The sequence below is a fragment of the Chenopodium album genome, chromosome 10 (genome assembly GCF_948465745.1).
Source record: "Chenopodium album chromosome 10, dcCheAlbu1.1, whole genome shotgun sequence".
In the NCBI taxonomy this organism is placed as follows: Eukaryota; Viridiplantae; Streptophyta; class Magnoliopsida; order Caryophyllales; family Amaranthaceae; genus Chenopodium; species Chenopodium album.
Genome location: NC_137843.1, coordinates 10289749 through 10346443, shown reverse-complemented (window position 1 = coordinate 10346443; position 56695 = coordinate 10289749). Strand labels below are relative to the sequence as shown.

Sequence of the window (56695 nt, the reverse complement as noted above, 5' to 3'; positions counted from 1 at the left end):
TATAAAATATTAAATGGAGGAAAAACTCGATTCTTAACAAGAAATTTTTTTATACTAATTGATTAAGAATTATGATAGACCATAGTTAAAGAAAAAACTTTATTTATTTCGTTATGATATGCCCACATGCTTTTGTTATTTTTACAGAAAAAGAGAAATCTCTCTTAAGAGCAACTCCAATGGCAAGCTAATTTGACAATTAGTTTGCCATGCCACATAAGCTTTTAAGCTAATTATCATTTTAGCTACTTTTTGCTCTAATGGCTAGCTATTAGCTTAATAGTAATTGTTGGATAAAAAATACATGAAAAAAGCTTAATTGGTGCAATAAGCATTTTATTTTGGCAAGTTTAGTCCTCAAGCAAATTAGCTTGGCAAAGCTAATTTGCTTAGCCAAGCTAATTGAGTTTTCTAGCTCCAATGGTCAAGCTAATAGCTAGGGAATTAATCAAATTACAAGCAAGTCCCTAGCTACAACCATTGGAGTTGCTCTAAAGGCGAGAACTTGTAAACTCAAGTTCACAAACAATTAGGTCGACATATTTGACCCGAAATTATTAGTGGGAGATTATGGTTAAAATTCAAACATTTAAAAACAATCAAATTTTAGGCGATTTTAAATTCTAAGGTTTAAAAGTGGGTTGTTGGATTAAATCTAAAATTTTCCAATAATAAGATATTCTGTATAAAATTAAATTGGGATATGTTTTTTTCAAAGGAAAATTTGCCAAAAAAAACCTTTTAAAAGCTTTTTGGTTAAAAAAAACCACCACATTCATTTTTTTTGCGAAAGGAAACCTATTTCCTTAATTATCCTTTACATCTCTAATTAACTTAATTAGACTCTAATTTCCTCCCATTCCTTCTAATTAACCTCTAACCTACCCAATTACTTTAATACTCCCTCCGTTTCATAATGTTAGTCCTATATACTATTTTGGGTGTTTCAAAAAGATATACCCATATTGAATATATTTCATTTATAACTTTATTTTTTTTGGAATTAATAAGTTGTGGATTGATGACATGACTCTAAGTAAGGAAATCTTTCCCTTAAACTATGCAATTATGACTTGTGCTTTCCTAATAAAAAATTAAAATAGTTAAATAAGGTAAACTAATTATGAATTATATTGTACTTTAATGTTAGATTCCAAATATATTTATTTTCTTATTTTATGTGATTGATTCCATATGGGACTAACATTATAAAACGGAGGAAGTAATTAGATTTAATTTATACATTAAAAAAAAAAAAAAACCAACACCCCAACCACCCCTTCCCCTTCTTCCTCCCTTCCCCCTTCCTTGGAAGCAACCCACCCACCGAACTCGTCGCTCAGATCCCCTCACCTCTGGCGACCTACCTCCACCACCAGTTGACCCTCCCTTTCCCCTTATCTCCGTTGGCGACCACCACCTCCCTTCGAATTTTTGGCTCTTATTTACTCAAACATGCTTAAATCAAGTCCAAATCAATTGCACTTTGCTTCTAAATCATTCTAGCATCACATACATATATAATTAAAGCCAAAACAAGCATCAATTATAAGCAAGGTGCACAAATTTTAAAACCCCCAAATCGATTTTCTAGGGTTTTTCAAAATCAAGGAGGTGGTTGTCGGGCGGTGATTAGGGGGAAGGGAGGGTTGTCTGGCGGTGGAAGAGGTCGCCAGAGGTGGGGGACATGGACAGCGGGACTAGTGGGGGAGGGGGGTTGATGCCATGGGAGGAGGAAAGGGAGGGGTAAAGGGAGGAAGAAGGGGAGGGGTGGTGGTTTTTTTTATATATATTAATTAAATCTAATTATTTATTAATTTGATGGGTTAGAGGGTAGCTAGTAGATTTGACAAGAAATTAGAGTCTATTTAAGTTAATTAGAGGGTAATTAGGGAAATAGGTTTCCTCTCGCAAAAAAAAAAAAATGAACGTGGTTTTTTTTAACAAAAAAACTTTTAAAAGTTTTTTTTTTGTAAAATGATGTTTTTAAAAGGTTTTTTTTTTGACAAATTTTCCTTTTTAAAATTTTAATCTAATACAATTTGAAAAATGTTGTACCGATTTAGTATTCTTTGGTATTTAATTTGTAACAATAAATTATTTTGACATACTTAATAACTGTATGAACTTGAATCTTAATGAGAATAGTGCAAATTTCTAATTGTCTGTTGTAAGAACTTGCGAGTAGAAGTGAATGGAGGAAGTATGTAAAATAAGATTTGTCACGCGTCCACATGGAAAAGTTAGGGTATGGCTTATGCTTTAATGGACTCGGCTTAGCATGCTTCCACATGGAAAAGTTAGGATATGATTTATACTTTAATGGATTCGGCTTAACATGTGTCCACATGGAGAAATTGCAATACAAAAAGAAAAATGTAATCATATTGATAAACTACTTTTATTTAATAACAAAACAAATGGGATGCTACAAGCAAAATTAGTACTACATAGCCCAAAACTACAATAAAGACTAGACAAGCTATATGGTAATTGACGGATTGGTGAGCAATTTAACTACCGTCTCACTAATACTGTAATAGGGGTGAAATCAAGGGATGAGGTAAGCAATGGCCACCCCATAATTTTTTATACTAGTGAAATAAATTTGCTTTATTTTTTAGGAAAAATTGATTTTATAAATCTCAAATTTGGGCGGTTTACTATGAAAAATCCCAACTATTTGTTATCCCTCAAAAGTCTCAACTTTGATACCCATTTTCTTTTAAAGATCCCAATAGGTCACCAAACCTTTTATTTCAAGTTACAATCCACGTGTCAACACGAGATTGGTCAAAAAAAATTCAAAAAAAAACTAAAAAAAAAAATTAATTCAAAAAAAAAAACAAAAAAAAAATTAATAACAATAATAAAAGCAACTACCACCCCCTTTCCGAAAAACACCCTACCCCTACCCCATCCCCGCCGGAAAATTGGCCCCCACCCCCGAAAACCCCTCCCCCGCTGCCGGAAAACGGCGCCCACCCCTCCCCCACCCTCGCGGAATCCTCCCACCCTAAACCGGAAAACACCTCCTCCTAAAACCTCCACCCTCGAAATCGCCCCTCCCCCCTTCCCCCACCCCTGAAATTGACTCACCGGGAGGGAGGGGGGTCGATTTCAGGGGTAGGGGAAGGGAGGGGGGGCAATTTTGAGGGTGGGGGTTTTGGGAGGGGGTGTTTCCGGTTTAGGGTTTAGGGTGGGAGGGTTTTGCAAGGGTGAGGAGGAGGGAAAGGGGTGGGTTTCGAGGGTGGGGGAGGGGTGGGCGTTGTTTTCCGGCAATAGGGGAAGGGTGGGCGTTGTTTTCCGGCAGTGGGGGAGGGGTTTTCAGGGGTGGGGCCCGATTTTCCGGCGAGGTAGGGTGTTTACCGGGATGGGGGAGTGGGGGCTGGGTTGGGTTTTTTTTATTATTTTTAACTAAATCAGATTAAAAAAAACAATTAATTTTATTTTTTGGACCACTAAAATTCTGACAAGTGGCAATTTTTTTTAAAATAAAAGAGTTAACCTTCTTTTCAAGTAACCGGTCATCTTGGATCTTTAAAAGAAGATGGGTATTAAAATTGAGATTCTTAAGGGATAATGCATAGTTGAGATTTTTCATAGTAAATCGCCCAAAGTTGAGATTTATAAACTCAATTTTTCCTATTTTTTATTCAAACTAAAATAAATTTGTATGTGTTTGTAACAATGTTTGGTAGTTAGATCAACTAGCTCGATTTGCAGTTTAGATCACTTATGTGCATGCAAGTCAATGGTATGATCTTGGCCCCCTTGTAGTAAAATTTTTGGCCATTCCTTGTACTTGTTTCTCATAAATTTGGCCATTCCTTCATAATTTCAGCCAAATTTTCTCTTTATTTTAAATTGCACTAAGGTCCTGTTCTCTTCATTTAAAAAAAAAATAATATTAAGTAAAAATATTTCCAGTTCAATAAAAATAATTTCAATTCAGTAAAAATAAGTTCAGTTTAATAAAATTCAGTTTTCTTAAAGAAGACTTATAATAGAAAATCAGTAAAAATAATTTCAGTTCAGCAAAAGTAATTTCAGTTCCCTAAAATTAATTTAATTTCAGTAAAAATAATTTTGTTTCAGTAAAAACAATTTCAGTTTCAGCAAAAATAAGGTGAATAGAACGTTGTATGAATTATTAGATTATTAAAGGTGATCAAAGTTGAGTCAAGGTTGACTCTTGCCGAAACAAATGGTCGCTTGGCCAGTGTTGGGTCAAACTTGGTAAGGTCTGGCAAATAAATGCATTTAATCTAAAACCACATATTGCCTTAAAGTAAATTCTAAAACCAGTTTTCTAGGTGGTCTTGGGTGGCCGGTAACAAGGGAGGGGGTCATTTCGATCGAGGAGGAAGAGCCCAGAGGGGGTAGGATTTTGGTGGGGGAGAATCAGGGAGTGGGAGTGGGAGTGGGGAATCAGGGTGGGGGTTGCCACAAGTGGGTTGCCGCCGGACATGGGAGTTGGGCGTCGCCGGCGGGGCAAGTTGTGGCTGGTGGGTGGGGGTGGATTTTTTTTTTTAATTTATTTTAAATTATTGTTTATATTAACCTAAAGAGAATTTCTCAAAAAACAACCACAAAAGCATCTTTATTTCCAATGACAAAAAAGGATTCTACCAATAACCAAGGAAGTTGCTTAACGCTTCTTTCTTTATTTAGACATTGACTTCACCCCAACTTTTTACCTTTCTATAAATAACTCCATCATCCAACCACTGTTAAAAAAACCCCACCACCACCGCACCAACCACCCCAACACCACTAAAAATGGAAACTTTCCGACAACATTTCATCCTTCTCCTCCTCCTCTGTATCATCACTTTCACTCAATCAGTTCCCCCGTTCTTGGGAAAATATGCCAAAAAACCCAACAAATTATCATCATACAAATATAAAACACAGTATTTTACTCAACAACTTGATCATTTTAGTTTCCAAGATTCTGGGAATTTTTCACAACGTTATCTAATTAATACTGATAACTGGGTTGGAGCTCAGCGTAAAGGTCCCATCTTTATGTATTGTGGTAATGAAGGTGGTATTGAATGGTTTGCTTCTAATTCTGGGTTTATTTGGGAAATTGCGCCTCGTTTTGGTGCCATGCTTCTCTTCCCTGAAGTATTTTCTCTCTCCTTTGACTTATCTATCTATGATTTTGACCATTTTGTGTAGTGATGAATTTGTTGTTATTATTTTGTGATTATGAATTTGGGGTTGTTTGGCAATGGGCGGTTGGGTGTTGGCTTGTTTGCTTGATTTATTTGACTAGCTGGAAGTATTAGCTGTATAAGTTGGCTTTTTAAGTTATTGTTTAAGCTGGTTGTTTATAAAAGTTTTTGGTAAAATTCTTAATGGTTGTTAGCTGTTTATTAGTAATAAAGTGGGCCAACAAGCTAAAAATCAATAGAAAAAGCTACTCTTAATAGCTTTTGGCGGAAAAGCTAGCTTAAAAGCCAACAAAAAAGCCAACTACCAAACATATTTTTTGGCTGTTTACTAAAAAGCCAAAAGCCAAAAGTTAGGCAAAAAGCCAATTACCAAACACCCTCTTTTTTCTTTCTACCCAACTGTGGGGTTTAATCTGGATTTTTGTCGTTTTTGTTGGATTATGATATATGTTGCCCACATTTATGCATCTAGTACATTTAATAAATTGATGCTAGTATTAATTTGCCTGCATATCATGTTCTTAATATTGAATTGCAATTCTTGATGATGAAATCAACAAAATGAAGTGGTATTACTATTTATGGTCCATAATATATATCCTCTCACTTGTAATGTTGAAGTATTACTAGTAATTGACAGTTTACAGTACTGATGTAGGTTATTCTGTACTTTTTAAGACTTGAATACCAATGCAATAGTATTTTTTTAATCCATTTGCATAGCATCACCTTAAAAGAAGGAACGCTATTTTTGGAAATTAAATGATATGGAGTAATAAAAAACACATGCTTGTTCCTTTCAAATTTAGCTGTCACATTGTGGTTAAACATAACACTGTCAACGTGACTATTGAATTTTGGATGAGGGGAACTCGTAGTTGTTATTGGAGATACATTGTGATATTTCATGTAGAATTGCACAGACACTTGTGACCATACAAAACTCGTAGTCTTTGAATTATGACGTATGTTGTATGAGATCATACAAAACAAGAGTTAAATTGAGATTAAATTTAATCAGAAGATAATTCTTTGAGTTGATAATTTATTGCTCTTCTTATTGCATATCAAATTTAGATTAAACTTAGTAGCTCATTAGCTTGAAACACAAATTAGATAAATTCCAGATTTCCTTTTGTATATATATATCTTATATATTGTTACCATTTATTATGTTAAAATGTTCAAAGAATTGGAGGTTTTGATCAGAGACTAGCTGTACTTGCTTACTTAGGAGTTCTGTAATTCTGTATAGAACAGTCTTCCTCAGGTTGAAGGAGATATTTGTATTCTTTACGATATAAAGTTGAATAAAAATATGTACTGATGTTCTTTTTTGAAGATTGATGTGATCAGTGTTAATCGTTGATTGAAACTTTATGTATGGCAGCATCGTTATTATGGAGAATCAATGCCTTATGGAAGCAAAGAGGAAGCATATAAAAATAGCACTACCTTATCATATCTCACAGCAGAACAAGCAATTGCTGATTATGCTGTGTTGCTCCGGGAATTAAAGCAAAATTTATCTGCGGAGGGTTGCCCTGTTGTATTGTTTGGTGGATCTTATGGAGGAAGTATGATGCTGGTCCCTTTCTCTGTTCTGAATTTGCATTAGTAATTAGTTTTCTGTGTTTTAGTTGAAATTGCAACAATTTACTTCTAGTGTCGGCCAAACATAAAAGTCAGGCATTTATTATACTTACATTTATACATGAATGAATGGAACAGTGTTAGCTGCATGGATGAGGCTCAAGTATCCACATCTCACAGTTGGTGCTCTTGCTTCTTCAGCACCAATACTTCAATTTGAAGATATTGTTCCACCGGAGACATTTTATAACATAGTCTCCAACGATTTTAGAGTCTGTATTCTTTTCCTCTCTCAATATTTAGGTACTAAATAGCATGAACCAAGCTAATGTTTGATGCAACTTACTCTCTCTACAGCGTGAAAGTATCAACTGTTTCAATACAATAAAGGAATCATGGGGTGAGTTGCAATCTATGGGTGAGAATGCAGATGGCCTAAACCAGCTTACCAAAACATTCCATCTTTGCGGGTAATACAAGTTTTTTTTTTATGACTTTCCTTATCCACTTTTAGAGATAAATTTTAGTTTTTTTGCTTATTCATGTTCTATTTATGTAATCTGAAATAGGGCACTGAAGACTAGTCAAGATCTTTCTGACTGGTTATCATCAGCTTATAGCTATCTAGCCATGGTAGATTACCCTTATCCTTCAGACTTCTTGATGCCTTTGCCTGGACATCCAATAAGAGAGGTTAGTCGGCTGCATTTTCTCTCTCTCTATCTCTCCATTATGTAGCTCATTTTCTTCAAGTCTTCAAAAGTTCAACTTACAGCTCAGAATTTTCTTATTTTTTGAGATTATCTAAACTGCATACCGACATAGGAATCTGTCTTCATGTTCAAGGTCAGCTGTAATTTAATATCTGTTAATTTCCAACTTAATCAGTTCCATTTTTGAACCTCTAAGATTTTGCCAACCCAATGTGACAACAATTAATGTTTTTCTGAGCACCAAGTCTCTGAAGTGTTGCTTGCTGATCAGTGGCTATTAGTAGTATTTTCACTTATGATAGATACTCATTGCTTTTGATGAATATATGTCGTATTTGAACTTAAAGAAAATTATTGACAAACTAGATAGTGGGTTTCCCGCTGCCAGTCCCAAGCCTGGATAAAGGAGGAGGGTTACGGTAGGCCAGTGACAGCCAGTATAAAACTTCGTCACATCCCATGACATGAGCCAAACAGATATTTTCGTGGGGGCGTTCCCTACTCAGCGACGCGCTGCACTTCCTAGACCCGGGTGTAGTGATAAGTATGCAAGGGTTGCTAGGTCGTCGCCCAGAAGCGACGCGCCACATTGCCCGAGTGTGGTGTCAAATGAGCAAGGGCGTGCCATTGGGGCGTTCCCTACTGAGCGACGCGCTGCACTTCCCAGACCCGGGTGCAGTGATAAGTATGTAAGGGTTGCTAGGTCGTCGCCCAGAAGCGACGCGCCATATTGCCCAATTGTGGTGTCAAATAATCAAGGGCTTGGAGTTGGGATCAGGAGGGAGCGTGGGAGAAAAGAATTTAGTTTGCGGATTGGTTCTTGGAATGTGGGGTCTCTTACGGGAAAATCAGCAGAATTGGTAGAAGTAATGAAAAGACGACGCGTGAACATCATGTGCCTCCAAGAGACAAGATGGACAGGAGAAGGAGCTCGAGGCTTGGTTTTGGGGTATAAGGTATGGTATGTTGGGCAAGAAACGAGCCACAGAACAAGGAATGGTGGAGCTAGGAACGGAGTTGGTGTGGTTCTCGATGAGAGGTTGGCAAAAGAGGTGATCGAGGTCTATCGGAAGAACGATAGGTTGATAAGGCTGAAGTTGCTATGTGGCAAGGAGATTGTGAATGTTATCAGTGCTTATGCTCCCCAAGTGGGTTTAGATGCAGAAGAGAAACGACAATTTTGGGAGGACCTAGACGAGGTGGTGCAGGGTGTCCACCACTCAGAGAAATTATATATTGGAGGGGATCTAAATGGGCACGTTGGGGCGAGCCGAGATGGCTATGAGAGTGTCCATGGAGGCTTTGGGTATGGGCAGAGGGACGCCGGTGGTGAAGCTATTATGGATTTTGCCCAATCATATGATTTAATTTTGGCTAATACTTGGTTTAAGAAGAGGGATTCACACTTGATAACTTTTCGGAATGGAGCAAATGCAACTCAAATAGACTTCCTGCTCACAAGGAGCATAGATAGACAAAGTTGCATAAACTGTAAGGTTATCCCAGGGGAGAGTGTGGTCACCCAACACCGGCTATTAGTAATGACTATTCGTCTGAAAGAGAAGGCGAAGAAAAAAGTTAGACAAGAAGAACCAAGGATAAGATGGTGGACCCTAAGGGATGCAAAAGCTAAGGTTTTTACAGAAAAGGTAATTGAAGAAGCGGATTGGGATGGAGAGGTGGATCCGGACATGACTTGGTTACGAATGAAGAACTGTTTCCTAAGAGTGGCCAAAGAGGTCTTAGGGGAAGTAAGGGGAAGAACTTCGGTACAGAGAGATACTTCGTGGTGGAATGAAGAGGTGAAAGCAGTAATTAAGCAAAAAAGGGAATGCTATCAAGCCTTAGGAAAATGTAGGAGTGATGAAACCTTTGCAGCGTATAAGGAGGCTAAGAGTAAGGCAAAGGCAGCTGTTCGCCAAGCAAAAGAAAAGGCATATCAGGAGGTTTATGAAAAGCTTGATTCCAAGGAGGGAGAAAGGATCATTTATAAGATGGCAAAGAGAAGACAAGAGGCAAGGAAGGATATTGGCATGGTGAAGTGTGTCAAAGATAAGAACCAAATGGTCCTAGTGCAAGAGGAGGGCATCAAGGACAGGTGGAAGGGGTACTTCGATGAATTATTTAATGGAAGTAATGGAGTTGGGATAGGAGATACCTCTATGAGTGATGAAGAAATCAACATGGAGTATGTGCGAAGGATTAGGAGAGTAGAGGTGGAGATTGCACTGAGGAAGATGAAACCTAAGAAGGCGGTTGGCCCTGATGGGGTACCGATAGAGGTGTGGAGGTGTTTGGGTAAGATTGGTATTGATTGGTTAACAAACCTTTTCAACAAGATATGGACGGCTACAAGGATCCCACAAGATTGGAGGAAGAGCACCTTGGTCCCGGTTTATAAAAACAAAGGAGACGCTCAAGATTGTTCTAACTATCGAGGAATTAAGCTTATGAGCCATACTATGAAGTTGTGGGAAAGGGTGATTGAACAAAGGTTGAGGGCATGCACAAGCATTTCAGATAACCAATTTGGTTTTATGCCTGGGAGATCTACTATGGAGGCAATCCATTTGATAAGACAAATGATGGAGTTTTATAGGGTAAAGAAGAAAGATCTTCATATGGTCTTTATTGATTTAGAGAAGGCATATGACAAGGTGCCAAGAGAGATACTTTGGTGGGCAATGTTGAAGAAAGGTATCCCACGAAGGTATGTAGACCTAGTTAAGGATATGTATCGGGATGTGTCAACAAATGTGAGGACATGCGGAGGGTTGACAAAAGATTTCCCTATTACAATCGGATTGCATCAAGGGTCTGCATTAAGCCCTTTTCTTTTTGCAACGGTTCTAGATGAATTAACTAGACCAATTCAAGATGAGGTTCCATGGTGTATGCTGTTCGCAGATGATATCGTTTTGGTGGATGAGACTAAGGATGGGGTTAATGTCAAGTTGGAGCAATGGAGGCAAAGGTTGGAATCTAGAGGGTTTAAGCTAAGTCGGAGTAAGACTGAATATTTGGTATGTCGTTTTGGCACTCAGAGGGGGACAAGCAATGAAGTGGTGAGTTTGGATGGAAAGGATTTGACCATGAGTGAATGTTTTAAGTACCTAGGGTCGATCATCCAGAAGAATGGTGACATTGATCAAGACGTGACCCACAGGATTAAGTCAGGGTGGCTTAAATGGAGAGCGGCCACGGGAGTGTTATGCGACCGCAGCATTCCCTTAAAGTTGAAGGGAAAATTCTACAGGACTGCCATAAGACCAGTGTTGCTCTATGGTACAGAATGTTGGGCTTCTAAGAAAGAGCATATTAAAAAGATGGAGGTTACGGAAATGCGCATGTTAAGGTGGATGTGTGGAAACACTTTAAGAGATAGAATCAGAAATGAGGTTATTCGCAAGAAAGTAGGTGTGGCGGGCATTGTAGATAAATTAAGGGAAAATCGTCTGCGTTGGTTTGGACATGTAAGACGGAGACCCGAGGGTGCACCGGTGCGAAGAGTGGAAGAGTGGGACCATGGAGGGATTAAACGAGGAAGAGGGAGACCAAAGATGACTTGGTTGGAAGGAGTGAGGAAGGATATGAAGTGCATGGATTTACGTGAGGATGAAGTTTTGGATCGTAAGGGATGGAGGAGAAAGATTTATGTTGATGACTACACGGAATAATCAAATTTGGTTCATGTTAGCCGACCCCACTTTTGGGATTAAGGCTTTGATTGATTGATTGATTGATTGATTGACAAACTAGATAGTCCTTCACTATTTTTCTTTGGGGCAGAAAATTTTAAGCACTATAAATGCTAGCTAATTTAATGCAGGAATTTTGTGGTGTTAGTTCTGACTTTTATTGATGGACCACTGATGTGTATAATCTAAGCATGTATGCTATTAGCCGTATTAGGCTAAAAGCCTTTTATTACACAGATAAAAGAAATTCCTTTAATTTGTTTGAACTGAAGAAGATATAGGGTTCTGACAAATCTTTTGGTCCCATGGATATGTGGGTGACTGTGTGGGATGTTTGCTTTCTCTTCTACTTGGTTTTAATGAATTAAATCCTGAATTTGTGCTTAGTTATACATGCAAGTGCACTTAGCAGTATTTCTACTCTGTATTTTGACTTCCATGAGATCCTTTTAATAATAACTAAGAACAAGAGCAACCATCACCAAGTATGCATCCTGCTGCACATGTCCAAATGTATGAAGCCTCATTTCCTAATTGTCAATAACTCAATATAGTCAGACATCTGTTTCTGAGAGAACATTTTCAAATTGTGAGCATAAATCTGGTAATTGCTTAGCAGTACACCTCTCTTTCAATTTATATGAAGGCTTGACATGAAATTTCTATTACTTATTTTCTTAATAAGAATAATTACCCTTTTCAAAACATTGCTCTCATGCTTGTAATAGTTGCTGCTGTTATTACTAGTAATATTTTGCTTCTTAGGTTTGCAAAAGGATAGACAGTGCTCCTGATGGTACCAGTGTTCTAGATCGCATATTTTATGGAGTAAGTGTATATTATAACTACACTGGGGCTGTTGACTGCTTCAAACTGGATGATGATCCTCATGGAATGAGTGGTTGGCAATGGCAGGTGCTGAATCCTCTTTGCAAATGAGGGAAAATTAGTTAATGAATAAAAAAAATTCAAATGATGTTCAATTAGGCATAATGTGCAATCAATACATATAAATTGTCAGTGTGCTTCCTGTTTGTAGGCGTGTACTGAGATGGTAATGCCAATGTCTAGCGATCCTGAAAACAGCATGTTTCCTATATTTAACTTCAATAAAACTTATGAGGAAGAACGCTGCATGAGATCGTATGGAGTCAAGCCACGATTTAGATGGATTACTACAGAATTTGGTGGACATGTAAGATTCCTTTTGATCTCTTTATGACTGCAATATATATAAGGAAAATTTGTGAATAGTGACCTCAAAAAAGAGGCATTTGTGAATTACTACCCCTAAAATAAAAGTTGCTAATTAATACCCCTAAAATCAATTAATTATGCCTATTACTACCTTCTCCTCTTTTCCGGTCACTTAAGCTTACTAATGACATCATTTTCCGGCCAAATTATAATTAGTGTCTTTTAAATCTTAATTAATTAAATAAACCCTAAATTACCACCCATCCACCTTCACACCACCGTCGCTCCACCTCTGGCAGCCCCTTACCCCATCCCCACCACCAGAAATTCCCCCTTCCCTAGCCCCACCACTGAAAATCCACCCTTTACCTTACCCTCACCGCGAAACCCATCCCCTTCCCTTCCCTAACCCCTAATTACCGCCCTCCACCTTCCCGTAACACCTGAAAACTGTCTTATTCCCATCCATAACCCTCAATTGTTTCCTCCTCCTTTCCCCAAACCTAGAAATTAAACAGCCCCCGGCTCTTGCTTAACCCACGATAACAACCAATTTTCCTTCCCCAATCCCAGTAATTGTCCTCCACCCTTTCCTTAGCCGCGAAAACCGCCTCCATTCGTAACCCCAAAACCTCATTTCTTTGCGTTCATGGTGTTCGGTGGTGGAGGCGGGATGGACTCATGGTGTTCACCGGGGGAGGGAGGTGGGTTTGTGGTACACGATGAGGGAGGGGAGTCGCCGCCGGGAGAGGAGGGGGTTTGGTTTGTGGTAGGCGCTCGCCGGAAAAGAGGGCTAGGGTTTTTTAATTTTTAAATTAGGATTAATTAGGATTAAAATGATTAATATAATATTAAGATGACAAATGACATCATTAATGAGTTAATTAGCCGGAAAATCCACTTAGGTAGTAATCGGTACAATTTATCACAATTTGGGTAGTAATTAACAACTTTTATTTTAGGGGTAGTAATTCACAAATGCCCCCTTTTAAAGGTTGTAATTAACAAATTTTCCTATGTATAATTATCTTTAATGTATACATCTTATGTCAAGTGTAGTTTGTCATGATTCCTTACATCTTTACAGAGGAACTGTTCATATCCCACTTCTTCAGAGATATTATATGCATATCAGCATATGTACAGCTTTTCAAGTCCATTAATTTGTGTACTCCCTCCATCCCAACTTACCTGTCAGTGTTTATTTGCGTAAGATTTTATGCTAGTTAAACAGTAGAGGGAAGAAATGGGTGGGTGTGGCACTCAACTCAAAGAAAATTAAAGAGAAACAGTTTCTTAAAAAGGAAATAGGGTAAGTAAATTGGGATACCACAAAATGGAACATGGGGCAAGTAAAATGGAACAGAGGTAGTACTTGATCTTGTTTGCAAGACTAGATTCTGGAAAGGCTTCAGTCTTTCTGACTGACCATTTTTAACACGCGTAATAGCTTTTTAAGCTTGTTTAACACAATTTGGATTGGAAAGGTTGGTTCATTGCCATGTTAAGTTCTGCTTTCCTCTATTTATAAACAGGACTGCAAGTTAAACAACTTGCTGACTGTGATGAGTGGACTTTTTTTTGTGAGTGGTAGTTTAAGGTGCTATTACTGTTTTTTTTATTTATGTTAAGTGATAGTTTCTAGCCACACTACTTAACATTGTCTGATATATTTTTGATTAATCAGTATATTTATTACATTGTCACTGACTTACAACTTCTGCTGCTACAAACGACTTTCGTGGAAAACAAAATTTGCTTCTGTAACTTGGACTTGATGACATTGAAATGAAAATCAATACTCAATTAATTCTGCTTAAATTGATGTGTGTTGTTGCCTTCATAGTATTTCTTGTGCTGGTAAATTATTTGCTTCTATTATATGGTATGGTAGCTTCATGTGGTTGTATGTGAATCTTAAGTGATGTCTGCTATTCGCATTGTGAAGGATTTTAAGACTACCTGGAAAAAGAGTGGGAGTAACGTAATTTTTTCAAATGGACTATTGGATCCGTGGAGTGGTGGCAGGTAAGACCATTACAGTTTACAGCAGTTGTGTAAACATAATTTTCTCGACATTTTCCAATCTGATGGTCATTATTCTCAACTCCCCTTCAGCGTTCTGCAAAATGTCTCAGAATCACTGATTGCCCTTGTTACAGAAGAAGGTAGCATGTTTCCTTTGTATTCTACTTTTAATCGATTACTTTCACCTTTTGAGACTTACATTGTAGATTAGTTACATTCTCATAGCTGTGTTTTGTCTAATGAATTTTCTGAGTTTCAGCAATACAGTCTAAATGAACATGATTTTTACTGATATCTCCTATGCTGATGCTCAACACATAGATTCATAGTTTATCTTGGTTCTGTATAAGTAACCTTACTCTTTAACATATTTCAAATGTGTATCAGGTGCACATCACCTAGATTTGCGCGCTTCAACTCCAAATGATCCTGATTGGCTGGTCCAACAAAGGACATCTGAGATTCGATTGATTAAAAGTTGGATCGATGACTACAACCAAGGGAAGGGCTCTGCTTTCACTATGTAATTATTGTAGGATTCACATAACATCCTGAAAAAGGCTCACACCACTTTAACACGTACCAGTCCTTTCTCTTGGCTTCTGTCACACTTGTAACATAGTACTTCGTATGATGTACTACCTCCGTTAACATTTACTTGCAACTTTGGAATATTTTATGTCTCTCAAATAATACCCCAAAGTTGCAAGTAAATGTTAACGGAGGTAGTACTAGTAATTCATGCTTTGTAAAAAGCACTGAATACAGATTTGCCTCCAGAATCCATACATACCACGTCTTGGACATTCTAATGGTCGTTGATTGATGTATCAGTATATTGTGAAGTTTCTGGAGACTTTGTCAAGAATTGTTTGTGATTAGTGATAATGTCATAAATGTACAAGCTTGTAAACAAGCATCTAATTACTTTTAACATATTGACAAACTTTTTACTTTTTTAGTACCTGAATACAAGTTTATGCTAAATGCTCTATTGAAAGTCTGGTGGGCCAAGCCTTTATTTTAAAACCAAAGACTCTTCTTTACTCTGAAGCCTGAAAGACCTAATGACCTATAGTTCTACTACATCAGATTTCAACTAAATTCGTTTTGCATAAAGTGATTGTATCTATACAATGAAAGTCCACCGAATCTAAAGATTTAGGAGTAGAGTAGTTGGTAGATTTAGGAGTAGAGAGTAGCTGCCGATTAATAGTGGTATGATTTAGCTGTCAAAATAACGGTTGATGGTATGAATGTTCGAAAATTCTATAGTAAATGACGCGTACCGCAATATACCACTAAAGCAACGTACTTACGTACCGCAATTACCTTTAATAAATTTAATTAAATATATTATTTATTTATTTTTTGCATTTTTTAAACACAAGATGGTGAATTGCGTTATTGCTTTGATTAGTGGTTTAAGAATCAAATCTTTGTGCTCACCATATTTTTAAAATAAAAAAGTACATAACATTGCACGTCATGTACTCTAGACTCTCCTAACAAAATTAGTTATTGAAATATTAAACTATAATAAAATCCATACAATTGTTTAAAAAGTAATCAAAATTTCGCTACCTTTAAAAGCAAATATTCTTAACTTTTTTTTTCCTGATAGTGTTTTATTTTGTTCAAAACGTTTATCACTATTTTAAACGCTGCCACCGTATAGGTAGGGATGTCAGTGGGGACGGGTCTACTTGACTCGCCCCAGTGGGGTGGGGATGGGTCTTGGTTTGGCGGGTGGTGGGACGGGGATGGGGATAAAAACCATACCCGCCATGGGTGATGGAGCGGGGGTGGATTTTAGGTTGTACCTGCCTCATCCCCACTTCATACCCGTCCCGCCCCATCCCCAATTCATACCCACCACGCCCCACCCGCCCAACTTCGTACTCGCTCTATACCCATATCCATATATATTATTACATATAAATATATACTTTTTATTTAATATTTTAAATATAAATTAAGTAAAATAATGTAGTAAAAGTATAATACTTTGTAACTTAACAAAAAAATGTGTAACTTAACAATTATTTTTTTTAATCATTATGATGTAATATAGTTGTATTTGGAAAATTGGAAGGTAGGGATTAGGCGGAGATGGATATCCAAGTGGGTGGTGGGCGCGGGGATGGTTTTGGGATTGTACTCGCCGGGGCGGAGATGAGGGTGAATTTTGGACCCGTCGCGGGGATGGGAGTAGGGAAGGGGATTAGAATGTTAGCCGGGAATGGGGATGAGAATGTTAGCCGAGAATGGGGATGTAAAAGCCAACATCCGTCCCGTCCCGCCCCATTGACATCCCTATGTATAGGGTGTTAGATGTATATGTCCCATACTCTCATAGTCTCATTAGTCCAATGTTTCTTGATCATATGCATTAAGATATTTTAAAAAGGCAATAAAATGTAAAATGTCAATTAGTATCCCAACTCTAAATCTCTAATCACTCATCTCCTCTCTCCTAAATAATACGGAGTAGCCTCAATTATTGAGATTTTTAAAATGACTTATTAAGGCAATTTCTTGCTTGATTCCTTTAATTTTTTTGAATGATTTTATGTCGTCGTATCCTAATTTCCTTACAAAAATTATATTTTGAATTGCACTTAAAAAAAAAAAATTATTTCTTACGGAGTACATTTACTTGCATCAATATAAAATCTAAATTTGAAATTTGTTATGCATATGAGCTCACAATAAGCAAATTGATTTGTTATGATAACAAAGGAGTAAATTAAAATTCGAATTTCGTCAACTTTGAAATTTGAAATTTGAAATTTTTAGTTTTATTTAGCTCTAAGGTTGTAATAGCTCTTTTGTCAAAAAAAAAAAAAAAAAAATACAAAAAATATATGGAGAGAGAAAATAAAAAAAATAAAGAAGAGAAAAGGCAAATTCCAGATCACTCTCCATAAGTGTACAACAAAGTTTCCAAAACGAGCTTAATTAAATTCACAATACCTGGACATAAAATAATCCTCTCTAATAATTACTCCATATTGTATAATTCAAGTCAACACTTTTTAATTACCCACTAATCCCATTCAAATCATTTCAAAAATCAAATTATCCCACCACTAAACATGTTTACATGTTCCAAAAGGCGGGGGTTAAATAAAAATTAAAAAAAAATCCTCCTCTAATACGACGCCGTTTTCCCCTCTACCCTAAAACTAAACCCAAGAAAAAGCAAAACCATTTTCTCTCCCTTCTTTGTTCAAAATCATCATCTTCTTCAATAAAGTAAAGAAAAACACTCAGGAGAGAGAAAGTTCTAGAGAGAGAAACTGAAGTAGTATAGGAGAAGGAATCTTTTCTAGGGTTTGGAAATTTTCAATGGCGAGTCCCCGGATTCCGGCGACTCCTTCGCCGGTGAATTTGAGGGCGATTACTATTACGCCGGGATCGAGGATTCTAGATGTTTCTTCTCCGGCGACTAATGGCCGGAATTCTGCTTTTTCCGATGAAGGGATCTGGAAGCGTCTTCGTGATTCTGGGTTTGATGAAGATTCTATTCGTCGTCGTGATAAAGCTGCTCTTATCGCTTATATAGCCAAACTTGAAGCTGAGGTTTGCTACCTTTTTTTTATTATAATTAATTTTATGTTATTAATATTTTGTCGGTCCAATTTATTAATTTTTTGCTAAGTGCTAGTGTTAGTATTTGAATTTGCTTTAATTCTGACCTTTTTTTTCTTTTTTTTTTGGATTTTTTTTGTAATTTTTGGATCTGGGTTATGTTATGTGTTATCAAATGTTTGGTAGGAAGTTCTGATTTTTAATTTAATTATTATTTACTCGTATTAATTGGTTGAGTAAATTTTGGTATGAGAATCTTGTTACTTGGGTTGCATGCCAACTTTATCAAATTGGACATTTTGAATATTTGTGTTTCATAGAACTTTAATGTGTTAACGAGTCCAATTTTCTTCCTCTAGATTATTTCTGGGTTGGTGAGTTTGTGCAAGGTTTATGTTCGGGGTTATGTAGTTATTGTTGAGTGTATGCGGAATAACGAATTTTCGAGGTAGTACTGACCGAGCCATTCCCATTCTTTTAAATTACTTACTCTGTCCCTATATGTAGGTTGCATTGATTGAAAGCCATTTTTATGAAATTTATAGGAATTTCATAATTATCCTTTTTTTTTTGGGTGTCTTTACCTTGCCACAAGTTAGACTTAACAAACTAACTAATATTAGAAAGTGGAATATTAATTTGTAACTATCTAAATGAAAATTGTGGTCTATTACTTCATTACTTGTAGGGAGGGAATATTTTATTTGAAAAACTATAAAGAAAATTAGATATTACTAATTTCCAATGAAGTCATTTATTAAAAGATTTGACTAGTTAGTAGTTATGCAGCGACATTTGTTTAAATACTAGTAGCATGACTGAAGATAAATATGGAGAATGTGTTTAGGAGGGAATTTTAGGACAGTAACTATGTTTATTGGCTCGTATTCTTTTTCTTGAGAATTTGAATTTGTTACACTTGAGTTATTGAGAGGGGACCTAGCGAGATAGAACAGGAGGGAGTAGTTATCCCATATATCATGAAGCGTAGGCAACATGATCGGCTGTCAACTCCAATGATCCAATCTATGATGTTCTGAGTTTGAGTTGAAAACGCTATAATTTCAATGTACTAATTTTTTACCATTGTACCTATTGAGGGAAATCATAATTTACACTCTGGTTCCAAGTCAAAGGCTTAATCGCAATATAGAGGTAATAACTTGACGAAGAAATTCCTCCTGTTCATTGAAGACTAGAACCATATCTGTGATAAAGGATTGAAAGAGAAATCAATTTAATCAGAGCTTCAAAATAGTAAAGTTGATAAACTGGCGAAGCTGATCAGAGGAATATAGGGCATGTTTAGAAGATGACAGCTATTTAAGGAACAGGAAACTTATGTGGCTGGTGGTGTGTTCTGTTAAATTTCTATTTTATTTTATATGTTTAGAAGGCCTGATATGAGCAACTCCATTTAGGTTTATGAGCTTCAACACAACATGGGCCTTCTTATTTTGGAAAAGAAGGATTATGCTTCTAAGCATGACGAAGTTAGATTATCTGCGGATTCAGCTGAAGTAAATCATATGTGCAATCAAGCTGCATTATCATCGGCTTTAGCTGAAGCAAAGAGGCGAGAAGATAACCTCAAGAAGGCCTTGGGAGTGGAAAAGGAATGCGTGGCAAATGTAAGTTTGTCACTTCTATTGTTTTCCTGTTATTCTGGATATACTAATTCACATGCTAAAAAGGCTCTATCATCCTCCCTGCAGATTGAAAAAGCCTTGCATGAAATGCGCACTGAATGTGCTGAAGTGAAGGTTGCAGCAGAGAGTAAAACTGCTGAAGCTCACAGTATGTTTGAAGATGCTCAGAGAAAGTATGCTGAGGCTGAGGCAAAGCTACACTCTGCTGAATCTTTGCGAGATGAAGCAAGGCGTAGTGAACGAGCTGCAGTAAGAAAACTTCTGGAGGTTGAATCTCGTGAAGATGATCTTCGCCGTAGAATGGCAGCTTTTAAATCCGAGTAAGGCCTTTTGTTTTTAAAAAAATTTATTACCATTTTGCTTATAAGTATTCCTCCACAAATTTACCGTCTTCCCTAAATTCATTTCGGTTCCGCATTATGAATTTCTGTAGTCTAGTATTTGGAAAGGAAAGTCATTCAACTTGAAGTAATGTTTGAGAGTATACCTAGTTCTGTATGTGAGGATCTGTCCCAAGTCAGTGCTTTTTCTGAATGAAAACATTCTGCCATCACCAGTCCTCCTATCATGATCATCATAATAAAATGCGTTACTTAAAGTCTTGTATCTCCTAATTACTTTTTAATCACTTAAAACTAGTGGAGTTTACCTTTAGGAAAATCCAGCGATATTATCTACCTTCTTCATTTTTACTTAATTGTCTTGGTTTCAAATTTAGTATTAAATCAGGTTGGCTGCATTTATGGTTCATTTATATTCTGTACATTAATGCACAATTCAACTACTATTTGTTGCTACTTGCAACAGATGTTAATATAGAGAGAATACTAAAATAGTAACATTAAATGTAAAACTGTTAAGAAAAGTATATTGTTGGTTCTTGTTTTATGCTAAGTAGGCCTTGAGGTTCAGACCTTTTTTTCGTGCTAGTATAGTGTGTGTGTGTGTGTGTGTGTTTTTTTTTTTTTTTTTTTTTTTTTTTTTTTTTTTTTTTTTTTGTGATATGTTTTGTTGGTTTATGAACTGCCTTAAAGGAGCTCCTCTTTTTAAAGGGTGTTCATGATCTTGTCTCCTTTACCTTTTTTTTTTTGAGAGTGTGGCTGGTGTAGGTTTGGGATATACGCTTTTTCCCATACTTTGCCAGCCTTGGCTCTAAACTTTGTTTAAGGAAAAAAAAAAAAAAGTGTATTACCTGCAATGTACTTCGTAGGTACGAGTTAGCTCTTATTCATAGCTATAGGGAGTAGCTCATCTTTTAAGCTGTCTTTTGTGGAGAAGCAACTGAAAGTTCTGTCATGTTTCTATGCTAGTTGTGATGCCAAGGAGAAAGAAATTATGCATGAAAGGCAATCACTGGTGGAGAGGCAGAAAGTTTTAAGTGAATCACAGAATAAGCTGCTTGATGGTCAAGCTTTGCTAAATCAGAGGGAAGCTGATATCCTTGGTAGGTCCCAAGCACTGAGAAGGACTGAGAAAGAGCTGGAGGATCAGAAAGAGAATATTGCTGCTGAATGGAAGAAATTAATGGAGCAAAAGTCCAGTTTGGAGCTAAATGCAGTTTCCCTTTCTGAACGAGAGAAGGTCATTGCATCTTTTTGACTGATTGCCTTGTTGTATATGTTTAATTATACTTGTATTACTGATTTAATGGGCTATATGTTATTCATAGTTTTCTGTGCTTGCAGGCTGTCATTGAAAAGGAGTTATTTTTAAACAAGACAGAGCAAGATATGCTTATTTCACTAGAAAACCTTGCAAGCAAGGAACAGGTAATTTGCTGTCTTCCTATTGGTTTTGCTGTTGTTGAGATTAGTGTGTAAAATTCAACAGTGAGATGCATTTCATCTGATGAGGTTGGTATTTGTATCATGCAGATTGAAGTCCAAAAACTCATTGGTAAACAGGAGAATGATTTGAGACGAAGAAAGGAGGAATTTGAAGCTGAGTTGGTGGTGAAACAGAAACTGGCTGAAGAAGATATTGAGACAAAAAGGAGGGCCTGGGAGTTGCGCGAGTTGGATCTTAAGCAGCGGGAGGATATTATTTTAGAGAAGGAGCAAGATTTGGAGGTGCAAGCAAGGGTGATAGCTGATAAGGGTAAAGATTTAACGGAGAAGATAAGAGTTCTGGAAGAGAAGGAGAGTATTCTTCACTACTCTGAGAATGAGGTTGAGATAATGAAAAAATCTTTACTAAAAGAGAGGGAAGAGATTGATAATGCAAAGATTGACCTTGAGAAGTCTCTGCTTGATTTAGAGGAGAAGAAAAATCATATAGCTGAGGCAGAAAAAAGGTTGGATCTCATGAAGAGTGAATCAAGTGAGCTTCTCATTTTAGAAACAAAACTGAAAGAGGAGATCGATTCAATCAGAGCTCAGAATCTGCAACTTGAGGCTGAAGCTGAGAGATTGAAGGTCGAGAAGGCAAAATTCGAGACGGAGTGGGAGGTTATTGATGAAAAGAGGGAGGAACTGCGAAGGGAAGAAGAACGCATAGCTGGGGAGAGACTGGTGATCTCCAAGTTTCTCAAAGATGAACGTGATAGCCTAAATTTGGAGAAAGAGGCTTTGCGTGAGCAATATAAACGGGATCTAGAATCACTTTCTCTTGATCGAGAAGCATTCCGGAGCGAGAGTCAGCGAGAACGTTCTGAGTGGTTCACCAAATTTCAGCAAGAACGTGCAGATTTCTTGCTGGAGGTTGAATGTCGGAAGAGAGAATTGGAGGATTGTATCAATAAAAGGCGTGGAGATATTGAAAGCTACTTAAAAGAGAAGGAGAGTGCCTTTGAAGAAGAGAAAAAGAGAGAGCTTCAGTATATTAGTTCTTTGAAGGAAGATCTGATTATGGAACAAGAACGTGTTGCTTTAGCGTTGAAGAAGCTTGAAGCTGAGAAGTTAGAAATCAAATTGGACCGCGAGCAGAGAGACAAGGCTTGGGTAGAGCTACAGAGTCTGATTGAAGAGCTTCAGATGCAACGACTTAAACTAAAGGAGCAGAGGGAATTGCTGCATGCAGATAGGGAACAGATATCTTCTCAGATGGAACAACTTAAGAAACTAGAGGATGTGAAAGTCGATAGTGATAGATTTGTAGTGTCTCCCAGAAAGCAAATCTGTGCAGAGTCAACCCCTGAAGTACGTTTACGCATTCCTTCTATGGAGCCAAATCAGAAAGTCATAGCTGTGGAAGATGGGCAAGATACTGGGGGTGATTCACCACCTAGCTCTACTGTTTCCTGGTTGAAAAAATGTGCTACGTTGATATTCAAACCTTCACCTGACCATGTTCCATTGAAGCACATGGAATCATCTTTGAACATGGGGTGTGAGGAAAGAAACTCAGGAATTTCGGCAAAAGAATTAATGAGCACTGATGACAAATCACAACAGGGAGTGCCTAGAGAAAGTGCAGACCAGACTCCTGGAACTGCTTCAGAAGAGCCGAAAGTGATTCATGAAGTTCCTTCTGTGGATGAAGGTTTAACAGATCTGGAAGCAACAAAAGATGTGCATGAAAGCTCTGTCCCTCCTGCAGCAAGTGCTGGGCGAAAAAGAAGAGTTGATGACTCTGTTCCTGGAAATGATGCTGTGCTTTTGAATGATGAGAAAGCTAATAAGAAGAGGCGGCAGCATCTTTCTGATGCTCCTGACAGTAATCCTCATTGGTATATGCTCTTTGCCATTTTAGCTACTTTCCCGTTAAGGGAACAGAAATTTTCTTGTAATCCTACTTTAGTTAGAGATTTTGTTTTTTAAATGATAGTTAGATGCTGATTATGTTATAAAATTTTGCCTTCTATGTATAGTATGGAATTCAAGCAACCAAGTGGTGTTAATGATCAATTCATCATCAGTTCGTCGACACAATGTACAAGTAAAGAGAATGAAGTTGATGAAGGTGAAAAAAATTCTGAAGTCTTCCCTGAAATGACTGATTCTGGCAAATCTTATCATCAGGCCAAGCAAATTGACTGTGATAAATCTGTACTGGTAGAGAATGAAGCATTCAGGTGTGTCATTCAGAAGCAAACTGTGATACAGGAAGTCCTCATAATGGAGGATGTTGGAGAGGCAAAGAAGGTTCATGAGGTAACTTAAATTTAATTTGTGCAATTTGTGCTTATCATTCATCACTTGAGCAGATAACTGCTTTTTGTGTTCGAGAAATTCACTGCGTATTTGACTATTTGGCATCTATCTGTAGTAGGTTTGAGACATTTGTCTGTATAAAAAAAGCAATGCAATGCCTTCTATTTTCTGTTTCTGGTTGTATTTCTTTAGTGTGGACATTTTCACCTTGCTTTTTGCTACATTGCTTTGTTGGCTATTGAAAAGTAAAACAGAGATAAAAAGTCACTAATTGCTTGATGGCTTTGGTGCCCTTTGTCGTGCAGGAGGAAGATGCTACTGAGATAACAGAGCTTGAGGAGGAGGATCCTTCAAATGCCAAATTAGATAGTTCAGAAATTGTTCCGGAGAGAAGAACACGGTCAAAGTCCAAGCAGAAATCATGAACAGTTGGTTCTATCAACTGCTCCTGTGGTTATGCTCAAGTCTTCTGTGTTCTGGTTGTTGGCATTTACATGCACAGTACGTGTCTTTTCTTTTCTGGTTCAAATAACTTTTCCCTTTGTGTGTACATAGTACAAGGTATGATTTTACTCTCTGTTATATATCTATTAAATTACAATTTTCATTGACAGGTTTTAATTTGGAGCATGCTCAATCTAAGGGGTTGGGTGAGCTCTTTTGACCTAGGTCTGCAGTAATCTCGCTTGTGAGTTGACATATACATGTAAATGACTTAGATAATAGTGTGATTCAGGGTGTATTTAGTAGATTCTTGATATGATGTCTCGTATAGAGTGTTGGGACTTGTGTTACCATGTGATTGGCAGCGTTGTTCTACCAATCGATTGTCAGTGTTTGTGCTGGTGTAGTGGTGTGTAACAGGGAGCTTTTTTTTGCTGCCCTGCGGCTATGTTAGCTTCGGAATATATTATTGGTTTTGGAAAGGTTCACAACTAACGGATCATTTTGAAAGTTTACTAAATGGGTAATTTCAATCAAAATCTTGAGATTTTATGACATCTTCAATTCTTTGATGTCATTGGTTCATTTTAGTGTAGATATCATAAATTTTCACCCTAGCTTACGTTTCCTTCCTGTATTTTGTTATCTGTTTTTGGCTGTCTTTAGTTTCTAATTTTTAAGACGATTGACAGTTGCTGTATCACTACAAGTCTACAACCGTATACTGTCTGAGAATTCAAAAGCAAAACCAGAGTTGCTATTTGTAACACTTGCCTAGTACTGAGCTATACTACGTTAGACTTGGCAATTTTGACCTAAACCCGATGACCCGACTCATGACCCGAAATCGACCCGAAAATAGTGACCCGAAATTGACCCAAAACTCGACCCATACCCGACCCGAAGTGGAATTGACCTGACCTTAACCCGAAACCCAAAATGACCCGATCCAAAACGACCCGACCCGAGATGACCCAATCCGAAGTTGACCCGAGACTCGAACTTGACCCGAGACCCAAAGTGACGCGACCTTTAACTTGAATTAATTGACCCAAATAGACTCGAAACCCAAAGTGACTCGAACCAAAATTATCTTATACCTTAAATGACCAGAATCTATAAACCAAAATAGAAAAAAACCGCAATCAAACTGACTTAATTTTTTTTTATTAATTTGTAATGTGTAACAGTGTAAGTAATTTACATATTTTGAGCATTACTTTTCTCGATTTCTTCATCCTTTTATCTCTATAAGTTATTAAAAAATCGTAAAAAGATTGAAATTTAACGACTATTCTACGGAGTTTGTCCATAAGATTAAAAAAATTAACTAAAACTCAAAATAAAAGTCACAATTCTCACAAGTCTATAAAAATAAATAGTACAATAATAATGCGTACATGGCATAATGTTCAATACCAAATCAAATTACAAAATAATCTAAAGTCAAACAATTAGTGTATTCTATGAAAAAAGTGACCTTAATAAATATAGTGAGTTTCTCGTCAAAAAATATATAAATATATACTACGTATATAGAGTTGAATTTAACCCAATGCATCGACCCGAATATGACCCGACCCGAAGTTGACCCGAAAATTGGACTCGAAGATTGACTCGACTCGAACTGACTCGACCTGAAAATTGACCCGACCGGAACTGACCCGACCCAAACCCGAACTTGACCTGAAATGTTAACCCGAAACCCAACCCGACCCGATTATCAGTTGACCTGAAATCAATCCGAAACTCGAAATGACCCGACCTGACCCGAACTTGACCCGATAACTTTTTGACCCGAACTTGACCCGACTCGAATGACCCGACCCGAATGACCCATTTGCCAGGTCTATACTACGTGCAGTGGCCAATGAAAATAAATGTCAACACTAAATATTTTACGTGTAATTGATTGGATTGATTTGTCAATGCCAGCTCGTATGGAAGGAAGGAATACAGAAAGGAATAGGAGAGGTGGTGTAAATACTATTTCCGTTAAATGTTAAATGTTATGTGCAATTTTGGGGTATTATTTGTGAGATATAAAATATTTCAAAGTTGCACATGATATTTAACGAAGGTGGTATAAATTTTGAAGTGGTGCTTATGATGCGAGTTAGTTCACGTTTGGGTAATTTGACTCAACCTGCTAATGTTTTGAGTTCGAGTTGATTCCCGTTTATAGGGTTGAGTTTTGACTTTTGACTGAGTTGATCTCAGTCAAGTTTTGATATAGTAAATCTTGAGTAACTTGCAATTTATTCCATCTCAGTATTTTTTATTTTTTAAATGGTGAGGAGAAGGGCTTACTAGGCTGGAATCTCTTATAGGTCCTTTTGGCTTGGGTTAAGTAGCGAGTTATAACACTTTGGAAGTGGGGGGAAAGGCTAAGAGAATTCCCACCTCAAAGTACCTCTAGTGGGTTTGATCCCATAGCCTCATGGTTGTGAAATACAAACCTTGCTACTAGACTAAGCTATGCTTAGTATCCCATCTCTGTAACACCTTTGGAATAAATGATAATATTGTATTTAGCCAAGTGTTGTTGAGCATTGACTAAATTGGGGTTCGAATCAGACTATTAAGAGCATCCCCATCAATGAGGAGAATTTTGCTCATGAGCAAAAATGGTGAGCAAAATTGCAATAATAGCTTCCCCATCAATGAGCAAATGGAAAAATGCTCATGAGCATAATTGATTTTGCTCATCCTATGAGCAAAAATGAAGGTGAATAGTAAAATGGTGGGGCCCGGCAATTCTACAAACTGCCGTTTTTTTTTTTGCTTTTGACACCCTCAAAACGACGCGTTTTGGGTTTGCCTTGTGAAGAGCAATCCCCAAAACGACGCGTTTTGAAGGGAGGAAAGCAAAAAAAAAAATAAGTGCAAGCCAATGGGAAGCTGACACACGTCCCTGTCAGCTTGTTCCTCCAATCAGCAATTGTTACCGTTTTGCAACGGTAATTAATTTTAAACGGTAATTTGGCCGTTTAATAATAATAAAAAAAAAAAATCATCAACGGTTATAATTTTTTTTTTCTACAAATAGAGATCCATTTTGACATATTTTGGTATAATTTCAAAAATCACAAAAACACTCTATATTACTCTTAATCCCATTTCTAGTGAGATTTATTTTATATTTTCTAATATAAAGTTGAGAAAGGTTATTTTTTTTGGTTTATTATTTTTAATTAATATTTTTAGTACTCTAATATTTTTAAAAACGTTATTAATGATATTTTAAGTAGCAATGTTTTGTTTTACTTTAAAAATTCCAAAAAAACTCTTTATTATTTTTACTCCCAAGTCTAGTTAGATTAATTTTTCATTTTCTAATATAAAGTTCAAAATGGTTCTTATTTTATAGTTTAACTACTTTTTTCCTCAAAAAAACAAAAATATAGTTAATTACTTTTTGTAGTACTCAAATAATTTTTAAAACGTTATTAACGTTATTTTTATTTTAATTTCGGTGCGCCTCTTAAGTATTCATTATTGTTTTTAATTTATTATACAATTTAATGGATCCAAACAACCCTAATTACAATCAACTTGCTCAATATTTTTCTGATTTAGGTGATGATTTCATCACTTGTCCAAATTTTCAATTATTCCTAGAAAGATTAGGAAACCCTTCTTCTCAAAATTCCGTTCATCAACCAACACCTCCACAAATTCCTAATAATGAAAACACTTATTTTGAGCAACAAACTCCTTCCGTTACCGAAGGGAGCAACTCTGAGTACGATGTCAGCCAAGAAGAAGTTGTTCCGGAGACACCACAGTACCCTCCACCACCTCCAAGGATTCCAGCCAATCAACCACTTGCCAAAGCGAGTCGCATTTGGTCGATTGCTGAAGATGAAGCTCTAATTGGGTTCTACCTAGAACTAAGTGATGATGCGCTTCGTGGTACGAGCCAAAAGGCATCCAAACTATGGCGAAAAGTTCATGCATCTTACTGTAAACTATAAGCTAAGAAACCACATATTCTCCCGCCAAGACCTATGAAGAGTTTGGAGACACATTGGAGAAGAATGGCAGCTGATTTGCTACAGTGGATTAATTGCTATGAGGAGGCGGGCAAACTCCCTAAAAGCGGAAGTGGTTACAACGAAGCCGATCGAATTAAAAACGCTTCTAAATTGTTTTATATCTCCTCTAATCCACACCATAATTTTGTATTTCCACATGGAGTGGAAATGGTTAATAAAGATCCGAAGTGGAGGACTAAACTAAGATGAGGTCTGTCAAAGGAGGAAAGAAAGGGTTGCGGTGCCGATGATGAGGAAGATAGCAGTGGAAGTGGGAAAAGGTCTAGGGTGGAGAGTGAGAATGAAATCAGTACTGATGGATTTATGTCCGGAGGATTACCACGACCAGACGGTGTCAAAAAAACGAAGGCTAAGCGTAAGGGCAAAGCAGTTGCTTCCGAAAGTGCAATATTGAGCATTAGTGAACAGATAAAAGCGTGTACTGAGGTTAGAGAAAGGGAGGCGAATTTACGACAACAACGGTTGGAACTTGATAGAGAAAAGGAAAAGAGGAAGCAAAAACAAGTTGATTTAGCAGAGAAGAAGATGAATTTTGATATGCTTCAATCACTATTAGCAAGGACAACACCACTCACTCCAGCTGAAGAGGCCCACAAGGACGAGTTACTTCAATGAGTCTACGGTAGAAAATGATTGTATTTCTTTAATAAGTTTATTTTTAATTAGTTGTATTCTGTGGTTAGATTTGTTTAATTAGTTTATCTTTAATTAGCTTATCTTTATTTTGTTCAAATTTAATTAGTTTATTTTTAAGTAGTTGTATTCTGAGGTTAGATGTCTTTAATTAGTTTATCTTTATTTTGTTAAATTTTAATTAGTTTATTTTTAATTAGTTGTATTCTGAGTTTAGATTTGTTTAATTATTTTATCTTTAATTAGTTTATCTTTATTTTGTTCAATTTTAATTAGTAGTATTCTGAGGTTAGATTTCTTTAGTTAGTTAATCTTTAATTAGTTTATTTTTTATTAGTTGTATTCATGTCCCTTGTCTTATTAGACATTGAGTAGTCATATGTCTTTCATGTTAATTGTCTTTTTGTATTTTGAATAGTCAAGATTCTTTTCTGTGTTACTATCTTTAATCACTCATGGAATTGTCAATCATGTTTCATCACTCATGGAATTGTCAATCATGTTTCATCACTCATGGAATTGTCATTCATATTTTTGACCTCTCATTGAGTGTTCATGCTTATAAATAATAGTGATACCATCTACGCAAAACACATTATAATCCAACTCCTCAAAAATATCCAAACACCCGTAAGTAACAAGCAAACACAATGTTTTCCATTAGCTCAACCTCCAGCTCGTCTGATTCTGATCAATACGTAGAATTTGATCATTTAGTTGACGAATTTGTCACAACCCATCTACCAACTTTGTTGTATAACAACCAAACACAACCCCAACCCGTATCCGATGTTGAATGTGTTCCAGAGCGTAGAGGGGATACGGATAGAAGAGATAGGGAAAAGGGGCATGTTCAATTATTTAATGATTACTTTGCGAGTAATCCAGTTTATAGCGACAAACAATTTCGGCGTAGATTTCGAATGCAACGACCTTTGTTTTTTAGGATTATGAACAAGGTGGTCGAGGGGGATCAATTCTTCCAGTAGCGTAGGAATGCAGCTGGAAGGCTTGGGTTATCACCGTTGCAGAAATGCACCGTTGCGATTAGAATGTTGGCGTACGGTACCTGTCCAGATGCCGTGTATGAGTATCTGCGCATTGGCGAAACTACCTCCAGATTGGCTTTGCAACATTTTTGTCAAGGGGTTATTACACATTTTGAAGCTGAACATCTCAGAAGTCCCACCGACGAAGATTTAAGGAGAATCTTGCATCAAAATGAAATGCGAGGTTTTCCCAGTATGATAGGTAGCATTGACTGCATGCATTAGGAGTGGAAGAATTGTCCTATGGCTTGGAAAGCGCAATACGCAGCCCGTAATAAAAATGCAACCCTCATTCTAGAGGCCGTTGCAGATCAAGATTTATGGATTTGGCATGCATTCTTTGGAATTCCAGGATCTTGTAATGATCTTAATGTCCTTTACCGTTCTCCGGTCTTTGATGATGTTCTTCATGGTCGGGCACCTCCAATTCATTTTACCGTGAACGACCATGAATACAAGTTGGGCTATTACTTAGCAGATGGCATTTACCCAAAATGGGATACTTTTATTCAAGGTATAACACTTCCACAACTTCAAAAGGATAAATTATTTGCTGATAAACAAGTTGCAGCTCGGAAGGACGTTGAACGGGCTTTTGGGGTTTTACAGGCTAGGTTTGCCATTCTACGACAACCCTCCCTTGCGTTTAATGAAGACATATTGTGTGACATAATGAAAGCTTGTATCATTATGCACAACATGATTGTCGAAGATGAACGACACAACTACACTCGGGCCGAAGTTTTAAGAAGGTACTATGAACAAGATCGCCCGCAAATTACAAGACCCACTACAAGTGCTACAGTTAACAACAACGAGCCTTTTGAATTCAATGTTGGCCGACCGCCAAACGTTGATTTCGACACGTACGTCTAGATAAGAATGTCACTACGTGATAGAGACACTCATGTTCAATTAAAAGCGGATTTAGTGGAACACATTTGGCAAAAATATGGTTCTATTAATGAGTAAAAAAAAATAAATTTGTTGTAAGATTACAATTTAATAGAGTCTTATGTATTCGTACGTTAAAAATCTAGGTTCATTATTGGTTTGTAGTATTAAATGTAGTCGTACACCAATAAAATTTTATGTTGTATTAAATTTATAATTAATTAGCGATTAAAATTTCAATATTATGAATTAATATTTAATAATTGTATTAAATTAAATAATAGTATAATTGTAATTAGTAGCCCTAAAAATTCATTTAACCAAAACATAATAAATAATAATAGGGTGATGTGTAAGAGAGAGAAATATTGGTGGGGTATGTGAAAAAGTAGGAGAGAGATTGATGAGCATTTTTTTTTGCTCACTAGTGGGATAAAATTTGCTCACAAAAAATGCTCATGAGTAAATTTAGTTGGGAAGAGAGAGAAAGTGGGTAGAGAGAGAATGAGGAGAATTTTTTTTGCTCACTGGTGGGGATGCTCTAAATAAGGTTAAATTACACATAATATTACTCACTAGTTTTCTTGTCTCAAAAGTACATCTAAATTTATGCTTTCTCTATTTCTTAATAGTTATCATGCATTGACTATGAGCACTACCTGTATTTATGTAAGTTATTTGTCACTTCTTTTTGTTTTGTTAGATTTGTTTAAGTTAAGTAATGGAAAATTTGCAAATTGCAGCCCAAAAGTTGTTATAAATTGTAAATTGCAATCTAATTCAATTTTTTCATCGGTTTGTGTGTCGAAAAATGTTCGATTAAGGTTATAGCGGCCATTTTAACTCTTAAGGGTCCAAATTGTGTTTGGAATTGGCAAAAAATTAACTTAAATGTCTAGTTTTTACAGCAAAAAACTATTGCCCACAAATCGATACATCTTTGTTTCTCAAAACGAGACACTTACGTTATTTTTTTACTAAAATAACCCCTAAAACCTTAACTGAATATTTTCGACATGCAAATTGATGAAAAAGTTGAATTGAGCCGCAATTTACAATTTATAAGAACTTTTGGGATGCAATTTGCAATTTTTTTTAAATGGCTACAATTTATAAAATACAAATTTTAAATGGTACAATTGGTAAATTTTCCTTAATTAATCAACAAAAGTCATAAAATTAAAGTTTTTATTTATTTTTTATTTTTTTTAATTTTTTTTACACACTTGCAACTTACTTGTTTGCTCCCTCTCTCTAGTACATTTTGCATAAGTTTGTCACGCTTCTAAAAAAAAAAAAAGCCAACTTAGCTCTAAGGGGCATTAAGGAGGGAGCCTCATTTTATCAATGTGATAAACAAGCTTCGTTTATCAATTGGCAAAATCGTAAATATAAAAATGTCCGGTCAATATGACATTTTCGTAATTATATTAGCAAATTGTGAGACCCATATTAGATTCAACGTTGTGTTATTTTTTGTTTGGTTTGAAGGTGATAAACTTGTATTTTCTCACGCAATAGAATGAATATTTAATGACTCTTTGTATAGTCAAATTTTATGTTTTAATCATAAAAGTCAAATATGTTATGGATAGAGATAGTTATAATTAATTGATTATTTTGTCAAACATGACTAGTCATTATTTAAAATTAGGCAATCCATCTAATCTCGATAACAATTTGTGGTATTTAAATTACTCTATTGATCATAAATATTTACCAAGTTCATTGACTATACAATGTTGTCGACTAAACAATACTCCGTACAATACTTAATTACTTACATAGTATAATACGAGTTGACCAAACAATACTTACGGTGTATAATACGAGTATACACCAAACGCTGCTATACGCCTATACTTATGCAAGTAAGTACTCCCTCCATTTTTAAATACTTGCTCTACTTTTCTTTTTCGGCCGTTTTTAAATACTTGCTCCATTTTCTTATTTAGAAAGCTTTTACAATACTTAATTCATTTTTCTCACCTAGTGGACCCAACATAAATTATATTTTATTAACTTCATATTTTATCTCCTCTAAATCTCTCCACTACTTTTGCTTTTTACAATTTCTTATTCTTCCACCTACCCCACTATCTCCATATTTTGTTACTTTCTCTAATTTCTCCAAAAACTCCGTGCATGGAAAAATTGAGCAAATATTTAAAAATGAAGGGAGTACCAGCGTATGCGCTGATCTAATCACAAATTCACAATACCATATAGTTAAATAATGTCTGAATGACCTCAATGTACATACGTAATCTTGGGATTAAGCTTAATCCTAAAGGGTAGGTGATTCATATTTCATGCCATAAAAACCAAGGGTTTATGCAAATTTGGCCAAACATAGTTACCGTACTTATAAAAGGGGGCGCCAACACCGGAGTCGGAAACCCAGAAACTAAGCTGAAGAGAGAGAAAAATGGAGACCATTTTCGCCAACACCTTCACTCAAACCACCTTTCTCTCTCCTCTTTCGCCGCCATCAAACGACGTTTCTAGCATCACTAATCTCTCTCATTTCTCCTTCTCCGGTAGAAACTTCGCCGCTCCTTTCTCTCTCAAGGTTTCTTTACTTTCTCTCTCTTCAATTTCATTTCAATTGACTTTTTTTTTTTTGATGTTTTTTCGATTTGTTTTGTGTTAATTTGATGGAATAGTACCGCGCTCTGATTTTCATTTTTATAGGTGTTTTTTTTTTGAGTAATTTGTGTAAAATTTGAGGTTTTAATCATTGGTTTTAATCATTGATTATTACAAGTGAAATGATGTAATACGATTTTTTATTTTCATCAATTTTTTGGTGTTAAATTTGTTGAACAGGTTCAGAAGCAATTAGCTATTGCTCATAGCAATGGTCGAGCGATTAATTCGGCGAAATGCAGTGCTACATTGTCAGATACTCTGAGGTATACTTTTGTTTTTTTTGTTTATTTTTTTCTTTATATTTGTAGTTTTGCTTTGAGAAAACATATAATTTGTACTTAATTAGGAAAATGAGGTTGTTTAGTAGAATTTATAATTTGGTGTGAGAAAGTTACTTTTCTGCTGGAACTTTTGTGATTATTTTATACTATGTGGAATCGTAGTTATGATATTTATTTTTCGTCGAATTTTGTTGATGACATGTGATGTTATAGATTTTTAATCCTTTGGAATTTTCATTTTTTTTTGGAGTTAAAGGAGGGAGATAAGAGAGGGAGGGGGATGGAATAAATTAAAGAAAAATTAAAAGGAATATTAATATTCTTGGAGATTTGGAGGCTATCTACATCTCTAGACTTCAACTGGCACTTTGAGTGCGCCTCGTGCCTTTTGAAACAATGCACCAAGTTTGGGGAATGATTAATTGTACTAATGTAGGGAGCCTTATATTTTCCGAGAAGCCTTCTTTTATAATTTACAAGCAGAGATTATATTGTATCTTGTACTTATTCCAAATCAATAGCGTGAGTGTTTTATCTTAAGAATTGACTATGTGAGCGTGGACTGTGCGGTATTGTTTCTTTGTGCTGGTCTGCTGGATGATATGCGCATTGACAATAGTTTTTCCTTTTGGGCTAAATGACAGAGAGTGAGATATGAACACTCAGGTTTTTTTTTTGCCCATAAATGGAGGTTCACTAAACAATACTACTAAGTATACTTGAACTGAAAGCTAGAACTTCTATTAGCCACTTTTTACTCTTCTCTTATACAAGTAATTACTTGATGAATTTATAGTTTAGACAGTAACATTGATGATGATTGCCATGCATTAGTTTCGTTATACTAATCTTCATCACCTATGCAGCCAAACATCCCCATTAGCCGACATTGATTGGGACAACCTTGGATTTGGATTCTTGCCTACTGATTACATGTATGTTATGAAATGTGCTCGGGGTGAAAGCTTCTCAAAAGGTGAATTAAAGCGATATGGAAACATAGAAATGAGCCCTGCTGCTGGGATCTTAAATTATGGGCAGGTGGGTATTATTAACCCATTGCAATCTGTACTACGTGGCTATACAAGAATAAGGTTGTGTGTGCTATATTGTCTGTTGATCTACCTTTTTTCTTTCTCCATTACATCAAGAATTATGTTAGTTCTTCCTTGAATTCCTGTGCCCGAACATTTGGAAATGAATTCTTATTGACTGAAGTCATTTGAATTTATGCTGGTTTTATTTTTCCTATGAGCTTATAATTGATCATTCCTGGCTGGAGATACAATTTGCAAGGAAGACACTAGTTGTGTGTGATCAGCTTAAGGATCAGTGGTGGTACTTGTTGGTAACTTGTGAAGTACATTTTCAAGGTTATAACATTGGGGTTTTGAATGTTTGTCTTCTTCAATTGGTATAGGCTTTGTTAATAATTTTATAATGTCTACTTTCATTGATTTCCATACCTAATGGTGCTTGAATACTTTGATGTGTTGTCCTTTTTATGAACTTTAAGATTCTTTTAAATAGTAATAATTCTAATTAGCTTTGCTGGTTTTGGCCTAGTAAATTATAAGCAAGTGAAGACTTGTGTTTAACTAGCCAATTAGGGTTGTAGTACCTCCCATTGGATTATGATATTACTGGCCTAGTAAACTGGGCTGGAAGACGTTCTATGTAGTTTGGAATCTGTGACAGCTTATGATATTACTTTTTCAATTTGTATGGATAAGGTGATGGAGCTCTTAGCTGGTAGAGTTAGCAAATTCAAGGTTGCTTGTTACAGTCTTTCTTTTGGGTCATGGTGGATGTGCGATCTTGAAAATGGTTAGGGAACTGTTTGAAAAAGCGCCTAAGGCGCTGTGGTGCCGGGGGGTAAGAGCTTAACTTGGTCTAGGCAAGGTGTTTGTGGTTAGGCTCAGGTTAGGCACATGAGGCGCAGCAAAAGCACCTGAGGCGCATCTGAAGTTAATTTCTGCCATTTTTTTTTAAAAAAAAAAATAAATAAAAATTTGTGGCGCACTTGTTCATATAGTGTGCCTCACTTCAAAGAGGTGCTCCGAGGCGCGCCTAGGCGTAGCAGAGCCCCTCTCGCTTTACCGTGCCTTGAGCTTTTTTATACATTGGGTTAGTGATAGTTTTCTTTCTCCCTTCCTTTTCACTCTTAATGGAATTCCATTGAATCTTAAGATATTTAAGAGTGAAGGAAGCTCAAGTTTTGGTTTTCAAGCTCTGTACTTTTTTATTATATACATTGCATCATTCTCAACAGTCTTAACAAACTTGCCACCTGAGCTACCTTTTATGTAACACACCTTCGTTAGCCTTTCCTTAATTACCCTTGAGAGTATGTTGGAAACATGTAGTCACGTACTCACGTCTTGCATATGTGATTGTGATTGGAGGCCTTGGGCAAGTCATCACATCAAGTCTTAGCTTTATAGAAAATATTATTGTTCATCTAGATACCTTTTTGCTGTCACCAGTCTTTCTTGAGTTAACTTCAACTGATGTTCAGTATGACTGGGTTTTATTTCCTCAGTTTTTTTTTTTAGATATATTTGATCCTTTGTGATCCCTTGACTTTTATACAATAAAATTTCGTCAGTTAACCAGCAAAATTCCCAAAGCTTAAATAGTCTTTTTTTTTGCTATGCGCCTTGACAAAGCTCCACCCTCAGATTTATCTTGGCCTAATTTTATTTTTTCCTTTAAAGTATATCTTTACGCAGTTCTTGGCATGTCTTTTAGATGTTAATTGTATGTAAGAACTAATTCTATTAACAAATGTTGAAACAATAACAATAAGCAGGAAATCAGAACTAGGGAAGAAGGAGGCTGAATGATTAATAAAGATAAACTTTCTCACAAGGGTGGCTTGAGGCCACTGCTCTCTTAAGGTGTCTTTAGGTTACCAATCTCTTGATTCTAATACATCCAACAAGCTACCCAAGCCAAGTCCTTCTACCCCCTTTTTTATATGTACAAGCAGCCAAAAAGAACAACTGACAAAAGCTGTCATAGATACGCCCACCCCTCCCACAATGCATCACTCAATTGTTGCGGCACTGAATTTGATGCTGCTCCACTACCTCTCCTCTAAACGTCTCCTGGTATCCTTTCCTGCTCCTCCTGGCATATGTAATGATGCCATGTGGCTGAGTCTGGTTTGTTACATTGTAGCATGATTGTCTTTAGCTTCCTTTCCTAAGATTTAACTCTATATTGTTTGTTATCAATCTTATCATGCCCTGCTTATATTTCAGAAGATATTAAATTCAATCTTGATAAATCAGTCTCTCTTAGCAACCTCTTAAAATTGAGACTTGCTCAATCATCATACGGTCATACCACAAGCCACAAGGTGTCTAACTGTCTATATGTGGCTGATGTTTTTCTTTGATAGTATTGCCACCTTGTTTATCAGTTTTGTTATGTGATTTTTATGTGACCAGATGTTATGTTTTTTTTATGACTTCACTTGTTGGTACCTTGTATGCTCCTAAGTATTACATGTCTTCAGGGACTATTTGAAGGCTTAAAAGCTTACAGAACACAAGATGATAATATTGTGCTTTTTCGTCCGGAAGAGAACGCATTGCGGATGAGAGCTGGTGCAGAGAGGATGTGCATGGCTGCACCAACTGTTGAACAATTTCTGGAAGCTGTTAAAGAAATAGTTTTAGCAAATGAACGTTGGGTACTCAGCAGTTATTCTTTCTGTTACAAATCATGTGCTTTTACTATCATAGTTCAATTGTTCGATCTATTTATCCATTGCCTTTAGAAAATTTTCTGGTGTGTCTAATTTCAGATTCCCCCTACTGGTAAAGGTTCTTTATACATTAGGCCATTACTCATGGGTAGTGGTTCAGTTCTAGGGATTGCACCAGCCCCTGAATACACCTTTCTGATTTATGCATCACCTGTTGGTAACTACTTTAAGGTTAGTTGATGATTCTCCATTTCCCAGAATTCATTTTTACCTGTATTGCTTACAGCATTCTATTTCTCACATGTTAGCCTTATATATCAGGAAGGCCTTGCACCCATAAATTTGGTGATTGAGACTGATTTTCACCGTGCTAGTCCTGGTGGAACTGGAGGAGTCAAAACTATTGGGAACTACGCAGCGGTAATACTGCTTTTTTTCTCACGCCTTCCCTCCCCAATACTCCAGTTAATTAATCCTCATGATTTATTGACATGACATGATCTGGACTATTTGGATAATTTAGTTGATTTTTATAAGGGATGTATATAGTCGTTTCAAATTTATTAAGTAATTGATTGATGAGCCTTCAGCAGCATTATATTCTGTCACTGATGCATCTACTTTATGTACATTTCTTTGTCACTTGCAAAACTTAGAATGCTTATTAGTTAGATGGGCTAATCTGCTCCTGACGTTATATTTTGATTAATTTATTTTTCAATCACTTACCATTTGTAGCTATATTAACAGGTTCTGAAGGCTCATACTGCTGCTAAAGCCCAAGGTTATTCTGATGTACTATACCTGGACTGTGTACACAAAAAATACCTGGAGGAGGTGTCGTCTTGTAATGTATTTGTTGTGAAGGTATGCTGTCTGGAATATGTATGCTATTTTTGTTTTTTTGGTTTTATCCTTTGTTCTTTTTGGGATGTTATTTTTCCTTTCCTATTTCCCCCCCCCCCCCCCCCCCCTCCCCCTAAAAAGCTACCCTTGTGACTCCAATGGCTCCATCGTTTATGTGTGGAAATTAGAACAAACAAATGGAGAGAGTATTAAGCTGAGTGTACATTCTGACATTTCTCAGTTTTTCTGTCAAGCTTTTCCAACTTAGAAGTCATCGTATATATGTGATAGTGTGAAGAGTGAAGAAGGTTTAGTCACTAACCCATATAATTCATTTATTTATATAGGCGCTGAAGGAGCAACAGTCATGATATAAAATATAGCCAATAAGAACATTTGCTGCTAACTTAAAAGGATTCTTTACAAATGTACTTAGCCCATGTTTTATACTTTTATGACAATAAAAACAATTGTCACTAACTGAAGGAGCTGATTTCCCCTGAGTATAATATGTACTAAGCCCACGTTTTATGGCAAATCTTGTACAAATGTTCTTTTTGTGTTTGTTTTTAATCCTCAATTTTTTCTTTTCATTTAACTCATTGTGAAGAATCAATAAAAAATGGTGATTGGACTGACACATTTGTCCAAATCATAATGTGAAATAATTAAAACGGTTAAGGGACTGATAAATTTTGCCCAAACACATTAATTGTTGACACAAATTTGAACTCTTCACACCATCTGACTTGAGGATGTTGCAAAAGCCCATCCCAAATGTCATGGAGCGTGTTTGTTACCTGTATGTTTGTTTGACATATTAAGCCAATGATGTATCACCTGATAAGCATTTTATGCTGTGTACTGATTTGTAGAGTGACCTTGATAGATTTGCTTTTATTCTAATTTTCTTTTATATTTGTGAAGTAACTGGTTAATATGCCCTTGTTTTATTTTGCAGGATAATGTGATATCTACTCCTGCAATTAAGGGAACAATTCTGCCTGGCATTACGAGGAAAAGCATTATTGACATTGCTCGTAGCCTAGGTTTTGAGGTACTTATTCAATTTGGTTATGATCTTCCTGTTGTGTATGGAATCTTCTTTCTGTTTTAGCCAATTATCGATGATTGGGCAGATGATGAAGTGTAATGACTATTACTCTTTTGCATTAATAAGCTTGAGATCTAAATGGGCATAAATTATTGAGCATTAAGCATTTTCATACAAATATTCATTGTCTAGGTTGAAGAATATTACTTCCTTGGTTGACAATGATTCCATATCAAATTTGATTTTTCAATATGTACCGTCGTAACTTTTTGTTAAGGAAAATTTGCAAGAAAGGACCTTTTAAAATAACTTGTTTGTGAGAAAGGACCTTATATAAAAAAATTGACAGATTGGGACCTTACTTCAAAAAAAAGTTGTGAGATGGGACCTTATTTCGGAAAATACATTGCGAGATGGGACCTTTTGATGGATTTTGGCGTGAAGGAAGTGGTTTTAGGGGGTTTGTGGAATTTCAGCTAGGTGGAGGTGGTATTTGGGGGTTTGTGTAGGATTTTGGCGAGGTGGTTTTCGAGGGTCGGGGTGAGATTTCGGCTTGGTGGATTGGTTTTCGGAGGTTCGGTGTGGGATTTGAGTGAGGTGGAGGTGATTTTCGGGGGTCGGTGTGGGATTTAGGCAAGGTGGAGGTGGTTTTCAAGGGTCAGGGTGGGATTTTGGCAAGGTGGAGGTGGTTTTCGGGGGTCGGTGTGGGATTTAGGTGAGGTGGAGGTGGTTTTCGAGGGTCAGGGTGGGATTTCGGCGAGGTGGAGGTGGTTTTCGAGGGTCAATGGCCGAATTTTGTCAAAAGATCCCATCTCACAATTTTTTTTTTTGAAATAAGGTCCTAATCTGCCACCTTTTTTTTTTTTTTTTTTATTTTTTTTTTTATGTAAGGTTCTTTCTTACCAACCTATCACTATAAAGGTCCTTTCTCGCAAATTTTCTTTTTTTGATAAATTAAAGTATTGCTTGGAGACTTGCTGATTTTACGGAGGAATGGTGGCCAAGCAGTAGATATTAATATGATTTGCTTGATCAAGTTTTTGGATATTTAAGGCTGTGATTAAAAGTTGTATATTGTGATGGCATGATTATGTTGGACTGTAGAACATTTGTCATATCCTTTCTCTCTTTGTTTTGTGTTATTGATTAATGACAGATTGTGATTGATTGCCTGTCCATAGTTGGATTTGTTCTCTTGTTTTAGGATATTTATCGAGGGATCAACTAACATTTCGCCAGTTCCGTAGATCAGTTGTCATGCTTTGCTAGTCATGTCATGTCTTATGTCCAGCTAAATCTCAGTGGATTTATGTAGGTTGTGGAGCAGCTTGTGTCAGTGGATGAACTTCTCAGTGCAGATGAAGTATTTTGTACCGGCACAGCAGTGGTGGTATCGCCTGTTGGGAGCATTACACATAAGGGTGAAAGGTAACACTCACACCAATGTTTCAATTGCAGTATGATTTCATAACTAGGCGTAAAAATTGAGGGAGTAGCAATATGTTTTCATGGGTAATCTGCTAACACTAGAAATATAACTCTTTCCCCTCTTTTGTTAATTAATACGGAGTACTTCGTATATTTTAATCATTACCAAAAAACCAATACAAGCAACGGTGTACTTCTACTGATGCCTATTACAAAACTCAAAAATCCAAAACATTTCACAATATTCACAACACTCTACGGTAGTGGCATTAGTTTTCCTCCTACTTTCTAGGAAGGTTTTGGCTCTGGAAAGTTAGGAAACAATAGTGTACTGTGGAATGTGGATGGTGATCAGCTGATCACCGGTTGTTTCAACAATGATCTCATGGTTTCAGAGACTAAAACCATCTGACACTCTTATTTATTTTGTGTCAAAGACACAGGTTCTTGCAAACCAGATGCAGCGAACTGATTCTGCTAAAAGTTTTTTGCAGTCTGCTACTGGCAGATTCTTACTGCTGTTTGGCATAACCTCCTAAGTGTTAAAGCAGCTGCAGCACCTTCTAGATACTAGTCGTCTTCTTCTTCTTCTTCTTAACGCCTTAATCCCATAAGTGGGGTCGGCTACATGAACCAACTTGAGGACTTCCTAGGAGGTCATCCATCCTAATATTACTCTCAATCATTGTGGCTCATGTCAAGTGATGTGACGAAGTTTTACACTGGCTGTCACTGGCCTACCGTAGCTCTCCTTATTTATTAAGGCGTGGGACTAACAGCGGGAAACCCACTGGCGGAGTTACCTTCTAGGTACTAGTAAATATACAAAAGAGATCCTGCTAATTCAAATTCAACTCATTAAAAATAGCAATTTAGTTGCTTGCTCATTTTTGCTCTGTTAACCCAACTCCAAACGTCTTTTTAGGGATGGTTTGATTATTCCAAATATTCTCCTCCATTGAACCTTGTTAATTTTTCCTTTATAGTAGATACTTGATTTGTTGTCTTTATGAGAATCCCTTATACATTGAAGTTACTATAGGTATTGCTATACTAGTTGGTTTTCCCAAACTAAGTCTTTTCTCAACATTAAAAGCAATAAGAATAAGTAGCTCCAGAATCAAATAAAACTTAAATTGGGATAGAGTTAACAGAAAATGTACTAGGCACCACATCATTAGAGTTTTCTGTATCCTGTTGGCTTACATGGTACAACTTTCTTGCCGCACCATTCTTAATCCCACATGCACTTCTGTTTCCTCTCTTGTTGCCAGTTTGTTGCTCGGATTGATTCCCTTTAGTAAACCTTAACTTTGAAAGCCCAATTTACATGATCAATCCAGAATACGTCTCCAATTTCTTAAAGACCTTTAAGATAAAACTGATCATAAGTTGTTTTCCAGGACTTGATATTCAAGCCTTAGCTCTTGCAGTAGTTTTATGAATTAGTGGCCCACATTTCTTAGTGGTGTAAGTCTCATGGAGGACAATGGCATCCTAAATATTAAAGAGGGACTCTCCTTTCTGCAATTAAATGCAATGTTTATAACATCAAACCCACTCAAAGCATATGTAACTCTTACTCAGGTTTACCTCTGAATCTGAACCAGAGGATTCAGAAAATCCTGATGAATGATAACAGCTGCACAAATATGGTGTCGCCTCCAAATAAATGTAAATCATCATAAAAATTAAGTAAGGTTCATTTAGCTTCCCCTGCCCATTCTCTTTTGGAGTGTTCCACCTGATGTGGATACATGAGCTCCACTGCTTGATTGAAGAGTCCAAACATCCTTGGTACTGAGGAGTAAAGCTGTGAATCAGAAGCAATCTGAAAGCTTTCCTACAAAGAAATCCCACACCTGGTTTCTTGGTAGTATAGTAATAGTATTATATGTGAATTCAATAGCTATAAGCTGAAAATCAGGTTCTTGGAGTGGTTTAGTGGCATCTTATTTTTTGAATTGCACTGGATTATAAGCTGAAAATCAGGTTCTTGGATTGGTTTAGTGGCATCTTATCATTTTTTGGATAATTGCACCAAGTTACAATAATTTCTTCTACAGGACATCCTTTGGAGATGGTAAGGTTGGACGTGTGGCGCAGCAGCTTCATACTGCGCTTACTAGACTACAAATGGGTATCGCAGAAGATAATATGGACTGGATTGTCAAACTTAAGTGATGATTGTTGTATTTTTTTTTTTGTTATAACTCATTGTACACCATGCAAGGGGGGATACTATATTCTTCAGCGTTAGTGTGGTAAATTGTCATTGTCTGGTTACATATTATCTATCAAAGTTCCGAGCAAATTACTTGTTTTATTTATTTAATTTTTTTAATGCAAAATGACCTGATGCCTACCTCCTTTTTGGATAATCTAAAATACTCCATGTCTCATAAAGATCAGTAAGATGGTGAAAGTCTCTTGATTAGTTGTCCCAAATTATGGTTAAAGTTGTTTTAGAATGATATGTAAGTGGTAATTATACCTTTAATTTGATGTTTCATACCTCTTAATCTCTCAACATCCCATTATTAAGCGCATTAAAGATTTTTATGTGATTATAATATGAGTGATGTATAAGCAGACTTACCATGCCCTTTTTGTTTGTGAAAATTGCTCGTCGCTTATTTAATTCATCGAGTAGCTCCTTTATCTTGAAAGAAAACTGACTTAAGCATATTAAAGTTTGCTAAACTTGCAATTGCGCAACAACTTTCCTAAAGACAACCATGAAAAGATCAATATAAGATGATGTTGGGAGAATATTTATTACATAAATCAATCCTACTAGAAGTCTAGAATACAATAGAAAATGTACAAATTAAAGTTTTTTTTTTTCTTTTTTTTTTTTTTTTCAAATTAAAGTTTAAATAACCGTCAAGCTCCAATGTGGACGGCTTAATAATAATACAGTAATAATAATGATAATAAAGTTAAAAGGCATTTACAAAATCAGAAGGGGGAGCAATTAAACCAATTGGTCTTGCTTGTCTTTCTATGCTTCACCCATTAAAAATGCTAATTCTTCTCTTGTTACATGAAGCTAGGCTATCAACAGCAATCCCAAGCAACCCTACCCCAGAAAAAAAAAAAAAGAAAGAAAAAACCCAGTAATTACTACTAATCTGGGAAAATATGGACTTAATTTTCTCCAATATATATGTATGTATAGATAAATATATTATCATTATTAATATTTTTTTTTCTGTGCAAGATTTGGATGATAGGTTTAAGTTGGGAATTTGACGAACTCAGAGTCCAAAACTTAAGCGTTGAACTTGAATTGGTAATCCTTTGGGGAACTCAACGAATGGGTAAACAAAAGCTTGATCTTTCTCCGTTACTTTCCAATCGAAATTGATGACCAAATGGTGGATGAAAATTGCCATCTCCGTTCTAGCTAGTTCGGATCCTGGACATAGTCTTTGTCCTCCCCCAAATGGCATGAAAGTGTTTCCGCTAGTCGGGCTGGAGCTCGAGTTTGTGGCCGGTATGCCTCCCCGATTTACACCATTCTGAAAAGATGAAAACAACGAATTGAAGATTATGCATGCATGGTGATAAAATAGTTGATGCAGATTATGCATGTTAATTATGGATGATAAATTATTAGTTAGAATGTACTAAGAAATTGCATATATAAAGTACAGTTTGTAATTTGTCTCTTCTAAGGAAGAAATGTGTGACTTTAATACTTTGAATTGATCAAAATTCACAAGATTAGGTAGCAACTAGTTCTTGCGATCTCTAAGTGAAGTACAATTTGAGAAAAATAATTGACGAGGTACTACTATCTAATAATTCTTTGACAAACATGCAAAATTGCACCTTTTCTAATTTACTTTAATTTAGTACTCTTTAATGTTTTATTCCTTTACATTTATACTCTGTACTTTCTTTTTTTTTTTTTTTTTTAATATTTATTTATGCTAATACTATATTACTATGTACGGAGTACTAGGATATCTTTTCAAAGGAAATGTTAAGGAAACTATGTCTAATGTGAAAGTATTTTGGAGAGATTATTGCATTGTGTAACACTAATGTCCCACCTCTTATAATTATACCCACCCCTTCAATAAATACTAACTACTCTAATAATAAGTGGTGGAAATATCGGTGCGGATTACACAATAATTTTCCTTTAGTTGTACTAACTCAAAAAGGCTCGTATAACCCTAAAATCAACACCAAGTTATTATCCTAAGTAGTTTCATATAGAAAGAGATGAGCAACCCTCCACAAAAGGGTTATTTTAACTATGTGATAAACAAAACTTTAGATAACAACTTAGCCTTCAGATATTAACTCGTTCTTTCAAATGAACACACCGTCATAACTCCAATATCAAAAAGTATAGACAATAAGAACTTAGCGTTAGTAAAAGTTTTTGACCCAAAATGATTTAGGATTGGCTAACAAAAATCGTCATAAGAAATCGTATAGTATAAAAAAAAAAGGACATAACAGTTGATGCATAATATGTGTATAATTGTTGTGTCCACTAAATCTAGGATAAGGTTTTTCAATTCTATAAATTATGATCAACTATGAGCATGAACAACTGTAAAATGAATTAGGAGTTTTGGTATTTTCCCAAAACTAATAATTGAGCAGGGAGTAGAATTCATGAGATCATTCAATAAGATATCAAAGAATAATACGGAGTAATCAAAAGTAATAAACTTTTGTTGCATTACAAAGTGTTTTTTATTCTAAAAAAAAGAGGGAAGAAATAAAACTTTCTGCTCCTTTTTCTTTATTTGAGCATCAAAAAGGAATTGAAAAGGAAATTTCTTTAATATAAAAAAGGAAAAATGTGATTTATTGCCATTTTGCAGGGGAGAAAATTCCTGGGGACCGACATCATGCTTTTGCGGACCCGTTGAAAAAAAGAAAAGACATGTTGCACGTGCAACCTACAGTCCCACCTCCACGTGGGGCAATTATCACTTTTGGACCACACCCCACTCACTCACTTTACTTACTTAAATCACTTTCTCTCTCTTCTTTGGATGATGATGAGAGAGAAAATGTGGGTTTGGTTAATCAAATCAAACTCCAACTTTCTCACAACCAAACCATCAATCCATCTAAATTCTAAACACAACCTTCCTCCGTACCAGAGTGCTACACCCACGGGTTGATCACGACACTTCATACAGTGGGTCCTAATTAATCTTTTCCCTATAACATTTGGTTTCTCCCCTGGAATAAAAATTAAATTGGGAAAAAGTATCAATTGGAGTACTTATTATGGCTCTTGCTCATTAAGCTAATGACTATTCATGTGTTTTTAAGATCAATCCGGCATATATATGTAAGATTAATTGTGATGAAGGGTTTAAGGATTTTTTTTAACCCTTAAATTTGTGTTACTCAAACTCTTCATTTCACCTCACGTAGTCATGTTAGACCCTTAACACTCGGACATGAGTATTACACCCAAACACTTCACTTTTAGTTCAAAATTATGAAATTTTTTCATAAAATAATAAGTCAGATGGTTAGACACATACTTGTGTCAGACATAGATACCTGAGTTCAAATAACATAGCCTTAAACCCTTCATCATAATTAATCTTGTACATATGCCGGATTGACCTTAAAAACATATGAATAGTAAGGATTTAACATGATGAAGGGTTTAAGGATTTTGTAAGTTAAATTTAGTAAGAAATGAATATACTCAAATGCTTAGAAATTTTATTACTTTGTACTCCATGAAATACGGAGTACTAAATAAGCTATTTCAACTTTTCAAGTGTCAATTTGATTTGGAGACTCATCAAAAAATTAGGGAGTTACTAAATGTCATAATGGAATTACTTATGCCGCAGTATTAAATGACCTTTCTACCCTTATCAATTTAATATTTGACTCCAATTAATTTTCTCACCATCCATGTCCCCTCCAATTTATTATTATTATTATTATTATTATTATTATAAATTACATGATATATTAAAAATTAAAATTAAATTTTTTCCTCAAAAAAAAAATTAAATTTAACTATGAGTATTAAATTAAATTCATGTGAAGAAAATAAAATCAAAAAAAATTTCGTAAATTTACTAATTAAATGTATTTTGTTATTTTTAATTATTATTAAAAAATATTTTAAAATTTTAAACGGTACACATGTAAATGTAACATGCGATCGTGTACATTGGAAAATGTAAAAAAAAAATTCGACATATATTTGACTCGACAGCATCGAAGGTTCGTCATCCCCACCAAGTGCCTCTGTTATGAACGCGGACCGGCGTCGACTCATTTTAGTGGTCGGAAAGTACAATGTTGGTGGTCAAGCTAGTTGTTAAGGTCGACCCGTCGTGGTGGATGGTTAGGGTTAGTGGCGGTACTTGTGGTGGAGTTGATGGTTAAGGTGGAGCCATAGCTTGGAGGGTCAAGGTTAGTATAGTGGGTCAAAGTTAGTGGTGGTTGAAAGAGTATGTAATTTTTAAAATTAAAAGGGGCATGGAGGTCATTTCCCTATTACAATCGGATTGCATCAAGGGTCTGCATTAAGCCCTTTTCTTTTTGCAACGGTTCTAGATGAATTAACTAGACCAATTCAAGATGAGGTTCCATGGTGTATGCTGTTCGCAGATGATATCGTTTTGGTGGATGAGACTAAGGATGGGGTTAATGTCAAGTTGGAGCAATGGAGGCAAAGGTTGGAATCTAGAGGGTTTAAGCTAAGTCGGAGTAAGACTGAATATTTGGCATGTCGTTTTGGCACTCAGAGGGGGACAAGCAATGAAGTGGTGAGTTTGGATGGAAAGGATTTGACCATGAGTGAATGTTTTAAGTACCTAGGGTCGATCATCCAGAAGAATGGTGACATTGATCAAGACGTGACCCACAGGATTAAGTCAGGGTGGCTTAAATGGAGAGCGGCCACGGGAGTGTTATGCGACCGCAGCATTCCCTTAAAGTTGAAGGGAAAATTCTACAGGACTGCCATAAGACCAGTGTTGCTCTATGGTACAGAATGTTGGGCTTCTAAGAAAGAGCATATTAAAAAGATGGAGGTTACGGAAATGCGCATGTTAAGGTGGATGTGTGGAAACACTTTAAGAGATAGAATCAGAAATGAGGTTATTCGCAAGAAAGTAGGTGTGGCGGGCATTGTAGATAAATTAAGGGAAAATCGTCTGCGTTGGTTTGGACATGTAAGACGGAGACCCGAGGGTGCACCGGTGCGAAGAGTGGAAGAGTGGGACCATGGAGGGATTAAACGAGGAAGAGGGAGACCAAAGATGACTTGGTTGGAAGGAGTGAGGAAGGATATGAAGTGCATGGATTTACGTGAGGATGAAGTTTTGGATCGTAAGGGATGGAGGAGAAAGATTTATGTTGATGACTACACGGAATAATCAAATTTGGTTCATGTTAGCCGACCCCACTTTTGGGATTAAGGCTTTGATTGATTGATTGATTGATTGATGGAGGTCATTTGATCCTATAGTTTGAGTAATTCTATTGTGACAAATAGCAATTCACAAAAATTATGCACTTGTACAAAAGAAAGTTAAACAATAATTTTGATTGACAGACATTAACGAGTCACTTACAGCTTAGAAAAGAAGAAAGGTCAAAAAAAAAAAAAAAACTACTGGTGTTATATAGCTATCGAGACTCGAGAGTACACAAGTAAATAGTTGTATAGTTGTTAAATGTGGAACTCAAGTGGAAAATTAACCAAACAAACAAAAATGTAGTGGTGCTCAGACTGCTCACCAAATAGCTCATTACATTTATGACAATTAATTTAGTACTCCTTTCATTTTATTTGCCTATTTTATAATTTGTGGCTTATAATATCACTAACTGCAAAGTACAATATAGTGAAACAAAAGTACATGCACTATAAGAATCAAATTATAAAATTTTCATTCCACTAAGGAATAGTGAGTTACCAAGAAACTGTATACTTGTAAAGAAGTTATACATACATAAATACTTTGATTAAAATCGAAGTAATAGGTATATATATATATATATATATAATCAAATTAATAACATTTCCTTTTTATTGTATTTAAAAATCCTTAAGTATACTCCCTCTCACTCCGTTTGTTGGTCTTATTTAGAATCTTTATGGAGACAAAAAAAAAAAAAAAAAAAAAAAAGTCAAGAAATAAGGATAGTAAAACAATTTATTTCTTTAGATAACCAAACGTTAGTCTTGTAATTTATAACCAGTAAATAGACCATTCACATTCAACTACCCTGTTTAAGAAGCATGTCTTGGGACTGATTTATATTTCATACCCGGGTGCAAACGGAAAGCAGGGGCCGTCCTAAATGATCTTTCAATTTTCAAAAATTAAATTTGCCCTAAACTTACATTTCACACACATGTTTAGGGGCATTGCTTTCTCATATGCGTGGTCCCCTTCCCTTATTTTGTCTCTAATCCTAAAACTGCTCTTATCGTCCCTAATCAAGACAAGTTTACAACTTTTAGTACTCTACCTCTCATTTATAACTTCCCAAGCACAGTAAACTTACATATAATTAGATTATTTACTTATATATAATAAGATTTCATAACTGAAACATTTGTTTCTTTTGATCTTCTAGTTGTTAGTCGATTTAATAACCCCAAACTTGTTTACCTAATTATTAGCAGACTGATATATTTACTACTTACAATAATGTTTTTGTCACTTACAAGATAAACTTGAACTAGATCACAAGTACACATTTATCTTGTACTAGATCACAAGAACACATGTATAAACAAGTAAAGTGTAAACATCAACTGTGCAGCATCTAAGATAATGTACTTTTAACAATCCTCTAGGCTGCACGTACGTCCCCTTATCCCCTCGTTACCTCTTAATTTACTCTTACCGAGTTCAAAGTATATTTTTGGAATCGATTAATTCAAATAGACATTTAAGTTGTATGAATATAGAGAAAATTCAAACTTTATTCATGTTATTCACGTCAAGTAATTGCCCTCTCACTTTAAAGGTTATGTTTTTTCCTAAGAAAATGAGAAAGTTCCACTTGATGACTCTTAACACTACTATAATATACAAAGTACTAATCTTTGTCAACTTAATTCTTAAGTATCTTCCATTTTGAATTTCCTGATTAAAAACCTACAATCTCTACATATTGGAAGTACAAGTGATTCATAGGAGGGACAACGAGAATTGGAAAAAAAAAAAAAAAAAAAAACAGTTGGCAGTTATTTCATGACCTTTCACAAATGCTTTGGATCCTCGTAGGGACAAGGAGGGAGAAGGTTTAGGGGTCAGGGAATAGCAACAACTCCTACCAGCTTGATTGCCTAGCCCATAGGATTAGGATACATGTCCCCAAACTAGATAGGGCCCAATTCCCATAAAAAATAAACCTTATTTTCGTATTTTCAATACATATAAATATGAATTAAAACAACTTATATTTTGAATTTAAAAAAAGTGCATACTATTATACTCCAAAGATACTAATATAATACGAGTACTTCTTGTTTAAGGTACGGAGTACTACTTTACCAGAAATATACTGGAATTCTCAATGTATGTGTATAAAGATGGTTAAAAACCACATATATTGTGAACGGAATGGACGGTAAGGCGAAAAATTAAAGTAGGGAAAACTGACCTGCTGCCATCTCCAAGGGTTGAAGACATGAGGTTGGTCATAAAAGGCAGGATCCAAATGCACGGCTGCTAAAACCGGCAGCACTTTCCATCCACATGGAATGTCATAACCTTTACAACAGCACATTACATTAATTAAACAACAGCAACACAATAAAATAAGATATCAACTTTCCGGCCGGCAAACTTCCCGTGAACCACCCAAAAAGTTTACTCGAATAAATTATTAAAGTAAAACAGATATTAATTCATTAGTAGAGCTGACATTTACCTTTATACCGAACATCTTTAAGAGCCTTCCTATGCAGGAACCTTACTACATTGCCCAGCCTTAGTGTTTCGCTAATAACCTTCATATATACAAATACATCCAATATTGTTAATTATATACAATTAGTACCAAAATTATTATTATTATTATTATTATTATTATTATTATTATGAACATGTACTTCTCACCAGTCACCACCTTCATTTGATCATTATTAATCAAAATTCCATAAAAGTTCTATTTTATGTTCGTAAATTTTGTATTGTTTCTCATAAACTCTAGAATAAATTATTATCTAAGCAATAAGGTTAAATAAATTTAAAATTACGAATACCCAAAAATAACCATCGTACCTACAACAATATTATAATCGATGACTTAACAGGCTCTTAACCATGGTGTTAAACAGGATTTCCATATATTTCATGACGTAATGTTCAACAAATTTTTATGATTTAGAACTTAAAATATTACTTGCATTTTATAGTGATTAAAATATTAAATAATACAGTTATACAGTCCTAAGAAGGCTTACACATTGAGTGAATTCCATTTTCTTGTAGTCATCCCAGTTCAATTCTTTCTCAGCTGATAGCTGCTTAGCTCTGGCAATCATAAGGTGCTCTTCCTAAACACATTAAAACAAACAAATAAGCAAATGGGACCAAATTTTAAAGGCTGAATTAATCCATGATAATAATTTTTAGGAAAATAGGGCATACCCGTAATTGTTCAACAGCAGAAGGGGAGCCCTCCAAGAAAAAGATGGCTAATGCAATGGAAACAGAGGAAGTTTCATGTCCAGCAAACAGTAAACTCAAAATTAAGTCAAGTATTTGCTCTGTTGATAGATTGGAATACTTCAACACCCATCCAAGTAGATCATCTTCTTCAATATTTTCACTCCCATCATTCAACTTTTTCTTCTTCAACTTTTCCTCCATTTTCATCTCTATAAAATCTAGTATGGCTGTTCTTGACTGTCAATAAAATTTAGTAAATTGTTAATCATATGAGTATTAGTTTTCCAAATTTAGAAACTCAATTTTTGCATTTCACTAGAAGAAATTTACTATAAACAACCCATAATACCAAAAGTACCCTTGTGATATGGGAAATAATTTTGGCACTCCTATTAGTAAGTAGAGCACTGTAAAGTGAAAACTGTGCTCCCACAATGAAAATGCCAAAATTAAATTTTGGAGTGCCAAAATTATTTCCACTGTGATACATTAACAATTATGATTTCTGCACTCCTACCTCTACCTCCCCCCCCCCCCCCCCCCCCTCCCCCCAACAAAGATATTTTTTAGGACAATAATTTACCTTTAATGCCCTTCTATAAGGACTTCCTGGTAAATTGATAGGAGCTGATACCACACCTTTCATAAAATTAATATATTCCTTCTTTAGATGCTCTGTTTCAGCTTCCCCATGATCCAAACTCAGTATTTGCTTTGCCATCACATTGAATGTGAACTGCAAAACCCAAGAAAAAAAAAAAAAAAAGGTTTCATCCAGACAATCAATATAAATGAGATAAAATAATTTTTTTTTTTTAAAAAAAGAAAAAATAAAATTCGAAGGTGCAGAAGAAAGATACCTTCTTAGCTTCATCTTGAGCAGAAAAGGTGCAATTCTCTTGCCAAGTTTTAAGAACAAGGACAGTCTGCCTCTCAACTTCTTTGATAAGATGAGCTTTAAGCCTACTGTGGCTCAAGAAATTGAGAGATATATTCCTCATATCTTTGTGTATTTCTCCATTCAATACCAACATAGACCACTTTCCAAGTATCCCATCAATGCTACTTGGGTAGCTACTTTCAAACAACCTCCCTTCATTTTGAAAGATGAATCTATTTAGCCCAGCATCTGCTGATACAATTGTCGGTTCCCCAAACAAATTTGCCCTGTAAATCTTCCCAAACCTGCACAACTAATAAAACTTTAGAGAATTTGGGTGGATGAGACTACAATCTGCTTATTTGTATCTTACAAGTTATATGGTGGTCTAAACGTATTCAATTTTGTTCTTAGGTAATCCAGAGTTCCTTTAATAGGGTGTATGAACATATGAATATGAAACTGGGAATGCATGAACCTATGTAGGGAGAGTTCTACCCTTGGTTGGGGCCTAGCCCGACTCGAATCAGAATTAGTCAGAATCTAGTAAGCTCCTAAGTAGGGGTGATAAACTAACAAAATATTAGAGCATATGGTCTTTTTCATTACCTTGCTATGTGTTGCTCCATGAATTTTCCAAGGGTGGTAGCAGGATGTGGCTTTAAGTAGCCAAAAGTTTCCCCAATAAAGGGCAAACCAGTGTTACCAGGAGGAAGATTTGGAAAGGGTTTCTTTCTCTTAAGGAAGCTGAGGGTCCAAGATAAAGCCAAAACAAATGGGAGAAGGTACAAGAAGAATTCTAAGTCAGACATTAGAGATTATGAAATAAGACTCAAAGCTTCAATGAAATTTGGGAAATGAGTATATATTTAATTTGTAAGCTTTTTGCTCCTCTTCTCTCTTCCCAAATATGTGTTTATAGAGTGAGTCAACCTTGCAGTAAACAGCAAGACTGACAAGGGAGAAAGAAAAGAAGGTGGGTGTTTGAGCTTTGAATGGAAAAACAAAGAAGCAAAAACAATAACAAGACAAAGGAAGAGCAAATGTTTAATGAAAAACTTTGGAGCCAATAAGGGGGTTTATATAACCTGCTTTTTTGTCTTTTTAATGGGCTAAATTAACAAAAGAAAAGGTAAAAGAAAATTAGAAATAATTTGAGAATTTACTGGTTTATTTTAAACAATAGAAAAAATAAATATGACAAAGAACAACCATAATACATCTCCTTTGATCTTCACTACAAGATATTAGAGATATCAAGAGAGATGTTAGAGACATCAATCAAGAGAATCTCTCTTGATATCAATATTATTATCATATCCTTTTATTTTTGGTGTAATGGGATATTATGTTATGTGAATATAGTTGATATTTTGTAATCACTTATTATCTAGTTTGATTCTCGTAAATCATAGAGATTGTATTAGGATATCTTGTAACACTATAACCTTTTTTTTTGGGGGGGGGGGGGGGGTATTAGGCCAATCCGATTCGAGGCTCAATTCTAGGTGGTTAGATTCTAGTTTCCTCCCAATCGTTGCTGCGGGATTGTAACACTATAAATAGTTGTATTCTATTATCAATATAATTAAGTTTTTTCATGTTTTCTAAGCTTTTCTACATTCTCTTTCTCATAACTCTATTTGTATCACAAGACATTTTTAACACAATGGTTAATTAAAATATAATAGCCTCATAGCCAATGGTAATCAAGCATTTAGTCATAACAGAGTCTTGCTAAATGGACAAGTGGATGTACCTTTGCACGGGTGACGGCCAAATTAATGATAAGGAGGAGTTTATAATTATTTGAGGCTCTCAGACCTTATTAAATAACTTTTTGTATGTTGAATCAGGAATTTAATCTTTAGCTTAGCTTAGCTAGCAGGGGGCCAGTTTCCTCTCTGTATCTGATCTGACCATTCAAGTGCAATCAGGAGAGCAATGATTCCATGCAATTTAGATTTGCACTAAAGCTTCTATTTCAATTATTTTCATTAAAATAAATATATATAAATATAGTTTTCGAAAATCTTATTCTGTACATGTTTTTATTTTATTTACATAGAAAACAAAAGATCAGTCCCAAAAAAATGTACTCTGGTCTCAATTTTATTCTTTATATTATGGGATAATCTAAGATGTATGTATCAAAAATTATCACCAAAAATATGTCACTCTTCTTTCACAGGAGTTTGATTGGGTTTCCCTACCTTCCATTTTTGTTTGCTCCCACTTTCTTCATTTGATTTTTCATTGAAAATGATTTTTGGCAGACTCTGTTTGACCCCAAAAAATGATTGTGCGGTGGAACATCATATTTGTACTTGGTATTTGATTCTTGTTAAGTTTGATTTGTAATTGAAACGAAGAAGACACTAAATTTGTTCCAATAAAACAATTGGAGATGCCAAACTCCCAACACCATATGATGAGCCTCTCAAAGCAGTCATACAACACTCAACAGGGTCCGGTGGAGGCCAGGGATGATTAATATACTAGGTAGTTACAGTTTAGCAAATAGGTACACATAGATATAATAATAGATATTAAAAGGTGGACTAAGTTTATAATAGATTACACATCTTAATCAATTTTTAGCGGTCTATCTACCCTTATAGATATATAGATGTACAATCTTGACGGTTTTAATTTAGAGAAGAGCAACTATTTTGAGTGAAAGTGTCTTACCCTTATTTATTGTGAGACTTTGAAATTTACCTCTAAAGAACAAAAAAATACACTTATAAAATAAAAATCATGCTGTTTTCAAATTAAGTTATTGTGAGACCTTCTCATTAAATAGTTTGATAATGGATAACTAGGACACTAGGTAGACATTTCAAATTCTTAATTGTCTTCCCATCATTCTTTGGCACTACTCACCCAAGCACCAGCTACTATGTATATGATGGAACACAATGAAAGTTATTGTAATTGTTTTCTTATGGGAAACGAAACCAGACAAAATGAGTTCTTTTCAGTGACATGATAAAATGACTTTGTTTGTGTATAGATTATCAAGATTAGTTTTCAACCCAAAAAAAAAAAAAAAGGTACTCGTATAAAGATTTATTTAAAATTTTAAGAAGTACCTCACAAAAACCCACAACAATAACAATAAAGTCTTAAATATATATGAGGTGGTCAGTGAATTGTTATAAGAAACCATCCGAAAAGAAAAAATAGCAAGATTATCGATTGAACAAAAATTTGAATAAAAAAAGTGCAAAGTGAGAAACATAAATAGCATACAAATAAATTTTAAGAGAGTTTTAAAAGAATGGTAAGGGATAAAAAGAGTGGAAAATTATACCAGTAAAAACATAAAGATTTGAAAAAACTTAAGCAAAGTAAATAAGCAAAGTTGGCAAACATTAAGTACCTCATAGAAAAAAAAATAATAATCCTAAATAATAATAAGAAAATTTGAAAAATACCATCATGCAAAATAGTCAATTTTTACATTATCACTTCAAATTTGAAAAATACCACCATGTAATCAATTAGGTGGTATGATATAATAAGGGCAAAATGCCTGGATTCCAAGAAGTCATTAAGGGAGTAAAAAAAATGGAGCAAAAATTACAGAGGGATTTGTTAGGGGGTGATATTTACTTTTTCAAGAGTTTGGCATCTTTAGTGGGTAAAAGCAAAACTTTCATTCGCTTCATCTTCATCCTCCATGGCAAGCCAAGCTTGAAATAGAGCTACACCATTGAACGGACCACCACATCAACCACCTTATAAACCCAATCCTTTTTGCAAACTACCATTAATGTCCTGCTTATCAAAAATAATACAGCAGATCTAAAAAAGGAGAGGCGAAAGAAAGAAATAATTCATCAAAAATACTCAATGAAGGTATAATTCAACTCTTTTATGGTAAAATTTGAGCGTGAAGGTTGTCGATCTGAAATTATTGGTCAATTTCGAGCTCAAATGAATTAAATTTAGCTTCCCTTGCTCATACAAAAATGGAGTGAAGATGATGGAGGAAAGAAGTGATGGTGATAGAAGGAGAGATGGTAGCAGTAGTTAGTGATAAGCCTTGGCAGTGGGTGACGGCGGAAGGTTGAGGATGGGTTGGTGGAATGGTGGTAGGAGATGGAAGAGAAAGAGGAGAGAGATGGAAGAGATAGTAGTTGTTCAGGGGAAATAAATTACTCTAGGGGGGGCCTGGGTAATTTTTACCCCTATTTTTAGGGGAATATACTACCCTCTTAAAATATTACTCCCCATCCAGACATAAAAAAATCTAAAATTTTCCTCCCATAACTTTTACCCGCAATCCAGGCAGGCCCTAAAAAAAACTTGAGGTGATAATGTAAAAATTAACTATTTTACATGGTATTTTTCAAATTTT

The 56695-nt window shown here is 35.7% G+C and overlaps 5 protein-coding genes across 8 annotated transcripts; 4 read left to right on the top strand and 1 right to left on the bottom strand.

Moving 5' to 3' along the window:
• The first annotated feature begins 4544 nt into the window (after positions 1-4544).
• On the top strand, positions 4545-15400 carry LOC145562217 (uncharacterized). Its single transcript, XM_081622422.1, has 10 exons — positions 4545-5133; positions 6574-6760; positions 6915-7048; positions 7134-7246; positions 7346-7469; positions 11953-12102; positions 12227-12382; positions 14333-14412; positions 14503-14552; positions 14800-15400. The coding sequence occupies exons 1-10, from the start codon at positions 4783-4785 to the stop codon at positions 14937-14939; spliced, it is 1485 nt and encodes a 494-aa protein (XP_081478548.1). The 5' UTR covers positions 4545-4782; the 3' UTR covers positions 14940-15400.
• A 2242-nt stretch (positions 15401-17642) lies between these two features.
• Positions 17643-24745, top strand: LOC145562216 (uncharacterized). 3 transcript variants are annotated; one of them, XM_081622419.1, is made up of 9 exons: positions 17643-17997; positions 19437-19637; positions 19722-19975; positions 20966-21236; positions 21341-21424; positions 21530-23322; positions 23464-23746; positions 24052-24247; positions 24361-24745. In XM_081622419.1, exons 1-8 carry the CDS (start codon positions 17764-17766, stop codon positions 24169-24171), a joined length of 3240 nt encoding a protein of 1079 aa, XP_081478545.1. In that variant the 5' UTR covers positions 17643-17763; the 3' UTR covers positions 24172-24247; positions 24361-24745. The 3 variants fall into 3 exon arrangements, with proteins under 3 accessions (XP_081478545.1, XP_081478546.1, XP_081478544.1); XM_081622420.1 differs by having other exon boundaries at positions 19428-19637; positions 23512-23746; XM_081622418.1 differs by having other exon boundaries at positions 19428-19637.
• Positions 24746-30173: 5428 nt separating this feature from the next.
• On the top strand, positions 30174-30806 carry LOC145564775 (uncharacterized). The gene has a single exon (XM_081624980.1). It carries the CDS (start codon positions 30174-30176, stop codon positions 30804-30806), a length of 633 nt encoding a protein of 210 aa, XP_081481106.1.
• A 2385-nt stretch (positions 30807-33191) lies between these two features.
• On the top strand, positions 33192-43126 carry LOC145562215 (branched-chain amino acid aminotransferase 2, chloroplastic-like). Its single transcript, XM_081622417.1, has 10 exons — positions 33192-33396; positions 33654-33739; positions 34624-34798; positions 37281-37457; positions 37572-37703; positions 37794-37892; positions 38223-38339; positions 39280-39375; positions 40688-40800; positions 42867-43126. The coding sequence occupies exons 1-10, from the start codon at positions 33253-33255 to the stop codon at positions 42982-42984; spliced, it is 1257 nt and encodes a 418-aa protein (XP_081478543.1). The 5' UTR covers positions 33192-33252; the 3' UTR covers positions 42985-43126.
• Positions 43127-43674: 548 nt separating this feature from the next.
• Positions 43675-56424, bottom strand: LOC145562213 (cholesterol 22-monohydroxylase CYP90B51-like). Of its 2 annotated transcripts, none has more exons than XM_081622416.1 (8): positions 55948-56424; positions 52310-52634; positions 52033-52185; positions 51429-51686; positions 51242-51334; positions 50707-50785; positions 50437-50546; positions 43675-44324 (listed from the first exon to the last, which is right to left on the bottom strand). In XM_081622416.1, exons 1-8 carry the CDS (start codon positions 56007-56009, stop codon positions 44061-44063), a joined length of 1344 nt encoding a protein of 447 aa, XP_081478542.1. In that variant the 5' UTR covers positions 56010-56424; the 3' UTR covers positions 43675-44060. The 2 variants fall into 2 exon arrangements, with proteins under 2 accessions (XP_081478542.1, XP_081478541.1); XM_081622415.1 differs by lacking the exon at positions 55948-56424 and adding an exon at positions 52939-53379.
• Between the last annotated feature and the right edge of the window lie 271 nt (positions 56425-56695).

Bases quoted from the DNA above. Each gene is read 5' to 3' on its own strand.
- LOC145562213 (XM_081622415.1), bottom strand. From the start codon at position 53,141: ATGTCTGACTTAGAATTCTTCTTGTACCTTCTCCCATTTGTTTTGGCT. The intron at 52,635-52,938 runs GTAATGAAAAAG...TTAGTTGTGCAG, and splicing joins ATGGAGCAACACATAGCAAG to GTTTGGGAAGATTTACAGGG. The intron at 52,186-52,309 runs GTATCTTTCTTC...TGGGTTTTGCAG, and splicing joins CTCAAGATGAAGCTAAGAAG to TTCACATTCAATGTGATGGC.
- LOC145562217 (XM_081622422.1), top strand. From the start codon at position 4,783: ATGGAAACTTTCCGACAACATTTCATCCTTCTCCTCCTCCTCTGTATC. The intron at 7,049-7,133 runs GTCTGTATTCTT...CTCTCTCTACAG, and splicing joins TAGTCTCCAACGATTTTAGA to CGTGAAAGTATCAACTGTTT. The intron at 12,103-12,226 runs GTGCTGAATCCT...TCCTGTTTGTAG, and splicing joins TGAGTGGTTGGCAATGGCAG to GCGTGTACTGAGATGGTAAT.
- LOC145562216 (XM_081622418.1), top strand. From the start codon at position 17,764: ATGGCGAGTCCCCGGATTCCGGCGACTCCTTCGCCGGTGAATTTGAGG. The intron at 19,976-20,965 runs GTAAGGCCTTTT...TTTCTATGCTAG, and splicing joins ATGGCAGCTTTTAAATCCGA to TTGTGATGCCAAGGAGAAAG. The intron at 21,425-21,529 runs GTAATTTGCTGT...TGTATCATGCAG, and splicing joins ACCTTGCAAGCAAGGAACAG to ATTGAAGTCCAAAAACTCAT.
- LOC145562215 (XM_081622417.1), top strand. From the start codon at position 33,253: ATGGAGACCATTTTCGCCAACACCTTCACTCAAACCACCTTTCTCTCT. The intron at 34,799-37,280 runs GTGGGTATTATT...ACATGTCTTCAG, and splicing joins GGATCTTAAATTATGGGCAG to GGACTATTTGAAGGCTTAAA. The intron at 40,801-42,866 runs GTAACACTCACA...TTTCTTCTACAG, and splicing joins ATTACACATAAGGGTGAAAG to GACATCCTTTGGAGATGGTA.
- LOC145564775 (XM_081624980.1), top strand. From the start codon at position 30,174: ATGGCTTGGAAAGCGCAATACGCAGCCCGTAATAAAAATGCAACCCTC.